The following is a 69,012-nucleotide window of genomic DNA, read 5'->3' as shown; positions in this document are numbered from 1 at the left end:
TCCGCACAGCGCGCATGTATTTTAATTTTATATAACTAAGATTTGATTTATTTGACCAAATTATAAGTTGTATATAGTTTAAAATATAATTTTATATATTATACCTATGTACAATTTATTTTATATATTGTATATTTATATAACACTAATTTTTAGATGAAATAGCTAGTATATTTTTATAACACTAACAGTGAAATAGCTATAACACTAATTTTTAGATGAAATATACAACATATGAGTTCTCCAAATTGTATCATTTTGAAACAGAATGGCATCTCATCTATTTTATTAAAACAGAAGTACTCATAAAAATTAACTCTTAGATTTATAACTTATTTACACTTTTATGCCACTGAAGTAATTAAATTAACTATCTATAAATAATCTTTGTCTTTTCCAAGTATTAAACCATTTCCTAAAATAATTATGATTTCCTTAATAACTGTGTAAGTAATAAAGATTTTTTAAACAATAATGTGCATAGTATAACTTTCCTCATCTATAATTATTATATGTTACTAAACATAATTTAAACTGCAAAGAGAATAATGTTTTAATCTACACTGCAAGAAGTTTTTTTTTGTCATTCACCACAAGAAGTTATATTATATTCATCCTCATCTTTTCAACAAAATAAATCAACTCATAAAGTAATACAGTATAATCTAACAATATTCTTCATAACAGTTTAACTCATTTTAAACACACAAAAAATAAACTTTTATTGACCAACTTAAGATAGTTTTACGACTTTCATATGTACAATTAATTATGAATCTTTATTATAACCACAAAATACAAGATGTTGCACTTCGAAAATCAATTGTAGATATAAGCAAGAACTCCAAAATCAGTTTTTAAAAAAATCTTTCTTTTCCCTTGAATTAGGTAACAAACAACTGTATATATGATATTCAACTCAAACTAAAAAACATTAAATACGGTATTCGAATAAACATCTGAAAAATCTTAACCTTTCCTATTTCACAGGTTTCAACTTTCAACACAAGATACAATAAACAAAATATTCTAAATATTAAAGCAATTGTGATAGGCCTTGAAAAGGTGGTTAACGGATGTGTAAATTTGCAAGTCATAAATGAAAAACGAAAGCCCACAACAAATAATGAGAGATTAGTATTTACATAAATAAAACGTAATGTTTGGTGTTTTTTTAAATACAAATTCATAGTTGTTTGTATGACATTATCTTAAATGAGTTAATTTTGTAGTACAATTGACGGTTAAAAATGAAAATTATATTTAGTCAATATAGAAAATAAAATGGTAATTTTAAAATGAGTTCATAACATAGAACTTTGTGTTCAAATTTATAAATATGTAGTATATCATGTTATAAAAACATAAAATTACGAGGCAAACAGTTAAAACAAAACACGATATCACTGAATTACTTGTAGACTAATATTTAATGTTTATAAATAAATATTCATTTTCTGATGTATCCAAATCTTACAATATACTCATACCTAATCAAAATATATAAAATATTATTACATTTCGTGTTAAAAGAAATATTATTCATACATAACAATGGATCAATATTTATCGAAGAATGGCGTACAGATCAATAATTTTTACATCATGTATACTATTTAATTATTGTGTTTATAAACATTTCAAAATATAATAATATTTAAAATATTAACTAATAAACATTTACATAATACTTCTTCTGTTTCAAAATAGTTGATGTTTTGGATGAAGGCACAAGAATTAAGACATACACATTTTCTTAAAAAGTAACAATAAAAATATATAATAAATCTAATATAACCAATCATCAAAAATACTATAAAACATCATTGGTAATTTCAATTAACTTTAAACTAATTAAAAAATATCAAACATCATGTATTTTGAAACATCAATAACTCTTCAAAACATCATCTATTATGAAACGGAAGGAATATATATTCATGTATATAAAAGTGAAAATAAGTATCCGCACGGACGTGCGGATCAAACTCTAGTATATATTATAACGAGGGAGGTTTGCTCACTCCTAAGCCTGTCACACTGGACTGGACAGATTGTGAGTCCCACTCGAAAAAAATAAAATAATTGAAAAAGTTGTTAATTTTCGATATTAGAGTAATAGGCTTAAAGGACTTTCGATATTAGAGTAATGGGCTAAACTCAGGTTTGTTCTTATGGGCTCTCACAGTTTCAGTCGGCTCATTTATGAAGTGTTGTCGTTTTTTAACATAGGGTTATCTTTCTTGCTTCAGACACATCTCGAAACACAGAGCTTCACCGTTTGTCGTTTCGTAATCTCTCAATCTCCAGCAAACTCTACATCTCCCCATCTTCAATAACTTTTCATTAATGGCCCTGTTTCGTATCATCTCCGTTAACCCTTCTTATATAAACTTCATCATAGATCGAGGAAATATGCATCTCAAAAAACGGCTCGATATGATTCCTCTACCAGGTTTTCTTTACAGCATCTCATCGAAAATCTCTCTCAGCTTCTCCAGTTGCTCAAACCGGAGCAGTGCATCTCATATCAAGTCAAAGCTTTATTGAACCGGCGCAGATTTCAACCCATCATTGACAATGTCCTCCTCCGCTGCTAGCATGATATTGTTGCTCACACAGTCGTCTCCAATCTCTGCCTTGTCTGATTTCTCAGTTCATTGTTTGCTGTATCATCCGCTTTTAGGATTCAAAGACCATCAAGAAGAATGGTGAATTCGTGGGTATCATCACCCTCCTCCTAACCTTTTTTTTTTTTAAATCTGCAAAGTAACATATAATAAAGCTTTAAGGGATCTTTGACGGATATTTGCATTTCGGGGAAACAAACTTCTGCTTCACATAATAAAGCTGATCACTCCGTAAGCTTTTCAACAATCATTATCTATCCATGTTTAATTGCAAGTTTGATATACTTTAAAAAAGATTCATCGAAATTTTGTTATTTTGCTTTGCTATGTATATCATGTTCATTTATAGTTTTGTGTGGTGGTCTGAGAGTGATGTCGTTCTCATTTACATATTGTTTTGGTTTGTGGGTTTTATTTTAGGTGTAAAACCTCGACCGATGGAGGCGAAGATCGAGACGTTGAGTTTCACTCTAGAGAATCAACCTGAGTTTCAGCGAGTTATCACATTTATATTGAATGAACACGTACATCTATGATTCCTTGAGGAGTAATAAGTTATTATTTTGCTAGGTTTTCCGTGGATAGAATAAATATTGAAGTTAGCGTGCTCTTTTGATCTCTGTAGTTTGTCAAGAAAACAAGCCGGGCGGCGACTGAACCAGTGAACCGTTCGATATCACCGGAGAGGCAGATCAAATAATGTAGCTCTACCATCTGCATCACAAGAGACTTGTGGTAGATTAGATGTGGAAGGCATGGACCTTCAAAGAAACTGATTACAGGTTATGTCAATTTTCTCTTTACAAATTATGAAGTAAGTTGATATTTCCGTTGTTTTAAGTATAGTAGAAGGTTCATGGATATATTATATTTTTATATCCATTGTAGGTAGTGGTAAACACAGTCGAAAGACATAAATAAATTTAAAAGGATTAAACTAATGTTTCAGTTGTGGTGGCTAACACTAAACCTCATTTGGGTATCACCGTGTGTCTACGTCGGTGGTCATACGAGTCCTCACTGCGGCAGATCGGCTTCAGAAAGGTCTGGGGCAGATTGTTATTCAAGAGGCAGTGGAGAGTGATTATGGTGTTGACTCGGCTGTAAGAGTGAGGGTCCATATCTGAGTTGTTTCACTCTCTTAGGCCACCAGAGCAACAATTCAAGGAATAGAGGTCAAGCGTGATTAAGGGAATGGAAACTCTCTTTAGTTGTTGGGCTGAGGGGATAGAACTGATACAGTGGAAAGAAACATATTTAGGAAGGAGCAAAGTATCCGCTGTATTGTCACTTATGAACTCATTGCAGGCTCAAACCAAACATGGAGTGTTGAAACCATAATAAGGTTATTTAAGTCTATGATGGATTCTGAAACTTCTCAAGACTACTGCTTTTTGAGAACACGCTCTACACCAAAGCAAGAAAAGAGGAAGCGGATTGCAGAGGTGAAGATGAAATCATAATTACCTTGAGGACAAGGTTTTTCAAGTGGGAAGTAACGATAAGTTTGGTAAATTGGCTGTCACGAACAAAATTTCGAAGCCAAATTAAATTTGAAACTTTTATGCAAGTAACGAGAGTTTTTCTTTTCCGACGGTAACAAGAGTATTTGTATTGAAAACTGTATCAAAAAACAAATTTTCTTAATCTTCTCTCTTCTCTTCTGATAAGCAACTATCGAGTGTTTTTCACTCATTTTATCACATATCAGATAAGCTCAAAAAAATAAAATGTTCTTCGGAATAGATAATTAGCCGCCACTAAATACTCAAATACCACCCGCATCTTAACTTGTTTTCCGACTCCGAGCGTCCTCCACTAATACACCAACTATCCTAAACCTAGCCGATAATCACCCTACCTCCGCCCTTCAAAGTGTCCACAGCTTAGCAATAAAACTGTACAAGTTTAAAAACAACTTTACAAAGGTGGATTACTTCTTCAGAGATTAAGCAACGCTTATGTTACCATCCCCTAGTAACATATAATTCCACCCTACAAAGTAATCTACATTTTCCACTCATCGTTGTTTTTTTGTTTTATATTGTTTAATTATAAATAGGTAATAATTCGCGCCTTGCGCGGAATGTGATTATTTGTTTCGTTATTTTTAATAAAAAGACATTAAATCTGTTTAATCTGGATATTAGTTCGGTTTTAAGTTTTTTTTTGGTGTTTAATCTTCTAAAATATAACTATTATTTTAAATTAATATTCATTTTAGTTTATTCGGTTAAAATGTTTGATTTTTTTGTTTCTTTCAGGTAAAAACCAAAATTAATATTATTTATTTATTTTCATGTTATAAATTTTAGATACTCGTCATGTCGAACCAATAGTTTCATATTATAGTTTCTAAACAAATAATAGTTTAAGAAAAAGAAAAGAAAATTATTAAGACAAATCATTTCACTACGATTTGGTCGGTAGTGAAAGAAGCATTAAGAAAAAATATTTCAACTTTCAAAAAAATTAGATACCTTAGTTGTGATGAATACTTAGTTACAAGGTGCTCACAACAAGGTGCACAAGTATGTGTATGTAAAAAGTATATAAAAATAGTTGACAAATATATAATGATATTGTTAATTAATATTAAATGACATTTTTGTTCAAAATAATACATGAAAGAAAAAATTAAAATTAATTTAAAATAAAAAGGCCTTGACATTAGTCATTTTTTCATATAAAGAAAATAAAATTGTATCCGTAAATAGGGGTGGGCACAGATCGAATATCTGGGTATTTGGAAGCATTTGTGTCGATTCGATCTTTAGACACCTAGATATTCGGTGACTCGGATCTCCGAAATGTTTTAGAATTTTAAAGAATATCCGATTTGATCCGTAAATTAAAGAAAATTTTAAATAATATGTTTTGTAAAATATTTTTTTGCATGATATATAAGATAAAAATTAAAAGAAATAGTGAATCGACATATTTTATAAAAAATTTAAACTTAATTAACAATTATAATAAGACAAAACTTAAGAAAAATATTATAATTGTCATAAATTTATTCATTTCCTTTTATGTAATATTTTTATATAAGTAATAATGTGAATAGAATTTGTCAAATCATATGTTAGAATAACAATTATATAATTTTATATATTTAAAACTTTAAATATAATTAAGATATACATGTATTTATATATTGACGGATCGGATCGGATATTCGCTTCCCAAAATTTTAATATTTGTAATTTGCTTCGATTTTAACGGATATTGATTTTTAGTATTTGCTTTGCTTCGAAGATTTATAGATATCCGGAATTTTTGAATCGAATCGAAACGAATAACGAATCGAATCAAATTTAACGAATAAAATGCCGAGCTCCGGTTAGTGGGATCCAGCGGCTTGGAGTAAATGGTCAAAAGTCAAACATGAAACTGATTGACGTGGCGGTATTCAATTCGATGTAACAAAGAAGAGAAAAAATAAATGTTATGTTAAAAGTCAAGGGCTGACAAAAAGGTTAAAAGTGAAGGAAAATATTAGTTAATGAGGTATAGTGTGCGCTTAACACAGCAGACCATATATCACTGACCAAATCAGGTAATAGAAGTTGGATTAAAAAAAACACAGCGTACCAAGAAGGGCTGGACCTGTAGAGCAAGTGTTGTCGAGGTGATAACAAAAAATAATAATACTAAGAAACTGCGCTTCACAATCAACTTCTATTACCTGATTTGGTCAGTGACTAATATGATTGAGTCCGCTATTACGTTCATCTAAACCGGAGACTACAAACTCTAATCCCCAAGCAGTATATTTATTTTTGAGTTATTAACATTGCAGGTCACTTTTAAGATTTTATTGTCACTCTGGGACACTTATCGTTACTGGGATACTTTTTGAATGGTTAATTACACCAATAATCTCACAACTGTTGCAAATTGAATTGTGGTACTTTTTTTCTGTTTTCCATTTGTTACGTTTTTTTTTTTGTGGGTTCTAAAATATTTTGAATTTTAAATTGATAAAATCACTCTTTCTCTCTCTCTCTTTGTGTTCTCTATTTTCCTCAATTTCTCAGATCTGTGTTAAACTAAATGTCGAACATTTTTTTGGCGAGAAACTTGAAGGTTTAATAAGTTATACAAATGGTTAAGTTTTATGGAATCTTAGGTTTGATGTTGCCCAGATGTGTAAAATACTATGGAACCGATTGACACAAGATAAGAAGAATAAGATGACGTTTTACATTCGTCTCGAATCTTCCAAGGTTCGTCATTTTGGTTATATCTGTATTTTGAGATTGGTTTTGTTTTCTCTTGAATTAGTCATTAGTTAAGATAAATTTTTGGTTTTGTTTGTATTTTGGATCATTTGTTGCAAGAGCCATCTGAGTTTGAATCAGAAACTCTGTTTTTTCCAAGAGAAACAGAGCACCTTCACAATCACACTATATGTTCATAAATATCCCAGAAATTTATCAGTTGGTAACACACAATTATATGTTTCAGTATATGTACGTCGAAAACTTAATCCACGTGCACACATTTTCAAAGTCTACATGTACACCAGATCACAAAGCTTCACTATCGTATCCACATGTTGTTAGAAATTAAATAACATAGTGAAGAACAAGAGAGAGAGAAAGAGAGAGAGAGTAAAGAAGGATAATCTTATTCACTTGATTGATTTGCTTATGAGAACATCTCATATATATAGTGGTTACAAGTATGGTAAATGGTAGATGAGATATGATAAACTAATAATCCATTGTTTTGAGACCTTAACCCATCATGCATGCTTGTCCCTTGTAGTGGCATCTCCATTGTCTTGAGACCTTAACCAACCATGCATGTTTGTCCCTTGTAGTGGTATCTCCATTGTCTTGAGACCTTAACCCACCATCTTGTTTCTTATTGCTTCATTTTTACACTCCCCCTCAAGCTTGACCATAGGAACTGGTCAAGCTTGGAAACCATGAAGCATTCCCTCATTAAAACCTTTAGCTTGGAAAAACCTCATGGGATAAAAACCAAGCCAAGGAAAAAGAGTAGAACACTTCATGACTAAGAGGATCAGTGTGATGAAAAATCTACGAGTCCTAACTTGGAATGTATGAACTCGCAAACCTTGGTGCTTGCAGCCTTGGTGAAGATATCAGCTAGTTGATCCTCACTTCTTGTATAGCAGGGTAAGATGATCCTTTGTTCCACTGCTTGCCTAACTTTATGACAATCCACCTCAATGTGTTTAGTCCTCTCATGGAACACATTGTTGGAGGCTATGTGTATTGCCGCTTGATTATCACAATGCATGGTGATTGGAGTTGATGTCTTTATACCAAAGTCTTGAAGTAGGTTTCTGATCCAAATCAACTCACTAGTGAGCTTCCTCATTGCCCTATATTCAGCTTCAGCACTTGAGCATGACACTATCTTCTGTTTCTTGCTCTTCCAAGTGACAAGATTGCCTCCAATGAATGTACAATAACCGGTAGTGGATCTCCTATCCACTCTGTCTCCTGCCCAATCAGCATCACAATACCCAACTATCTCTGTATTTTTGTTGCATCCCATCCACACTCCTTGCCCTGGCGCCTCTCTTAGGTATCTTAGGATCCTTTCAACCATGTTCCAATGGTGTATCTTGGGAGCTTGCATATTCTGGCTTACTTGGTTAACTGCAAAGCATACATCAGGCCTGGTGATGGTGAGGTATATCAGCTTTCCTACCATTCTTCTATAGTGTTTAACGTCAGCATAAGGCTTATCTTCAATCTCCCCCTCACGCAACACCTTATACCCATCTTCTAGTGGAGTCTTGGCTACTCTCGCTCCAAGCTTTCCTGCCTCATTCAAAAGATCAAGTGTGTACTTCCTTTGAGATAAGAAAAGCCCCTCTTTAGAGCGGCATATTTCTATCCCTAGAAAGTACTTTAGCTCACCCAAATCTTTAATATCAAAAGTAGACTTAAGAAATACTTTGGTTGAGATAATACCTTCCTTGTCACTTCCTGTGATGATAATATCATCTACATAAATAAGAATCACCACAATTCCTTGCTTGCTTGTGAGTGTGAAGAGTGTATGATCAGCTTCTGATTTTACAAACCCTCTTCCATTGAGAGTTGTACTCAGTTTGTGGTACCAAGCCCTTGGTGACTGTTTTAATCCATAGATTGCTTTCTTCAACCTTAGGACATTCCCTGGCTTGACCATGTCTTCCATACCCGGAGGTGGCCTCATGTAAACCTCATCCTCCAGCTCTCCTTGAAGAAAAGCATTCTTGACATCCATCTGCCATAAATCCCATTCCAAGTTCACTGCCAATGAGAGTAGAATCCTTATGGTGTGGAGTTTAGCTACTGGTGCAAATGTATCGAGATAGTCTTCTCCATAGACTTGGGTGTATCCTCTTGCAACTAGCCTTGTTTTCTTTCTTTCTGGTTCCCCATTGGCAAGGTACTTGATGGTGAAGAGTAGACGGCTTGTAACAGCTTTTTTTCCTTTGGGGAGCTCAGTTTCATACCAAGTATCATTCTTGATCATGGCACCAACTTCATCCCCAACTGAATCTCTCCATTCTTCATGCTTCATGGCTTCTTCATAAGTCTTTGGTACATACTCTTGATCCAGGTTGCTGATGAAGACTACATGCTCTTCAGATAGTCTCGCAAAAGAACATGTTGCTTGGATAGGATGAGCTACTGCATTGTTGTTGAAGTATACTTTGGTGTCCATCCACTGAGATGGTTTCTTCACCCTTGTACTCCTCCTTAATGGTTGAACTTCTTGTTGCATTCCATCTTGATCATTAACAACTTCTTCTTGGATAGCTTTCTCGTGGATGGCTTCGTCATGGATAGCTTCTTCATGGATAGCTTCCTGATGGATGATAGCTTCTTCATGGATTTGCAAATTAGGTTGATTTCCCCCCTCATGATCAGGATGGACTGCTTCTTCAACTGATGCAGCTTCATCCACAACTGGAGGTATAGGTGAAGTGCTCGGTATGCCACTTGTTTGAGGCTGGCTGATGCCTAGGTTTTCCAGAATGATTCTCAAGTTGTTTGCCCTATCTGAAGATCCTTGTGGGAGATCCTGAAGACTGTCCCAATTCTTCTCATCATAGTATCCCTTTGATTCCACAAACTTAACATCCCTTGAGACCATAACTCTTCTTGATTCAGGTATGTAGCACTTGTACCCTTTCTGCGCATGAGTATATCCTATGAACATGCCTTTGGCACTCTTGGCTTCAAGCTTGTTTCTCTGTTCCCCTGGTATCAAGACATAGCACACACACCCAAAAACACGCAAGTGATCAATTTGAGGTTTTATTTTGTTTAATACCTGAAAAGGAGAGATATCTTGGAGGACTTTGGTGGGGATCCTGTTGATCAAATAACATGCTGAGACCACAGCATCTCCCCAGAACCTCTTTGGAACATTGGTATGGAACATCATGCTCCTTGCAACCTCCATAAGGTGGCGATTCTTCCTTTCAGCAACTCCATTCTGTTGTGGTGTGTATGGGCAACTTGTTTGATGGATTATGCCATGTTTTGCTAAGTGATGCTTGAAAGCAGTGCTTGTGTATTCCCCGCCATTATCAGACCTAAAAATTTTGATCTTGGAATTGAAATGGTTAGATACATAGTTTTGGAAGTTAATAAAAGCTTCTAAAACTCTATCTTTAGTTTGAATCAAGGTGATCCATGTATATTTTGATTTTTCATCTATGAATGTAACAAATATTTATGGTTCTCCCTAGACACACAAGGTGCTGTCCAAACATCAGAGTGCACAAGATCAAAGCAATTTTCATAAATAGTCTTAGAATTAAGGAAAACAGATATCTGATGTTTACCAAGAATACAAGCCTCACAACTTCCATTCTTTAAAGATAGATTAGGTAACATCAATCCTAATGCACGAGAATGAGGATGACCTAATCTAGCATGCCATAAAACATCACTAGCTAACACAGAAGCAGAATTGAAAGCACAAGATAAATCTGAAAGCTTGGTGTTTTCAAGCAAGTAAAGCTCTCCCTTGCTCACACCCTTTCCCAGCATCTTCCTGGTCTTAATATCCTGAAAGCACACATCATTAGGACTGAAAATAACATTACAATTTAAATCATTGGTTGCTCTCTTGACAGATAATAAGTTGGATGTGAAAGTAGGCATATAAAAAGCTTGAGACTCCTTATCAAACAGTTTCAAGTTTCCTACTCCTTCAATTGGAATTCTATCACCATTAGCAATCACTACACTCCCTAGAGCAGGTTTAACATCACTAATCAGTCTAGCATCCCTAATCATATGATGAGAAGCTCCAGAATCAATGATCAAAGGTCTAGTAGTATGTGAAGCACTGTGAATAGAATTTAAAGCATTGACACTGATGTTACCAGAGTTTGCATTGATAGCCTTGATAAGCGCTTCAATGTCTGACTTGCGGATGAAGGCATCATCAGGGGATGGCTGAGACATGGCATGGGATGTGGATCCACCAGTGTGGGTGGTTGAGATCATAGCTCTTCCATCTTCTCCTATGTGCATGGAGCCTGATATTGTGGTTTCATGAGCTCTTGCTTCATGTGCTTTGGCCTGGTTGTATCTGTTGGTTGAAGCAGGTCTGAGGTGAGGATGGAGGATCCAACAATTGGTTTTGGAGTGGCCTAGATTCTTGCAGTGCTCACAAGTCACAGACTTGTCTCCTCCTCTTCTTGATTTGAAGTGTGCTTTGTTGCCTGAAGCACTCTCCATCTTCTCAGCTTTGTTTGCCATAGACAGCTCCTCTTTTCCACCAAAGAGACCATCTGAGCCTAGCTCCTTCCAAAGTTGAGCACACACATCATCATAGCTTGGAAGCTCTTTAGCTCTCAATATGTGTTTAAGTACATCATTGAAGCTTGGGTTGAGTGTGAGAAGCAATCCAAAGACCTTGTCTTGCTCACGCCTCTCTTCTAGTATACTAGGATCAGTGGTACTTGGTCTCAACATCTCAAGTTCAGACCACAACTGGCTGTACTTTCCAAGGTGTTTGGTGAAGTCCATCTCCTCTTGGTGCAAGTTGTTGATTGCCCTCTTAACCTCAAATATTCTGGTGAGGTTTGAAGTGTTGCCATATACCTTGTATAAGGTATCCCATAGCTTCTTTGCAGTCTCACAGTGTGAGTAAGACTCCATGATAGGAGTATCAAGTGAGCCTTGCAAGATAGACAGCACCATGAGATCCTCCTGACCCCATTTGCCTTCATCTACCAATACAACCTCCTTGCCATCTTCTCCTTGGGTGATTTGTCTTGGGGCCTCACTTGTGGTGATGTGCTCCCATAGACCTCTTCCTCCAAGAGCTGTCCTGGTCAATCTCGACCAAGTAATGTAGTTAGGACCCTTCAGGGTGACTGGAATCCTCACTAGCTGGTGTTGCTCCATCTTTGCTTGCTACTGGGTAAAAGAAAATGAAAGAGATTCTGAAGAAAGTAAACCAAACAAGTGAAAGAGTAAGGTGAATAGAATAGATTTGCGGAAGCAGTTTGGTGTTCAAGAGCTTTGATGCTCTGATACCAAGTTAGAAATTAAAGAACATAGTGAAGAACAAGAGAGAGAGAAAGAGAGAGAGAGTAAAGAAGGATAATCTTATTCACTTAATTGATTTGCTTATGAGAACATCTCATATATATAGTGGTTACAAGTATGGTAAATGGTAGATGAGATATGATAAACTAATAATCCATTGTTTTGAGACCTTAACCCATCATGCATGCTTGTCCCTTGTAGTGGCATCTCCATTGTCTTGAGACCTTAACCAACCATGCATGTTTGTCCCTTGTAGTGGTATCTCCATTGTCTTGAGACCTTAACCCACCATCTTGTTTCTTATTGCTTCACAATCACACTATATGTTCATAAATATCCCAGAAATTTATCAGTTGGTAACACACAATTATATGTTTCAGTATATGTACGTCGAAAACTTAATCCACGTGCACACATTTTCAAAGTCTACATGTACACCAGATCACAAAGCTTCACTATCGTATCCACATGTACACCGGCTGGCAAGATCTATGTGTACACCACAATTATCACTTGCGTTAATTGCTTATTTTTATTGATTCCTGAGTGATTGAGTTTTGTTGAATTTGCATATAATGCCTCGGAAAGCCTTTGTCACCACGAGTGCTTATGTGATTAGCTAAATCCATAGGTAAAGTTTTCGTTTTAGTTTATGTTTATGGTGTGATTGGTTGATTGTGATCTGAAAGCTTTCTTGTGTGGATCCTAGAGCTGCTTTGATGCTGATATTGTGCTCGAAGCTAATTTGTTTCCAGTGATGTAGGGCTATATAGGTTCTGTTCGAAAAAGAAAAAAGAGAATCTATGGACTACAAAAGAGGAGGTTCGATTAAATCTTTTTACTTTCTTCATCTTCTTCTAACCATACGTCATGGCTCCGGCGAATTGATCTCATATGCTTTGTTGTACACATGTACATCAAATGTTTATTGAATTTTTATGTTTACCACTCTGAGATGATGTCCACATGTACACTAAATTGTACTTATCCATGGGTAAATTTTGCAGCAGACAAAATTCTTACATCTACATGTTTTGGATGTCTTTTGATTCTGTTTTATTTGCTTTGCAGGATGTGCCGATGAAGATAATGAGATTCTCTTTATGGTAGCAGTTTCTTCTATGTTTAACTACGAAAGGAGACCAAAGATGCAAAAATGGGTAGACACTTGCATCGCATCTTGGGGTTACTAGAGGAGGCAAAATCAGATTCTTTATATTGTAATCTGCTACTGGAACTATTGAACATTCATGTTCGTTTCCTTTTCTAGTATCGGAGAAAATATGATGCTTTTAGAGGTTTTTTTTGTTCACTAAACAAGTTTTATTAATTCATAAGAAAAAAAATTAAAAACTTCGCAAACAATATCATTGATGAATCATCTGCTCTTACATCTTTGTGGTGTGGATTCTTAAATGCAGTATTAGTCATCGAGGTATATTATAAAGAGTGTACATGTGGATATTGCATATTCATGTACATGTGATACGAGTTTTGCTTTTTTCACGATGATATTTTTTTCCAAGAATGAGAAAAATGGATTGGTTAAAAAACCTAGTTAAAGTGGATACTTTCACAGATGTACATGTGGACAGCAGATATGTACGTGTACATGTGGATACTTGCTGATGTACATAAATTGAAAATCAAAAATGTGAGCAAGCCATGTAATACAGAAATATAAAACTGTTAATACGCAATATTTCTTAAACAAATTTAATCTGAATGATAACCTGGAATTGTCAAAAATTATAATAATACATAATTAACTTGAGAGGAATCCAAAACATTAAGAAAAAGTTTTAGCAGATATTTCAAAAACATGAAAAGAACTTAAGCCTCTCTTCCCCAGTTCCTCGCACTATTATTGCTATATCTACCATAGCTTCTTCTTCTTCATCAAGGTCTCTGAATAGCCAGAGTAAGGAAGATGGAGAAGAGAAGCTGATATTTCTTTTCAAGTATAATAATCGTACAAAGTACTCTTTCACTGATATTAGCTATTGAGGTCTTGACTGGGCCAGGAGCCTAACCCCTTCCGCATAGACCTCTTTCACTTTTTTTCTCTCCTTTGTCATGACTCCAACAACGAGAAGAATGGTGATGGAGACGAGATTCAAAGATAGAAAGAATCTGAGTATATGGTAGGTCAAAATACAGTATAATCTGGGCCATCCATTTAAATATATATATTTAAAGATCTAATGGTTAGAAGATAAGTGGTAGATATGAGTCCAAAGAAAAAGAGAATGGTTTGTAGCCACATGATTTAAGTATAGTATTTTATTTAGTAGTTATGTTTCAATTATAAATAAGAGTAGAAGAAGTATAGAAAGAGTTTTCGTACAATGTGGAAAAGAGAAAATAGCGTTAGAAGAAGAAAAAAAGAGAGAGAAAAGTGTATTGGTAGTAAGAAGTGTCTTAGAGCATGATTATCCATGAAACTCAAGTGGGTTTTCTTAATCATTATTTAATTAATTAAATGTACTTAAGTGGGTTTAAGGATTCTAGTTAAGAAATTGTTCGATTTTGTGCCTCCAATGGTAGTTTCTTAATTAAGGGTTCTTAAATTTTTTTTTTAAGATAAAATTGATTTATTAAATAAAACATATTGAAAGAAAACATTTTTAACATAGATTTTAAAATAAAAACATAAAAACAAATAGTAGATAATAAAATAATTTGAAACGAGCTCAACGAGCTCAGTTGTTGTCTGCATCACGTCCAAATTTACGCCATATATGTTCAACCAAATCCGCTTTTAGTTGTTGATGCATCTGTCTATCGCGAATTCTAGTTCGAGCACCCATCATATTGGCGATATTTGTAGGCATATCTTGAGAAAAATCGAGATCGACATGTGAACTTCTGGTGTCTTCTCTCTGTAGAAACTCTGAAACATTAAATTGAGTGTATCCATCTCGTTCGTCTTCTACTATCATATTATGGACAGGGAGCTGTGATAAACCCTCAGAACGAAATGGGTCTTGTTGACTACTCAAAAGATCAACAAAGCTCGAGTTGTAATGACTATATGGATTTGTAGAATCCATATCCTTAAGAAGAGAGAAATAGAAAGTAGTCTGAAAAAGCGAGAAAGAAGAAGTTATGTGAAGAAGAGATTAAGAAGAACAAGAAATGTGGAGAAGAGAGAAAGAAGAAGATCCGGGTTTAATAGAAGAGAAGAGAAGGAAGCATTCATCACACACAACTCTTGGATTTGAGTTGAGTTAAGATGAGTTGACATGAACCAACCATATTAATTACATTGCACACAATCCTAAAGTTAAACTAAACCAACCATTGATCACACACGTTTTAACTAGTAATCTATCAGCTCTAACAAGCATTTATTAACCCCATCTATCAACTACCATCCACAGTAAAGCAATAAAGGAAGATGCAAGAGTTGAAGAAGATCAAGTTTGACAAATTTACCTCACCGTGAGGCGCCAGTAATGGTTGCTTCTCCAAGACAACTGATGGGAAAAGCCTGTGCCACAGCAAGCGCAACTACCAATAGAGGACTCGCAAAAGAATGAAGAAATTAAAAAGAATTAGTAAACAGAATGAATAATGCTATTGTATTATGAAAAGCTTGAAGATGAATCTATTGTATTAAGGTTAAGTTAAAGGCAGAGATCTGATAAGAGCTTGAAGACACTATCATATTGTATTATGCAAACACACACACGAATACACACACGACTAGCTGGGCAAAACAGAACAACCAGAGATCATTCACTAGATAAAGCTCTTAACTTGATGCTAGCCTCCCACAAGACTAAATGAGTTAATTAGCAGAGATCGTTCACTAGATAAACTCAATTTAAACCTCCCACAACACTAAATAAGTTGATTCATCAACAAAACAATCCGCTCCTAATAACGCCTCCAACAAGACTAAAACATGAATCTTTACCTCGACAAAGGCATCAAGATCCACAAACACGCCATGATCCCCTGAACAAACCCACCTGCAACAAACAAAACAGCACAAGCCCCCTCTCTTCAAAACCCAAAAACTGAATCGTCTCAATAACAACAATTAAAAAAAATCGAATCTACTAAACAGAAGAAAAATCTGACTCTTACGTTGATGATATTGCGGGGTCGATGGGAAGCAAACACAGAAGAAGGAAGATTAGGGATTCTGGTTCTGGTTCTGAAGAAAACTAGAGTTTTGGGAGTGAAGCTGGAGAAGGAGATTAGAGATCGAGTTTGGGCTGACAGAGTAGATAAAGAAAAAGGTGATGAGATTGCATGCGGAGGATGGCATCAGCTTCGCGACGAATCAGACTCGTCGTCTCCTCCGAAGAACAAGAGAGAAGAGAGAAGAGAGAAGCGGAGAAGACGAAGAAAGAAAGAGACAAAGAAAAAAAAACTTTAATTACTCCTCCTCTCCTCTTTAGCCGACACGTGCCCACAGAAACCATTTCATAATCGGTCCCGAAAATCCTCCATTAAGGATAGATTACATCTACTTTAATTTCTTTTTATTTAAATAAATGCATCATTAATGTATAAAACCCCTTATAGAAATTGGAATAAAGGTGCTCTTAGAACATCTTTATCACTCTAAAAAAATAGTTGCTTATAGTTTGGGGCCCACCAAAAACACAAGCATCGTCCCTTCTGCATGCAAAATAAGCATCGAGCTTTTTTTGTTGCTTGTACTGTTCACGGGTCCCACCAACACGTGGCGGTCTGCGATTGGTGTATTTTTTAATTTTTTTTTTATTCAGACCAAAAAAAAAAATTTAAGCAACATTTCATAGTTGCCGTGATAATGATGCTTTTAGACCATAATTAACGGCACCCCTTAGCATGGCTCTTAAGGGGTGGGCCCATATTTTTATTAAAATTCAGCTCTTCCTTCTCTTCCACAAGAGGCGAGTCTGCTTTGGTTCTGGTACTATTTGTGGGCCCCACTGACACGTGGCAGTCCGCGAATGATTCGTTTTTAATTTAAAAAAAAAAATCAGATAAAAAAAATTAAAAAAAAATAAAAAAAGGATCCCCTAAACCCACCCCCCCTCTCCCCCCCCAAAAAATAAAATTGGTACTGTAGACTAATGTAGATGCCCTAATGCATTATTAACTATGTTTAGAAATATTGTAATATTCCACTATTTCAAAGTTATATAATCACTAAACACAATTCTTAGCTTTATCATAAGCACATATACTAGTTATCATCCTATGAACTGGGTAGAAACATAACTCTCACAACACTCTTAGGAGATTCGGCCCTGTTGATCTAGTTGTCACTTGTCAACTAAACCTAGATTCATTATTTGGTTATCGTGAGAGAGTAGTGTGAATGTTATAGTTGCATATGAGTATTCACGCGTATTATTGCATTTCTAAGTGAATCTACTCTTTTGGCACTTGTGGAGTGGACACAAGATCACACACCATATCTTTAGAATATCTCGCTATTATAATTTTTACAGATGTTTAAACTACAAAAAAAAAATGTGAAGTAACATGGGTAAGATGTCGTTACCAAGGACAAGTACAGAATAATTAATAAACGGATTTGATTTGTGTATATGTAAGCAAAGACAGTTTTAAGCTTTTAACTAACAAAATGGAACAAGCTAACCAAAGCGAAAAGGTTAGACTTTTGGATGGTTACGTAACTAACAGAAACGCATCCCAACAACCTTCGGACAGAGCAACTATGGTCGGAAACTCCGGCGATCAATCTGTAGATTCTGGCCAATCCCGTCTCAAGGAGCTCGGCTACAAGCAAGAACTCAAGCGTGACCTCTCGTCTGTCTCCTCTCTTTTGTTTTGTCTCTTTCTGAATTTCAGTTTTATCTCTAAAGCTTAAAACATTTGATTTTCAGGGTCTTCTCCAACTTCGCCATCTCCTTCTCCATCGTCTCTGTGCTCACCGGGATCACCACCATGTACAGCACTGGCTTGAGATTCGGCGGCACAGTCACTCTTGTCTACGGATGGTTCGTGGCTGGAGCTTTTACTATGTGTGTGGGACTGTCAATGGCTGAGATCTGCTCCTCTTACCCAACCTCTGGTGGTCTCTACTACTGGAGTGCTATGCTCGCTGGCCCACGATGGGCTCCTCTTGCCTCTTGGTTGACCGGCTGGTACACACTCTGCATGAATCTTCGCTTCTTCTCTCTCTCTCTCTCTCTGTCTGAATCTATTGGAAGCAAGAGTCTCTCTAATGTCGTGTGTTGTTTTTTTCACAATCTTTCAGGTTCAACATCGTTGGTCAGGTGTTTATAATAGTTCTGACAAGACTTCACTTTATAGATCACTGTTGTGACTGTCTTAAAGTTATAGGTTGTGTTGTGTGTTTGCAGTGGGCAGTGACGGCGAGCGTTGATTTCTCTCTAGCACAGCTGATTCAAGTGATCGTGCTTCTCTCCACCGGCGGCAAAAACGGCGGAGGATATGAAGGATCTGACTATGTTGTGATTGCCATCCATGGGGGAATCTTGTTCATACATGCACTTCTGAACAGCCTCCCTATCTCTGTCTTGTCTTTCGTTGGACAGATTGCTGCTCTCTGGAACCTACTCGGTATGTTTGTGTTTATGTCTCATTGTCTCAACACGAGCAAGTAAGTAAATGATCTGTTTTGTTATTCAGGTGTCTTGGTGCTCATGATTCTGATTCCTTTGGTCTCTACGGAAAGAGCAACAACTAAGTTTGTCTTCACCCATTTCAACACTGACAATGAAGTCGGCATTACCAGTTACGTTTACATATTCGTCTTGGGGCTCCTCATGAGCCAGTACACCATCACAGGATATGATGCATCTGCCCATATGGTGAGTTTTGAAACAAATGGGTTCTGTTTTTTTAATGATTGTGTTAAGCTTTTCTTGATGATTTAATAAGATGCAATTGTTGTAGACCGAGGAGACAATTGATGCAGACAAGAATGGGCCAAGAGGAATAATCAGTGCAATTGGGATATCAATTCTGTTTGGATGGGGTTATATATTGGGCATAAGCTATACGGTCATAGACATACCTTACCTTCTGAGTGAGACTAATAACTCTGGTGGGTACGCCATTGCTGAGATCTTCTACTTAGCTTTCAAGAGCAGGTTTGGAAGTGGTACTGGAGGGATTGTGTGCTTGGGCATTGTTGCGGTTGCTGTGTTTTTCTGTGGCATGAGCTCTGTCACCAGCAACTCTAGGTATGTACTTGTGCTTGGTTTGAGACTTGAAAGCATTGTTTGCATTTTTTTCTTGAATGAATAGGAGGTTCTCCCTCTAGGAGACCCATACCATTTTAAATTCGTTCTAATCGTTTGCATTTTGGATTTTGACCATATGCATGCATGTGTTTGGGCTACATCAGGATGGCTTATGCGTTTTCTAGAGATGGGGCAATGCCATTGTCTCCCTTATGGCACAAAGTGAACAGCAAAGAGGTTCCTATTAACGCGGTCTGGCTCTCCGCTTCCATATCATTCTGTATGGCCCTCACTGTAAGTCCTTATCTCTGTCTCTTTATGAGTTAAGATTTTCTGTCTGATGTGATGAAAAACTGGCAGTCACTGGGGAGCATAGTGGCGTTCCAAGCAATGGTGTCAATAGCAACTATTGGACTGTACATAGCATACGCAATACCGATCCTTCTTAGAGTGACATTGTCACGCCACACCTTTGTTGCTGGACCATTCAGCCTTGGGGGGTACGGAATGGTGGTTGGGTGGGTGGCAGTCATATGGGTTGCAACCATCTCCGTTCTCTTCTCACTTCCCGTGGCGTATCCCATAACGGCCGAGACACTCAACTACACTCCGGTGGCAGTCGCTGGTGTGTTGGCCATAATCCTCTCGTATTGGCTTCTAAGTGCACGCCATTGGTTTACTGGACCGGTCTCCAACATTCTTGGCTGAAACAACTTGATAGTCTTGTGGGTTGTTTCATGTTTTGTTGCTCTTATTCATATATTAAAGGCATTCTAGCTGTAATTTACCTTTTATATGTACAACAAGCAAGAGCATCCCCACATTCCTATACTAGTATAAAGTTTAACTTAAACTAACTAATGGAGTAGTAATCAACTCATAGTCCTTAAATGACATTAAAATGAGACCTTTAGGTATGGTAAACAAATTTAAAATAGATACACCAGAAGGGTAAAAACAAAAACGCTAGAAGGAGGGGTCGAACCTCCGACCTTGTGGTTAACAGCCACACGCTCTAACCAACTGAGCTATTCCAGCTTCACGTTAACTTGAAACAAATAATGTTAATAATCGTTTACTATACTTGCCAAAACTTGATTTGCAAAACGGACGTCAAAACTACAGTAATTTAGTTTTTTTTCTCCCCCGTCAAGAGACATGTTAGATTAATATTAGTCTTAGTATATTTGTAGCCTTTTACTTCTTAATTTGTGATCTTGTAATGTATTTGTTTTTCTAAGGTTTCAGATACCCTGTAACCAGGGGCGGAGCTAGAAAAAAAGTTTGTAGGGGTCATAATTAAAATTATTCATAAAATTAAGGACCGATTTGTTAAAATAGGAGGGGGCATATTTAGAATTAGTCAATACTTCACATGGGATTTTCAAAATGAGTTGGGGGCAGATGCCCCCCTGTTACTCCATGTGCCTCCGCCACTGCCTGTAACATATAAAATTGATCGTGATACAAGTTGAGATAAGGAGTGTTTTGAAGCAACGTTAATTTAACATCCACATTAACATCTGTGGATCTATAAAACGCGAAAAAACATGTAGAAGTCAACAATCAAAAGAGAAAATCTACTTAGCTGTTTGTGGTTTGTTCAAAGTTCCATAGTCCGTACTTTACATACGCATTCAAGAGTACTTTGAGTTGTTTTGGCCTTTGGATATTATTTTTATTTATTTGCTTGTTTTCTCAAAATCACTCTTGACCAATTTATATTTTTTTTTTCGGCAACCACCATGTTTTATTAATTCAAGACAAAAAGGTTAACTTGTGAAGCCAACCATGTCGGAACCAAATCGTTTACATGGGAAAAGATAGAGTTTTGTAGGCAAGCTTTTTTAGCAAGGAGGTCGGCTCTTACATTACGAATACATGCAATAAAGGAAATGAAAAATTCAGTAAACTCAGAAACCAAAAAGGTAAATTCATTCTATTCTGAAGCCAAACTTTGCCAATCTTCTTCATCATTTATCAGCTTCACTAGCTGTAGACAGTCTGATTCAAAGGACATCGAAGTAAAACCCAACTGCAGAGAATGTTTCATTGCACATAGCAAGGAATTAAACTCTGCGTGTAGTGGGGAAGAGACCTGATTAATCCCAATGAAGCCATAGGTATGAGACCCTGGTCCAAACTCAAGAACAAAACCTCCTCCAAAGACGTTTGAATTTGTCACCCAAGATGCATCCACTTGGCATCGAGGTAATGGTGATTCATTCAAAGCATCTCCGTTTGGTGCTGTCGTTGGCACTATCTGAGATACGACTACTTGTGCCACACGCCATTCTTATTCTTCTCGCGTCGCATGGCCTGCTGTATCCGGCGGTAATATATCTTTGCCATTGAAGACTTTCTCGTTCCGTGCTTTCCAGATAAACCACATTATCCATGGAAATCGTGCCATCACTGTATCAGGGGCTCCCATCTTTTTTTGCTCGAAGAAGTAGGTAATCAAAGTTTTCAACTAGGAAACCACTCGGAAAAGAGCCCGGAGATGATGGAATATCCGAAAGGGCCCAGGTCTGAAGGGCGGGTGGGCATAGGAACAAACAATGGTTAGTCGTTTCTTCTTCACATCCGCATCTTGGGCAACTGCGATCTGTCCCACAATGTATATCCACAAGCCGGTTGCAGGTCGCGATACACTCAGAAAGAGCTTGCCATAAGAAATGTTTGATCTTGCGAGATGTCTTTAGCTTCCATATCATTGCTTTTAGGAGATTCGTCGTCGGTTCCGAAGCTTTTTGCACCGCTTTGTCCTCCTTAATTTGTGAGGCCAGTTCATAACCAGACTTGACGGTATATTGGCCTGACTTCGTATGGATCCAACAGTACCCATCTTCTTTAGCAAAATAGCTCGGTCGTATACTCCGTATTAACGGGATGTCTCATGGATCTATCAGCGCCTCAAGGATATCAGTTCTCCACTGTTTCGAGGTCTCGTCAATGAGATGGCTGACCATCAGGTCGTGCTCGCGGTAGACGCCCGCGTCCAGAGCTGGTCTTGCCGGGGATGTCGGGATCCACGAGTCTAACCAGACACATGTGTTACGTCCCGTGCCTATCGTCTTACGCAATCCTTCACGTAGTAGGTCTTGTGCTGCTAGGATGCTTCTCCATCCATATGATGGAGAGTTTGACGATTTAACCTCCATAGGACTAGAATGCCGGTAATATCTTCCTTTCAGTACGCGAGAAAGTAAGGAATTAGGATGGTGCAGGAGCCTCCATAGTTGCTTAGCTAATAAGGCTAGGTTAAAGTCATGGAGATCTCTGAATCCTAAGCCTCCTTTATCAAAGGGCAAGCAAATTTTCTCCCAAGCAATCCAATGAAGTCCTTTATTATTAGCATTTGTACTCCACCAAAATTTTGCTATTGCACCTTAGAGCTTAGCTATGATCTCTTTTGGCAGGGGAAGCATGTCATTACGTACGTAGGCAGGGCTTGGGCTACTAATTTTAGAAGAACTTCTTTACCTCCTTTAGATAGTAGTCTTGCCGACCAGGAGTTAATCCGATCATTCAGACGGTCTCTAATGAAGGCAAAAACTTGACGTATTGATCCACATATTTTCTCAGGCAACCCTAGATACATCCCCATACCACCTTCTCTTTGGATGCCTAGAGTCCGTTTAAGATCTCTTTTGGTAGGAGGAAGCATGTCATTACGTACGTAGGCAGGGCTTGGGCTACTGATTTTAGAAGAACTTCTTTACCTCCTTTAGATAGTAGTCTTGCCGACCAGGAGTTAATCCGATCATTCAGACGGTCTCTAATGAAGGCAAAAACTTGACGTTTTGATCCACATATTTTCTCAGGCAACCCTAGATACATCCCCATACCACCTTCTCATTGGATGCCTAGAGCCCGTTTAAGAGCTCTTTTTGTGTCCTGATCCACTTTACTACCGCAAAAGATTGATGATTTTCCAAGGTTTAATTGCTGCCTAGAAGCTCTCCCATACAAGTGTATGATCCTTATCAACTCAGCACATTGTTGGACATCGGCTTTACAGAAAAAAAGAGATTCGTCTGCAAAAAGAAGATGTGATACCGCCGGACTCGCCCTAGCAATTTTTAAACCTGTTATCCGACCCTCCTCTTCAGCCCCTCGCAGCTGTGATATGAGAGCCTCTGTCAAGAGAATAAAAAGAAAAGGTGAGAGAGGGTCTCCCTGGCGTAGTCCACGCGATGGTTGAACATTGCCCTTTGGTTCTCCATTTAGCAGGATTTGATATGAAACCGAGGAGACACACCATCGAATCCAAGAAACCCATATCTCTGCAAAGCCCATTTTCAATAAAAGTGCTTCGAGGAAATTCCATTCGACACGATCGTAGGCTTTGCTCATATCCGTCTTAATCGCCACAGACTTCACTTTACACATCGGGTTAGTACGCAGGGCATGGAAGGCTTCTTGCGCCAGCAAAATACTGTCTGATATAAGTCGTTTCGCTACAAAGGCGGATTGAGTCTCCGAAATAAGTTTCGGGAGAAGTTTTTTCAGACGGGAACAAAAGATTTTTGAGATAATCTTGTAGCTAACATTGCATAGACTGATTGGTCGGAACTCCGCCATATCACTCGGCCTCTCTGTCTTAGGGATTAAGAAAATGTTTGTCTGATTAAGTCGAGGGTCAAAAGCACTAGCGTCGAAGAAGTTCCTGACCGTACCTATTATTTTTTTTTCCGTGACCTCCCAAAACCGTTGGTAGAACAAGCTAGCCATGCCATCCGGGCCTGGTGCCTTATCGGGATTAATATGATCGATGGCCTTCTTTATTTCTTCATCAGTTGGGGTTCGTGTTAAAGACTCGTTCATAGCTAGTGTTACTTTCACAGTAATATACCGGAGAGCTTCCTCAATGTCTCCCGCCACCGATGAGGTAAAGAGATTTTGGAAATACTCAGTAGCAACCTTCTCAATACTTTCTTCACTTTCTGCCCATCATCCGTCCGGCTTTTTCAGTTTTGTGATGCGATTACGGGCCCGTCTTTGTTTGGTAATAGCATGAAAGAACTTTGTATTCTTGTCGCCATCTTTTAACCATAACGATCGACTCTTCTGTCTCCAATAAAGCTCCTCTTCCCGGAAGGTTGTGCATAAGTTCCATTTTAGATTTAGAAGTTCTTCGCTCGTGGCCGTGTCATCGGTTTGGGCCCTCTCCAATTGTTCCTTTATTATCTCGATCTTCTTTTGCGTGTTGGAGGGGTTGGCTTTTCTCCATCTTGATATTGCACGTCGCACATCACATAACTTGATATGGAGGGTTCGATGTCCTTCAGCCTCTTCTGGTCCCCAGCCTTCTTTGATTGCTTCCTTTAATCCATCCTTATATCAAATTTAAAGCTTCTCTGAAGTCGTACTGTTTGTGATTGGACCCGCGTTAGGATGGGACGATGGTCAGAGCCGCATAGTTTCAGATACTCCACATTGGTGTGGGAAAAAAGATGGTGCCACTCTACATTACCGATAGTGCGGTCTAAACGGCATTGGACTTTACCGCACTAACGGTACCCTAACCATGACATCGGGTTGCCTTTATACGGGAAATCAATCATACCACAGTCAGCAAGCATGGCTTTGAAAGCAATGAAAGAAGTCTCTGGTCGTTTAATTCCCCCCTTTTTCTCATGGTTACCGGTGATCTCATTGAAATCTCCACTCATCAGCCACGCACCGGTCCTGGTGGAACTCATACGGGTCAATCTTTCCCATACATAATCTCGGCACTCAACGACCGGATCGCCATAAACAAAAGTTATGAAAACTTTGTGTTACTCTATGGTAGCTGCAATATCAATCATGCGTTTATCGAAATAGAGAATCGACACACCATAAGAATCGATATAAAAAAGTGCCAGTCCACCGCTTCTACCTTTTGGTTCCATGGTGAACAATTTATTATAACCGAAAGAAACTTGAAATTCTTGCAAAAAATAACGAGTGTTTTTTGTTTCAGAAAGGAAAAGAAAAGAAGGTGCGAAAAAACGATGTAACTCCCGGAGATGTTGCTTGGTCAAATAGGCTCCGGCCCCTTGACAATTCCATGAAATTGTATTCATATCTTCTTACTGGGTGGTTTCTGGGACCCCACCAAACCTGAAACAAAAGACAACATCTTACTTTTAGCAGATGTCAACACCTCACTACGAGGGACAGCAAGAGAGTTAGATTTTTTTGTATTACTCGAGCCTCTCTTTCTCAGGGATGGACGGCCTCTTAAGGCGTACAGCTTCTTGGATGCTTGTGCTCCCTTCAAATCCGAGCTTTGGCTTTTCTTTCTGTCCTCTGCACCACTCGTCATGTCTTGCTTGAAGCCTGCTTTCTTGATTCTAGGTAAGCCAGTCTTCTTTTTCTGCACCTGGTCTGTGATGATAGGTTGCATTGTGGCTTCATCCATTGTTGTTGTTCCATTTGATTTATTCTCAGCATTTTCTGGAGAGAGTTGAGATATAGCCTCTATGATCTCAGCATCGTAGCCCGACTCATCTACCAGAAGGTCATCATTTTGAAGCATAGTTTCGTCCATAACTACGTCTCCAAACTCATCCACGAGCTTATCTACCTCTGCTTCCTCCTCTCTAGTTAAGACTATATCGTCTGTATGGCTAGATTCCATCAGATTAGCTAATTCTAAGCAAGGTTCCATGGGTTCATCCCTAAGTCTAGGCGGAGAAGTTACAGACCTGGGAGCTGGAGGGGGCGACCGAGTCCTTACCTCTCTGATTACAACTGTACCTCTGTCCCTGGTTAAGACCGCATGTGGCGTCCGTTGGAGAGCCGAGCTAGGGGTTTGAGCCGCTGGTTCTTCCTGCATTATTGCTTTTCCTTTGAGGCGTCTCAATTTTTTCTTAGCAGTTTCGTTCCTGTGGATCACAAGAACTTCATTACCTTGTCCAGTCATACCGCTACATTCATGTAGCCCTCTTGATATAGTTTGTTGCGACTCCGATTTTTCAGGGGTGGAGGCTCTCTGAAGCCTCGAGTATGTAACAGTTCTTGAGGGACTATTGCTTTTGCCGTTTATCTGAGCTCTAGGTCTCCAAGCTTGTTAGGAAGCTTGGGACTGGTGAGAGTTGTGACGCTCCCTTGATTGGTGTAAATCACGTCCTCTTTGTCGATCCATCGAGTTTTGCCTCAGACGAGGATTATGCACCGTTGTTTTTCTCTTATCCTGTCCCGTTGGACGATCATCAAGTCGATTCCACACTGTGGTTTTTTCTTGGTGACGAGGGTATCGTATCTCTTTTGTCTCCCTCCATCTCTCCGACGTCTTCAGAGGACCGTCTCGACTCGACGTGGTTTTTGAGTTCCAGTAGTTTTCTGATTCTTTATGTCTCTTTCCATCTCTGGATTGTCCAGGAAATCCCCCCACCCCCGATTTGGTGATCTTTGGTAGCCGTCACCATTGGGGGACCGAGGTCTCTTATTATTCAGCACATTTCCTCTGTTGCTTCCATTGTTTCCCATCGGTCCGGTCAGAGCTAGTTTGGCGTCAGCATGTGGTCCAGTTGTTCCTGATGAATTTAACTCTCGTAGTTCTTTGATCTTTTTCTCACGCTCTTCCGGAGACACTTCCGTGCAGGAGTAGATATCATGAGAAATACGCTTGCACCCGAAGCAGTGGCAGTTGAGACCTTTCCAACATCTCCATTTGGAAAACCTCCTCTTGCCTCCTGCTTAAGAGGTCTATCAGCATCGATAAAAACTTGAATACGAGCATTCTTTGCACCAATGTTCTCCTTCTTCCCCAAAGCTTTAGCAATTTCATTGAAAGTACCATCATTCCAAAAGTGGACAGGAACTCTAGTGATCTTAATCCAGAAGGGGATAATATTGGGGAAATCTTCACTTGTGGATGGTTCCCAATGTTCCAGAGCGAAGATCCAGTGGTTGAAGTGACATGGTCTCTTGTTCAAGACCATGAGGAGATCTTCTTCCTTATCAAAGTCGAACTGAAACCGGTCGTTACCCAGGTTCGTACCACGAGCTCTCCCCTCCACATTCCAGATGCGTGCTCTCGGGAGAAGGGCAATCATTGCTTCGACGCTTCTTCCTCCCCTATGGATGACTCTTCCGATTAGGGTATTTTTGAAACGTTCAGACGCAGCAGTTAGGTCACATGCTGGAATACAGATGATCTCATCCTCCTCTGTCAGATCCAGAGGGCGCCGTGCCGAGGAAGAGTTTCCTCCTTGTCGGATTAGGTTTGACTGTAAGCTCATCGTTCTAACTTTAGGCGATCAAAAAACTCACTTCGTAGCAGAAGCTAGAGAAATCCCAGGGAAGCTTTTAGGGTTACTTGGAAATAACAGATCTGATTTTAGAGTTATAAAGGCGAAGGTCGTAGCAGAATGCTAGAAATCGGTTCGTTTAAAGGCGGCTATAACCTCACAAAGCCCAACAAGAAGTGTAGAGTAGTTTTCCTTGCGTAGGAAGTAAGGTTACGTCGGTATTTGTCCTCAGGCGCCGTCAAACTTTTGGATATGACAAATCACCTATCTAATTCTTGACCAATTTATATATGAAAAAAAAAGAGATAATTCTATGCAATTATATATTTTTTTGGTGTAGGAAAATATTCTGTTGTTTCAACTTGCGCACTACACTACAGGTCTACACCCTTCTCAAGTCCACTGCTCCGAAAAATACAAAACCTCACGTTTCGTAGCTTGAAAACAGTGTTTTTAAAACCGGACCGGAAGCTGAACCGGAAATATTTTGGGTCACGGTTCAATATGGTTCGACCGAGTCAAACCTGGTTCAATAATATGGTTTAATATTTTTTTAGTATGTAAATATAAAAATAATATTAGTAAACATGATGCATAGTTAAAATATACATCAATTTTGAACATAAAATATTATAAATATAAATTAGTTTCTTGTTTATATGGATGGTTTATAGATTTTCGATAGTTTTAGTGGTTTTTATTGATTTAATAATTTTCAAATATAATCCGGCTATGTGGCCGATTCATGGTCGAACCAATTATTAGACAAACCCGGCTATATAACCGGTTCAAGGCAGACATTTCCCATTTTGGGTTTTACAATTGAATGGCTGTGATTTCATTGACTTTTTTAATGCAAAAATAAGATTAATTGCAGTAAGGCATGTGATATGCAAATTGCCATGTTTAGCTGTTTTTTCTCTTATACGTTATTTGATTATTCCTAGTTCTGAGTTGATAACATTTTACAACCACTACATTTTAATGTGATTCATTTAGCTCTTCGATGTTACTTGGGTTTGGGTGGGTATTTACTTGGTTAAGCTTCTGGTTGGGTTAAGCTTAGTTTAAGGTAAAATTTTGGGTTTAGTGGCCCGCTCGGTGGCATTTGTTCTAAAAAATATTTTTTTCTTCAGTTTAGTACAGAGCAATGATTAACAACGATCTTAAGGTACCCAATTACAAAGGATATTAACAACGATCTTAAGATCTCAAGAAATCACCGTAGGCCTTAATAAAGAGCACTACACAGAGGCAATGCTACCAACTAGGGCTACTACCAACATCCAAACCAAAGACTTGACAAAAGATCATAAGAGCGTGATTAACCCGGGGTTCTTATAGTGGAGTTCTTAGCGGAAGTTAAAAAATTGTTTCTTAACTTTTAACTAAAACAGCTAAAAACTGATTCTTAAAGTTTTTATTTAAGAACCGGTTCTTAGTTTTTTTAGTTAAAAGTTAAGAAACAGTTTCTAACTTCTGGTAAGAATTCCATTAAAAAAATCTCGGGTTAATCAATGGTCTCAGCTGCCCCATTGCTCTTTGATTTGAAAACAATATATTTTTCAAAGATAAATGCAAAGGGTGGAAGGAGAAGAAAGAAGTGCAAAACTTAAGACATCGTGGTCCCATCACATGGCAAATGCTGATGACTTGCTGCTGGTGTTTTTACTCGCAGGATTCAAGGTGTCATATCCAAAAAAAAAAAATGAAGAGAGTAAAATGCAAATATTACTAGTTCTTTATCTACGCAGGAACAATTATAAATCCATGCGTATAGCAAGCTTTCGTTTTTGTTAATTCTCTGAACAACACAAACACTTCATACTAAAAAATGTACATGTGCGAAAATTTGAATAACAAAAGAAGAACCTCTCCGATCTGATCTGAGAGACTCCTCAAAAAATATATATATATGAGAAATTCGAAGAATCCCCTTTTGAATAAATAATAATAAGCACCACCCAAATCCCTAAAACAAAGAAAGAGGAGAAAGCCGCGAGATTAAAATAAACGCCCAAACTCTTCTTCTCTCTTTCCCTTTGTTCATCAGACAATGAAGAACTCACTGAGATGCAGTGGCTGCTTCTGAGAGAAGAGAGACCGATTCACATCCTCCTCCACGACCAAGCAACGGAGATCTACAAAGCGGACAATTGAAATTGAGATGTTGGAGCCAACCTTCCAAACACTGTTTGTGAAACACGTGCCTGCATCCCAGCTTCCTCACTTCTTCTCCGGTCTTGAGTGTAGACAAACACACGATGCAATCGGTGGCGTTGGCGGCGGTGTCGGCGTATCGGTATGAGAAGAGACGATTGAGTTTGAGCTGGTCGGCGAGTACGGCGAGGTTCGCGAGTCCTGAGGAAGCGGAGGGAGAAGCTACTTCTTCGACGGCGGAGGAAGAGGAGGAGAAGCGGAGGAAGAAAGAGCGGACGTGTTTGAACAAAGTAGCGAGGAGTGCGACGAGCATGAGAGGGATTGAATCTGATGAAACGTCAGAGAGTTGACCTTGTAACCCCATCTTCTTCTTCTCGAGAGGTGTGTTTGCTGCTGTTGCTGAAGAATTCGATATTGAACGATTTGCTATTTTCTTTTAATCTGCATCTGCTCTCTTCTTTATATGGAGGAGATGAAGAGAGAGAGAGATGAATAATGACACAGGCCACGTGTTGCGGGACCCTTCCCTCTTTGCTTTTTGTTTAGAGTTTAACCCTATCAACATCAGTCCTTCTCTTCTTTTCTGTCTTCATACTATTCACCCCCACATACTTTCATTTTGTTACAAAATATGCCAACATAATTTTGTATTTTCATTTTCTCCCCCATCCCGAATTTTTTTTCGATTTTATGAAATTAGTAGGAAGAAAGTCAAAAGCGGTTCCTGGTTGAACTCAATTTACACGGAAGAGAAGGATGATGATGATGAATGGCTCTCTTGTATCTTATAGTACCTTTGGCTACTCCGTATTCTCAAACACCAAAGAAACTTAAAGGCAATGAATTGAGTTTTGGAACCACAAAAAGAACAAACTGAAAGTATGATGACATCGAATGTGTCACGGTTCTTGTATTACGTGGTATTTCATGGTAACACCCATATGTTTCTTCTTATATAAATTATCAAAAATCTCAACCCTAAAGGATAAACAACGAACACATTACATATAACAAATGTTTATTCACTAACCACAAGACTAAAATTTCAAGATTATCTAATCAGAATTTTAGGTTATATGTTCAAATTCCATATAATAGTTAAATGATATGAGCTCACAAACACACACACACACAGGCTTCACAAACACGGAAGAGGATGATGATGGCTTTCTTGTTTTTTAGCTTAGCTTTAGCTACTCCGTATTCTCAAAGACCAAACAAAATTTAAAAGGCATTCAATGATTGAGTTTCGGAACCAGAGAAAAACTGAAGGTATGATGGCATCTAATGTGTCACGGTTCTTGTGTTACGTGGTGTTTCATGGTATAACACACAAATGGTTATTCCTTCTAAATCACATTTAGCTCTATGTTTATTCCAAATCTACCTATTATTATGGATCAATTTTAAGTATTCTCGAACATGGATAAAGTTGTAACAGCGTCGACCTTCGTTAGATTATACACTTTAATTATCCAAGTACTGTGACATTTAGTATTTTTTAAACGGCTAAATGCATTTAATAATTCATGTATATACGTTTATACATTTATTTACTAAAGTGTATAACAATTACACAAAATAAAAAGAAATTGGACGGCGCTTTGCTGATTATTCTTTGATTAACAACTGACAGGGAACCAACTAATTAATTATGCCTTGTGGGTTATTTCTTATGATTATTATGTAAACTTTGATCTAGCTATTCAAGTATTCATTTGTGGACTCGACGAAGATTTTAGCACGATCCCCGCCTCGTTTGTTGTCTCCCGCGTTACGTATCTATTACTTGTAATGCTCTGATATGAATATCGAATTATTTCATATCAGTTTCTAACTTTCTATTGATTCAAGCAAATTCTATTATTTAATTCGTGCTACCTATGATGAGTTTTTCTTTCTTTTTTTTTCTTTTAAATTACGTAGTAGTACTTTTTATGCTAAAAATGTTTTAGCTAAAAATGCAAAGTCTAAGAAAATATAGTACTCTAAATATATTTTTTTTGTTTTTTTTTTGAAACATTATTCAATATTTGAATACAATTTAGCCAATCATAAAATACTGCAGAATAGAAATAGTTCCAAGAATCAAATAATTTTCTTTTTTCACAAAAAGTAAAGTACCTTTATAAATAAAATACATAAATATTTTATATCGTGAGACAGGAGTAATATTACATTAATGATCATAAGTAATAAGTTTTGGAGAAAAAAAACATAATTAAATGGAATATAAAATGGATGGAGATGCCTAATTAGGTGTCCCGCCGTCCAAAAAGATATGGAGATCCAAGGGACTCTTAAAAATAGACACAAATTGGGATTAAGATATCTGGTTTAGTCATGGCATTAGCCAAGCATTGACAACCACATCGACTCTCTTTGAGAACATCATAATTTACATCACAATTAGTAAGTAAATCATAATTTAAACCACTCACCACCTCCTCCACATCTCGTCATCTTCATTCCTTGGTTGTGATTCCATTGGAATCTTTCTTGGGTAGTATAACGTGTGCGTTTCTTTATCTATCCTCACTTTTTATACAATCAAACCATCTTATGTATATATATGTTGCATGAAACATTATTTGTTTTTGAAAATACACAATTTAGTATGTAACTTATTGATTCTTTATTTCAAGATTTGTTTTGTTGTGTGTTGCCGTTTTAAAATATTAGTACTTTTCTCAAAATTAAGCTAAAATTACACTGTTTCAAAAAGTAGAAAAACCAATACTAAGTTTTATCTCAAAAAGCAATACTAAGATCCATTCATATTTTAAATATGATAAAGAAAAGGTCAATCAGATATGCTAATTAAACTGATCATGAGAAAGACATAAGAAGTATTTATCCTAGTCCTTGAAATGTATATATTATTTGGTTTCTAAATCACAAAAATAATTATACATATTATTTAGCTTTCAAACTATCGTTGTTTCTGACCTTATGAAATTTAAGCCGACTTTACTACTAACTCATTCTATGACGGTTGAAGATCTAGGTAAATTCACAAAGATTTCATGTTAGATTCCATTGTAAACAAAGTCGTTGAGTATGTGATCACTTGATTTTTAGAAATAACCCGAATGCAATTCGAGGTGGGTTTAACAAAATATTTTGTGTTTAGATAAAGCAGGATTTTATCCAGACATCGGTGCCAATAAAATAACTGTTAAGATTTGCACGTTAGTGTGTTCTTACATAAAAAATGTGTTTCACGTAACTCTAGAAACCAAAATCCAGCTCCATCATTGGTAGTCGATGATCAGTGCTCTAATTGTGACCAATCTATAGGTCCACGTTCTTGTGTTTAATCAAACAATAAACATCAATTTAAGTTGGGGAAGTAAAGAATGAAAAGGACAAACGAAGAAGGGATGAAGAAAGGACAAAGGTTTGTAGAAGAATTGCCAAACAAGCAACAACGTGGTCCTCTATGCCTCTCCCCACGCACCAACCAGTCAATACTCGACTGGTGTAACTTCTACGTTAACAATTAACTATTTTTCCTGGACTGGAAAATCATCAGCAAATTGATTTTTAAAAATCGTATTAGAAAATAATAGAGCGTGGTGAAGTGTGAACACAAGCACCTAGAAAGATCTGAGAGTCAATTCTTCTGGGTGACATGTGCAATGTGAACTGAACTGCATCAAGACGCGTTTAGGTTTATCGTTTAATTAAAATGCTTAGCTATCATCAATATCATGACCAAAATGTTTAATCAAAGATCTTCGAAAACACCACATTTTATTTATTCCAAGACTTGTCGGCAGTGTAGAAGAAGACTCTAGAAGATTTAGGTTGATTATTATGAATGACTATAAATAAGTATGAGGCTTATGCCATTCATTTAAAAGCAGATAAAGGAGCTTAAAGCATGTTTTTAAAAATCAAAATTGTTTGTATTATATGGAGGTTTGTAAAGCATGTTTTGAAGAAAACAAACCTGATTAAGATTGGCATTATGTTCATGTTCTTTTCCACTAGACCCTTTAGCGAAAGAAAGAAATTACGTTAAGAGTTCGCAATCTATTACTATAAAGAAGATTATTCCTTCTTTCTCATGCTGGTATGTCAGTAAATAGGACAAGGATGAATCGCCACGTGTCCTCTTCCCATAACTAATACTCTATTTTCGTTTAGGTTTCAGATGGGCTTTACATGAGTGGAGATTTTCTTGGTTTTAAATATAGTTATTTGGGCTTAGAACTAAGATAATCTTGGCCCGTTAAGAGCTTTCGCGCTTTGAAGACATGAAGTTGCTACTAATCATTTGTGATTCTTCTTCGCGGAGGTTTTACTGTCCCAATCACTCATTCAATTCTTATCACGCTTCCAAGACGGTGTATCTCTATCTATAAAAGGCGAAGGATTCATCCCTTGAGAATCATCCTTTTGAACGCCTCTCGGTTTCCGCCATTGTAGTAGGTGGATTCTCAGCCATTCTCTTTAATTTGATCTGTACGATCGAGCCTAGCATCAACAATCGGAGCCATAACAACCCTCGATTGGATCACCGGAACCCTGAACTCATCCCCTCCTTGGATCCACAAGTGGTTTCCGTCTTCTGTCGGGGCTGGCGATTGCTCCGGGAATAAAGTGAACGAATGAGACGGCAGAGAGAATAAGCTGAGGAAAAACTCAAGCTTTTGGAAAAGGATAGAAAACGGCGCAGACGGTGGGGATGTGAAAGCCGTAGGGATTTGTTGAAGACATATAGTGTGTGAGGCCTGATGTAATATTAGCTGAGGGAGAAGAAGACTGTGATGATCAGGATGATGATGTGTTATTGCAATGAGATAAGAACGAGGAAGTTTGATATCTGATGAAGTTATCAGCCTTTTTGTATATCAAGTATGGAAATAATTTTTTTTGATTATGTGATCACATGAATTCCCAACTAAAATAATTTTCACTAATAAAACGTAACTCTGTTCTTCTTAAAAATCTAGCGATTTTTCTGTTCCGAGATTTTGCTCACAAGACGTCGTTTCTGATGTACAAAGGGGAGGGTTGTGGTGGAGGAAGAGCTTCAGCTATTGAACAAGCCTAATCATGTATCGACACCAAGGAGGATGAGAATCAGTGTGAAAAAGCAGGCTATGGCCAGGTCCTGCATGAGCCCTTTCTGAAATTATTAAAGCATGAAGAAGGAGATGAATTGGAGGTTTCCCAGGGGACGGAGAGACTCGTCGTGGAGTATATATTATGATCCCAAACCAGGTGAATTTGTGGTTGGTGTTGTGGATCTGTGGTTTCTGGTAACGAGAACAAACTCGATGTGAGTATAGTTGCGGACATGTTGGGGACCATGTTGACGAAGGATAAAGTTCCATTGTACGACAAATAATTTGATTACTTTTTCTGTTATTTAAAGTGCGGTGCTGAAGAATTCTTGGTTCATGGTAAAATGGAGATTGTTAAGGATGATGGTGTTTAAGTTGTGTAGTTTCCAAGGCAAGGCATGCCTGTGGTGGAGATAGGTCTAATGATCTTTGCAGATGTTTTAGGGAGGACGTTGAGTGGAAGGTCTTTGCTTTCTTCTATACGCTACTTTAGGAGAATAGCTTGACACCAAGTGAGGTAGGACTCTTTCGGTTCCTTGATTTCAAGAACTGTTCTTGGTTGATGTATCAAGAAGATTCTAATGAAAAGTAGGTTGTTATGTGGCAGATCAAGCAGCTTAATGAGCCCACTGACGATAACTGAGTGGAATAATATATCTCATCAGAATTGAGGTAGACTTCACATGTTGCTTAGAGTTCATGCCATTTAAGTGGATTTAATAGTTAGTTTTTTGTTTAATCTCAGGGCTTGAGAGGTTCTATATAGTTGAAGGAAAAAGTAAGACAAGAGTTTCTTTTTCTGCTGACCCGCAGTAAGCTTTTTGGTTTCACTGTTTCTAGGATGGAAGCATGATAAAGGAAAACGTCCCTCAATTGAAGAGTTTCAGAGATAAAATGGAGTTGTCTTCAAAGTTGACGAACTCGAGATACAAGCCGGACAAAGCGAGAAGTTGCAAGGATGTGTTAAAAACTGGGTAGTAGTAAACTATGACAAGACAAATCATAAAAAAATTGGATGCTAAATGATGACGGAAAGACATATGGAATGAGGGAAGTCCATGATTGTGTGTGATAACAATAAAAAGTACAAAAGAATAAAGTTTGAGGTCATAAGGGATTTCACTAGGACCCCTTTTCATGATTTTCACTCTTAATACTATAGATTTTTATCTTTCAACATGAGGCATTAGATGTGTCAAGATGAGGGAAATGCAGCATTATGCGTAGAATAACCTTTCAAAGCATACATGAATGATGCTTTGACTTTCGGGAAGAATCATAATTTTTTTTCTTACGTCTAAACTGGCAGATATGAGTGTCAAAAGAATAGAAGATAATGCAGAAATAGTTAACCAACTACTTTTTAATGATCGTGATTGAAATTGAACTAAACAATATAACACGGTTTCTTATTTTCCGTCCACTGATATAAGGAAGAAGTAAACTTTTTGAATATCTACAAGGTGAGAGGCCAGTGGGGGCGTAAGTAGCATCGAGTAATCTTCTTATACAGAGGAAAAGCTTCGCTTATTATGAATAAGAAAGAAGAAAAAAAAACCCGAAGAGTCAGGTCTTTCAATTGAGATACGGTTTCCCGGTTTAAAAGATTTAAAGCAAACTTTGGGTGGTGTTTTTCTTTAAAAAAGAAAATTTGTTCTTTGGTTTTATTTGGTTTGCGTCTGATTCTATCTGTAATGTGGTGTTTTTTTTTTAAGATTTAAAGCAAACTTTGGGTGTTTTTTTCTAAAAAAAAAATTTGTTCTTTGGTTTTATTTGGTTTGCGTCTTATGAACTGGTGTGGAAACCAGCAATACATTTGTCGTTCAGGCATTTTTTTTACTCGATTTATTCTTTATTATAAAATAGTTTGATTATTCTTTATTATAAAATAGTTTGGTTTACTTATTAAAAATAAGCCGTTTAAACAATCAGTTTCAATCAAAAGCCATGTTTAGCAATTTCATTTCTCTTAATTATGTTGTAATTTTTTGTTAAACAATTATGTTGCAATTTGATCAATAATTTTTTTTAAAACCGTTTTCTACGCAACAATCTAGCTAAGAAAATTTTGGTTTCTTTGGTTAGTCTAATAAAAGAACTTTGGTACTCTATCAAACCAAATTATATAGCCGTAAATTTAGTTAGCCAAAATAATCTATTGTCGTTTGACATAGAAAATGTAAACAGACGATTTCTACAAAAATAAATAAATACTGTCTTTGAAAACAGATGCAAGAGAAATATGAACTCAATGACTCTAAATACATAACCAAGTTTTAAATAAGTTCCCGGAGCACTCTTGCTTCCATACATAACCCATAGATAAAGTTTACTAAACTGTCCACATAACCAATTAAAATTAACTTTTATCTTTAAAAGTTATTATAAATAAGATAAAAGTATTCAATGCATACAAAAAGTTTAATTAATTTTAATTTCACATTTCTCATCCTTCTTTAGTTTCCAAAATTGAAAATACAGCAAATACTGAGTTTTAATTATTTCAAAAGTTGGACTACACAATAAATAAATATAAAACAATACTAAATTAGCAATAATACTAAAAATTTATCATTTTTAATTATATAATTAAAATTTAGTGTTGACAACAGAATCATAATCACACTTAATTTAACATAAAAAAAATTTACGTACAATTATATTTTTTTATAAAATCAATCCATCAAATCATGTGCGCAGGACGAGTCTTCCCTGGTTAATATAATAAGAAAGAAAGAGAGAGAGTCGTATACACAATAATTAATTATGTACTAGTATTTTTAAGGATGGTTGAATATTGAATGTTGTGTGTGAACACGATAAATAACACAACAAAGACTATGACCTAGTATAAAGTAGGATAATATAAAGAGAGAGTGACATAACATTAAGTACATTTGGAGTAACTTCTGTGAATAACAAAATGATAAATTTTTATAGTATAAAATTCCTTTTTCACATTGAATATAATTTTGAATATAAAAGTTTGCATACCAGTGTACTTAATGGTTTTCAAAATATGAGAAAATATGTAAACAGAGAGAATACCTTATTATAAAAAACACATTAGTGTTAGAATATGCGTTGCCACTTTCTCATTTTTGCTAATGTTTCTGGGAACTTGCATTTTATTAGCTACATCTCTTCTATTTGATAACATTTCTGGGAACTTGCAGTTTCTACGCTACATCTCTTCTTTACATCTTCCTTGCTTGTTACGACGATAAACACCAATGTTTGGACATATGTCCGTCAAGCTGTACAGTTGGAGCAAAGCAATTCACAGGCAATGACAGCGTAAGCAGTCGTAGACTCATCTTTGTTAATCTTTAGCTGCAACTGAGCCCATTATTACCTGGCCCAACAACTTATTACCCGAGAAGGTATCCCATCTACCTATTTGTTTTGTACTTTGTGCACTTACTCGTAGCCCAACTTATAAGAAATTGGGTATCCAGCCCTTCTTTCTCGCACACTCGTTAGAGTTATAAATTAGGTCTTAAGATTAATTAAATGATTAAGAAAAACTATAGAAATGGCATTCCATTGGCAGTCTTTTTATTGGCTTTAAAGAAGAGTCAAGGGGTAGAAGAAGGGTAGTTTGGGTAGAAGAAACAACAATAATTGGGGTTTAGCAGATTCAAACCGGATTCCACACAAGTGTTATGAAATAATTTATTAAATATCGGTTAATCAACAACATGAAGGAGTGTTTTTTGTTTATAAATCTCAAGTAGTTTAATTGTCTGGTAAAAAGGTTTTCACTTGGTGAAACAAAAACATATGAGCGTAGTTGTTGGTGTCTAATGACCATTATATCCCTCATTTACGAAAGGGTAACTATGGTAAATAAAAAAAAGGAGGCGCCTTGGTGGGAGTTGGTGGTGATGCCAAATAAATAAGATACGCATCAAAGCATTTGCCTATTCTCACTCGCTCGAATCTCAGATCTCTCTCTCTCTCTCGTCTAGCGGAGTCTTCGAGATCATCATCACTTCTCTACCATGGCGTCCGCAAGCTTCGTCAAGCTAAACGCTCTCTCTTCTCCTCGGATCAGCCACCGCTCCTTCGCTCACCCCTCCGCCTCTCCTCCTCCTCCTCGTGTCTCCTTCGCGATCCGCGCCGGTGCTTACTCCGACGAACTCGTCAAAACCGCCGTGAGTATCCCTTCCCTCTCATGCGTACCGCCTTACTATTAGCTTTGTTTATCGCTCTCAATTGTTAGTTTTAGCTTTACACTGGATTCGAACTCTCTCTGATGATTCTTGATTATGATTATGATTATGATTCTTCCTCTGATTCGTGTATATATAGAAAACCATCGCATCCCCTGGGAGAGGTATACTAGCGATCGACGAGTCTAACGCGACTTGCGGGAAGAGGCTCGCTTCGATTGGGTTGGACAACACCGAGGAGAACCGTCAAGCCTACAGGCAGCTTCTGCTAACCACGCCCGGCCTCGGAGACTACATCTCCGGTGCCATTCTCTTCGAAGAGACTCTTTACCAGTCCACCAAAGACGGCAAGAAGTTTGTCGATTGCTTGAACGATGCCAAGATCGTCCCCGGGATCAAAGTGGACAAGGTTTCTTACACACTCTTTTCACTACAACAATTAACAAATGTAATCATTTGAGGTGTTGTTTCCTCACTGTCGTATGTTTTTTTTTGTACAGGGCTTGGTTCCCCTTCCTGGCTCCAACGAAGAGTCTTGGTGCCAAGGCTTGGATGGATTGGCTTCACGTTCCGCTGAGTACTACAAGCAAGGCGCTCGTTTCGCCAAGTGGTATGTCATTTCCCTCGGATTTTAGAGGCTATTAGACAATTTATTTGGAATTTTAATTGAATTTTTGTTTTTGTTTTTTTTTTTTTTGACAATTTTTGCAGCTATCTGATATGTATATTATAGATAATTTAGTAAGAATTTTAATAGCATTTGTTTTTAACATTTGTGACAATCTGATATGTATACTGACTCTTAAAATTTTGGGCTTTAGTCTCTAGATGTTTCATCTGGCTATGCCCTGGCCCTGCATATTCGTTGTGATGATTCTTTTTTTTTTTTGTTGATGGGTTTGGTTATTTGAGCATGTATATGTGTTTGTTGCAGGAGGACAGTTGTGAGTATTCCTTGCGGTCCTTCAGCACTAGCTGTCAAGGAAGCTGCGTGGGGGTTAGCTCGCTATGCAGCCATCTCTCAGGACAACGGGCTTGTGCCAATAGTGGAGCCAGAGATTCTTCTGGATGGTGACCACCCGATTGAGAGGACGCTTGAGGTTGCTGAGAAAGTGTGGTCTGAGGTGTTCTTCTACTTGGCGCAGAACAATGTTATGTTTGAGGGGATATTGTTGAAGCCCAGCATGGTTACACCAGGTGCTGAGCACAAGAACAAGGCCTCTCCCGAGACCGTCGCTGAGTACACGCTCACCATGCTCAAGAGGAGAGTTCCACCGGCTGTTCCAGGGATCATGTTTCTGTCTGGAGGACAGTCTGAGGCGGAGGCTACGTTGAACCTGAACGCCATGAACCAGAGCCCGAACCCGTGGCATGTGTCCTTCTCCTACGCGCGTGCCCTGCAGAACTCTGTGCTCAGGACGTGGCAAGGGAAACCCGAGAAGATCGAGGACTCGCAGAAGGCTCTATTGGTTAGGGCAAAGGCCAACTCACTGGCACAGCTCGGGAAATACTCAGCGGAGGGAGAGAATGAAGATGCCAAGAAAGGAATGTTCGTCAAGGGTTACACCTACTGATTTGTTTTAAATTTGGTCCCAACTTGAAGAGATCTTAATAAGGACCTTTGTTGTCTCTTTCTGAAGTTTTCTCCTTTTTTTGTTTTTGTTTTGGTTTTGTCTTTGTTCAAATCCATGAGAAAGAAACTCACAAAATGACGATGATATGTATGTGAGAAACTCTAAATCTATATTTCCTCAAGATTTCAAACTACTTACTGGTTAGTTAACACAGCAAGTACAGTCTGTAAGATGTGTGGTTAACCCCTTTGACAGGAGATCTCGCAGGCATAAGGAGAAGATTACGTTCTGTTTCTCGGACAACCTTTGTGTATAATAGATAAAGTTGACCACTTTGAGTTTTATGTTGACAACAAGCTCTCTCTCTCTCTCTCTCTCTCTCTCTCTCTGTCTCCCTCTAATATGTGTAAATATGTGGCAAGGCAGCATAGGCAAAGCTGAAAAGATAGGTTCTTAACAATGCAGCTTCACTATGAAATAACACACATTTCACAGGGGTCATTAGAGACTTGTTTTACATACCAACGGAACAAACTAAAACAACGAGATTAATGGTCCAATAACTTGAGAAGAATGGCCTGTTTCAGCAAAAAAAAAAAGAAGATATAATCAAGTTTGAAATCAGTTTACAAAAATAACAGCAAGCATAGATGCAAAAATGGAGACTTACGGGGCAACACGCATGAGATCTCATTCCCTGATGAAGCTCAGAGGCTAATATTAAAAGCTTCATGGGACGGTATTCACCTGTCTGAGACTGTCCTCTATTCTCTGCGTAGCATATAACTTCTCGCTCTCTCAGGTGCTCAAATGCCTGTTATGCCAACAATTTTAGATCACCATATTCAAACCATTACATCTCATCTGAGCTATACACTTACCCGCAGGCTGACATTTTGCGCGTAGTAATCCGAGGTTTGAAAAGAATCATGTATCGTCTTATACTCTGGAAACACACATGGAATCCCAAGTCATTTTCATAGTGGTGCAATCTGCAATTTTTCCCCAAGCTAAAGTAATAGATTACCTTTCATCACACTAATGAAGTTGTATAAGCTCTGCTCTTTCACTTCTAACCTCCTCATGCATACCAAAAGATATAGCTCCAGTATGGAACAATCTGCTCAACAGAGTTATTGCCAATCGATTTAATTATCTTCCCGAGGAAAATGTATAGGCAAAACCACAGCTTAGCAGAACATATTCTGTCAGTAAGTCGAGTGTCTAAATTCTTCTCTAGTTGGCTTATCGTACCTCTAACGGCTTCCAACTTTGGTTGCCTTTGCATACTTGAAAGTGCTGCTTTGCAGGTCTCAAGAGAGAGGATGCCAGATTCCAAATTCATTGAAGAAACAGCACGGAATCTAACATCAAAGAGATCGCCTCAACACAAAGAAAATCATATAATTTTAACAAGAAGAAGCTCATACTGTTAAATGAACGAAGTTACATAAACTTCAGCAAACTGTTGACAGTAGAATTTGCATTTAAAAATGTCCTCAGCATGTCTTTAAATCTCGTGTCTGATGTTATATTCTGCACATTAACTGGAAAGTATCAGCTCTTCAGAACAAGAACGACATCATTTAAAAGCTAAGAACGGTACAGTACTGATTGGACGTGGATATTAGAACCTTAATCTTTTCATTGAACTGAGAAACATATCCACTGGGGAAACTTGAGTCTGCTGGTAGAGATGGCAGGTGTTCCAATAAACTGGAAACATAATCCGATTAACAAAACAAGTTCATTGGAAGATAGTGTTTTGCTCATGACAGAAAAGAAGCTGCTCATTACCTGTCAACTTCTTCTCTAGATGGAGGAAGAAACAATATTTTTCTGTGTGAAAAGCGAGATCTCACCCTTTTCTCCAGAAGTTGGTCAGCGTCCTGTGGTGAGAGATTGTATATTATAAGATTTTGAACCACAGTAGGGTCAACAACTACCAAAGTCTGATACAGTTATAGAATGATAAATTTACAAGAAACAGCGAAGCCAGGCTCATACCAGTCGAGAACTAATACCGATGACAACAGCTTGTGATGTTACAGACTGCATAGCATCCAGCAAACTGTACAGCAACCGTTGCTTTCCCTATATATATATATATAACCAAATGAAAGGATGAGTGGAGAGAAAGTAACAACTTACAAGTCCTTATCTCACTAAAGGTTCTGCGCTACCACATAATCTTAGGGTGACCTCTATGTTACTAGGCGAAAAGTATAATTATCATAGGGGAAACAAGTTACAATACAAATAGCAAGCTAAAAGGATTCAGAATCCTTGCCTGTGCAAACATGTCAAAATTCATCAAGCACAAAGATGATTGTGTTATGTGCTAGTCCACATTCCATGAAAAATCTCTATCAGTTTGTCTGAGTTGAATATCAATATCAAGACAGCCAAAAGGCTCTTTGATGCCAACGGTAAATATTCTCACCGCAGCATGGCTATAATGAACTGCGAATTTTCATCAAAAGATGCCTGAAAATGCAAGAAAAGAAAAGAATGAAGCCAAATGTGACATTGGTTATTGGTTAAACAACTAAGAGCATACTGAACAGTTGGAGAGAACAACGCCATACCATTTTGGAGACGAGCAGGTGGTGTTCCATGCACAAGTGTCTAGCAATTTCGTAAAAAATCAACATAAGCCAGTGAATATCATCACCATTTAAATCTAACATGAAGTAAGACTATAAGTAAAACCCTTGTATGTGGTGATGCACAGAGCGAGAATAAACATCATTTCATTTCCCAACCCCAGAGTGAATACTTAAAGGAACCCATAGATAAAGTTTACTAAACTACCAGACCTTAGACGCACAATTATCATCACTATGCAAGAGTCCATTCAGTCTGATCTGCATCAACAAAAGCTGATCTAGTTAAAACAAGATGGAGATAAGATTATTCCCAAAGTAGATAAACCATATACTAAATCACACATACTACTGTGATTGAATCAGAAGAGAGAGAGTTTTTAATTTAGGGTTAAGCGAAATGAATCCAATTTGCGGAATTTTCAGACAGAAGTGAAAGCAATTGAAACCTGTAGTTGCTGTCTGAGGAAGCGGAAAGTGGTCTGAAGATGAAAGTATGATCGCAGAGCTTCCCGCGAATCAGATTTAGGGATTCCTCCGCCGGAGACTCTTTGCTCATCAGAAACTGGCGGGAAACTGACTCACCAGAGATGAAGTTTGTGGGCCGGTGATGGGCTGACCGTTCTCAAAACGAAGTCGTTTCAAATAAGTATTGACAGAAAAAGAGGAAGTGGATTGGGTTTATGATCCGTGATGGGGCTTAGTTCTAAGTACGACGTCGTTTTGAGACTGTGTGAAGTTTGCGACGGAAGTGTGTGTTAATAAAAAAAAAGGATTGGGTATTGTAAATATCTCGAGGCGAAGGAAACTCGAGCTGGAACTAGAACCAATCGTTTTCTGACGCTCTTGCAAGCAAACGAGAGGTCTGATTCTGGAGTTGAAGACAGAGAGAAGAGATGGGCAGCACAAGCACGAGCTCTGCTGCTCTAATCCACCATTTCCGCCTCACTAGTCCCGACATGTGTTCCCCTAGAAAGCGTCCCTACACTATGAGTTTCTGCAACTCTCGGACAGAAGCTGGACTCCGACACGGTTTGACGCAACGGGGTAGCAAAGGCTTAGGCCCGCTGGTTCGCGTGTCAGCTCTCGATGAAAATTCGAGCGATTCACCAACGGAAACTACTCCTAGCCTTGGCTCTGCTGTACAAGACCGACCAGGTATGTTAAAACTCACGTTTCTCGTTTTTCTATTGTCGGATGAATCAAGCCTTGTCATTTTGATATACTCTTCTTGAAATTGTTTTACACAGCTGTGGAAGAAGATGCATCCTTTGAGCAAGAAGAGAAAGCAAGTTCCATCTACGAGTTTCTGTATCCAGATAAAGAGGAGCTCCCTGATGACAAAGAGATGACTATATTCGATCACCTGGAGGAGCTCCGGGAGAGAATCTTCGTCTCTGTTTTGGCTGTGGGAGCTGCAATCATCGGATGCTTCGCCTTCTCCAAAGATCTAATCGTGTTTCTTGAAGCCCCTGTCAAAAATCAGGGTGTACGGTTTCTTCAGCTAGCTCCCGGCGAGTTTTTCTTCACAACTTTAAAGGTCAGAGACACTTGGACTCTATAGCTTGGCTTGCTAAAATGAACAAGAAAGATGATTTCTTTCTTTTTGTTTTGTTGCGGTGCAGGTCTCTGGTTATTGCGGGCTTCTACTAGGGAGTCCAGTGATTTTGTATGAGATCATAGCTTTTGTACTTCCTGGTCTGACACGAGCTGAGAGACGGTTTCTGGGGCCGATTGTGTTTGGTTCCTCCTTGCTGTTCTATGCTGGACTTGCTTTCTCCTACTGGGTGTTAACCCCTGCAGCCTTGAATTTCTTTGTGAATTACGCTGAAGGGGTGGTTGAATCTCTGTGGTCTATCGACCAGTATTTTGAGTTTGTGCTAGTTCTTATGTTCAGCACCGGCCTGTCTTTCCAGGTATGTGGCAGTGAGAATATATCAATATACATGTTCTTAAATATACATCTCTTCACCTGGAGGTTTGCTCGTTGTTGGTTTACAGGTTCCAGTAATTCAGTTACTCCTGGGGCAAGTAGGGGTGGTGTCGGGAGATCAAATGCTTTCAATATGGAGATATGTAGTGGTGGGTGCGGTGGTTGTTGCAGCTGTGGTCACGCCTTCGACAGACCCAGTCACTCAAATGCTCCTAGCAACGCCGCTTCTCGGGCTATACTTGGGTGGTGCGTGGATGGTCAAGCTCACAGGTCGGTGAGGAACTTGGCTGTTCAAAGACAAAATAAAATAATCATGTATCTTGTAGTGTATACCACTTTCCGTGCCAGAGACCACAGTTTGGTGCCTAAAGTGTTCATTTGAATCTTCACTTTCTTTGAATGTACATATTTAGCAACCAGAAATGGACAAAGAGGTTGAGGGGAGGGGTATTTTTAGGTGTGGTATATCAAATCAAAAACCAGAATTAGATGTTATTTTAGACTGAAACTTAACTAAACATGTCTAATTTCAGACTTTTTCAGATCATCGTACAAAAAAATTTACTTATTTGTGTAGATATATTCACATAGTTTTCTATTATAAAACAACAAAAACACTTCTTTGAAAAGAAGAATTACAATGTCATCGTCCAAATTTGCTATATTTTGTGTTGTTCCTGTTTCTTTTGTTAGTCTTCATGAAGGTATATCATTTAAGTTTAGGTTTTGTTCAATCATTTATCATTATAAACACTAGTGGTCGTTGCCCCCTAGTTATTTGTTTATTTTATTGTTGTGTTTTTATGTTATACTGATTGTGATATAAGTTATGGGTGGGCATATCGGTTTAGTTTCGGGTTCGGTTTGGTTTGGTTAATTTGGATTTTATAAAACTCAACCCAATTAAAACCAAAGTAGCTTTGGTTTGGGTTCGGTTTGGATTTAATTTGGTTCGGTTTAGTTCGGTTTGGTTTATATTTAGTTTGGTTTTCTTTAAAAATCTATGAAACAAAAAATAATTTAAAGCTCGATGACAAAACTCTTAACCACGTCAAAGGAAGAAATATATAATAAGCAAAGAGCAGACTATTTGTAATCTAATTAGCGTAACAAAGACTTGTAAGCAATCCAAAACCTATTAACTAAAAAACTATTTGCATCTACCTTTTTGTTTTTATTGATCCTATAATAACTTTGTTACATAATTTAGAGAATGAAAATTGGAGAAGATGAACGAAACGACATGGCTACGATTTAGATGCTTATAGGTTTTAGGTTTTGTTTTCAGTACAATCTTTAGGTATTAGGATTATTTGAATCATGTTTGGATTTATTTAAAAATATATGGAAGTTAAGAAAAAATGAAAAACAAAACTTTAACTTAAATTTACAATATCTTAACATATATATATAGATAGAGATAAAAATATATTAGATTATTGGTTTGGTTCGGTTTGGTTCGGTTTGAACCCAAACCAAACCAAACCATTCGGGTTGAGTAAAACATGAACCAATTGGGTTATATAAAGAGCACGGCTTGGTTTGGATCGGTTTAACTTCGGTTGGTTTGGTTTGGATCGGTTCGGTTCGGTTTGGGTTTTTTGCCCACCCCTAATATAAGTTAATCGATTTGGTTTTAGCTGTCTTGTTTTGGTTAGGCCTAGTTTTGGTTAGGGTGTATTGAAGCTTGGGCTACAGCTGTTTTCCTTGAATATTTTGTTTTGTCACAGCTAGAAGTGTATTTTGCTGCTCTCTTTGTTAGCTTTTCGAATGAAAGTTCGATCGTTGTTATTTCTGACCTGTTGACAAAGTATTAGATTTTTTAAGTAAGAGTGGAGGTAATCTAAATCGTAAGTGGTTAGGTGAATGTGGATAAACCTATTATTATTGGAAAGATGAATCCACAAAAAATAGAGGCTGGTGAACATTTTCTCGTAGTTGCAATCATAGTTTGTTCTTCTTAGATAATGCAAGTCCAGGTTGTCTTTTTTTTTGTTCAAAGGAGGCTGCAAAAGTTTCAAAGTTTTGTTTTCACGATTCTTTTAGTATATAATACATGTTTTAAAAATTTCGACATACATAGAAATGTATAAGTAACCATTTGTAAGTGGCATTTTTTTCATTTCCTATTTCAATATGAGAGAAAATTTGTAATCAACAAAACGTCAAATATGCAGATAATCTTGAAAAAACCCAAAAAACCTACCGTAGGTTCAGAATATGTTGGAAATGTAGTTACTGCAGAAAACATAAAAACAAAGTCTGAAATGCAAAATAGCTATGACACTAAAGCAGCTCACACTCACTCCCGATGTAGATCCCTTAGTCTTTGCGGGTCTTCTTAGCGCTGCAGCCTTCCTCTTCAACTAACTCCTCTCCAATGTCACTGTTCTAAGCAGGGTCCTAAATTGGGACGTACACGGGGAGTGCTTGGCCTGTAACATTCACATCAGCTGTGCAGCCTCCATTGTTCAGGCGAAAAGTGTTCAAAGCAGGTGGCCTTTTCTTGATTGCTCTAGCACCAGACATATCATCGCCAGGATGGTCATTAAGCATCCACAACAATCAACAACTTTAAAGTCTTGCTAACACTATACATTAGTATTGTTACTTTTGTTCAACTCAAATTAGGTAGAGGAGGGTGCTGGTTGTGATCCAATTTACGGGAGACTGTTAAGCTTTGATGCTTTGATGAGTAGTTGAACTGGGATAGATTCAAATGGAAGGTTAGGGTGCTGCCAACAATGTCTTGGAGTCATTGGAGAAGTGCTAATCCTTGGGTTTCTTGGTTGCCACCATTCTGCTGAAAGGGCAAAAAAAGTTACTTTAATTTATTCTTGCTTCAAAATAGCCATGGATTGTGTTGATTACCATTTGTTGCGATGCTTCTATTGCCCTGACTTTGGTAAGCTTTGTGATTTCAGTGTCAAAAGAACTCAGCAGTGTCATATGCATCAAAAACACTCATTTGCACATGGTACCTAGCACAGAGAGCGGAAAATATTGTGTTATATATACTGTGATTGTTGCCTACATAGTAAATACTGTATTTCTTTAATGACATTGTGTTGCTACAGAATTACCTAACAACACCAATTGCATTGTCGTTTTGATATGCATAGCATTAAAAAGCTGAGAATACACGTTACAGTTTGCGTTAGCACTTGAAACATGAGATTTAGCACCGTCCGTCTGCAGTGTCAATGCTTTCGACGACCGCAGTGCAAAGGAACTCTGCTTCCTTCTTGTGTTTCAAGATATGGTCAACAACAGGTTCGACGCAGCTTGAAAATGATTTTGGGTTTACCTCTGGTGATGCAGTGAGGCCGTGAGTACTGAGTTCAGACAGTGTAAATGATTCAAAATGATTCAATCTTTTTAAACCAACCGTACAAAGTTGGATCTGAGGATGATCCCTCATCAGTGCCACTACTCTAGCACACCAACAATTTACAGTTACGTTATCAGTTTCCGTTAAAGATGAGCATGTTAATCAACAAAATAAAAGGATTCGAGCTTACTTTTTAAAATAAAAAGTATTGAGGAACGAACCAGGGTATATAATTTACCGTAGTATTATGATGCACTAAGATAATTTATAAGAGGTCCTCTGCATATGAAAATTTAATCGTTGGTGGGATTAAACTTGAACGCACCATACACACAGTCAATGATAAGGTTCATTAAAAGGGGAAAAATATAAATTGCTTACTATTTAAGCTGCAGATGAACGGAGATTCGCCCTTTCATTGTTCCCTCAAATATAGGGCGTTAGTTGTTGGCCATCAAATAGCCTGCGATGGCCGGCTACATCTGCAGAACCAATAACTAACATTTCAGAGACTATCTTGGAAATGTGATACTAATGTCCTGATTCTATAGTTCTAATCATTGAAGATACAACTTACCGGTACAGATCGCCTTCTCGGTCACAGTTGCCTTGGAAACACTCTAAGGGCTGAAACCTGAATCTCTTCGAATCAATGGAAAAGCAGTTCCATTTAATCTTGAGTAACACGGTAAATCCTTATTCATCAATAATGAAACTTTGTACGACAGTACCCTGTCCATATGTTATTTCAGTTAGAGGATGTCGACAAAACGAAAGGGGAAAAGCCATATTAGAAAGAAGGGGCATACCTGTTCATGGCCATAGCTTTAGGCTCTTCAAAGTAGGCTTTCGAGTTTGCTTAGAAGTAAGTTTAGAGGAAACTGTTAAGCAATTTATACGTGAGAAGAAAGAGAGGGAGGTGAAACGAATCCGTAAAGAGAGCAATGAAGAACATAATTGATTGATATGATGGATTGCTGTAGAGGAGAAGACGAAGTGGATGAGGCAGTGACTATCGAAGTTCCAGAAGTGGGCTCAATTTGGGCTGTAAGGAAATAGAATGAAGCAAATTCGTAAGAAGCCCGTCATTTTCATTATCGGTGTAAGAAGAAATGACGTGTCAAAAAAGATAATTTTGATTGGCTGATTTTCCATCTGATGTGCATGCCTCTCCTTTTAATATTGTAAGATAATCATATCCTTCGTAATGTTTTTAATTTGTTTTTCTTTATTTTCTTTTCAGAAAAAATGATTGCTAGCTATATGAAGTATTGATCATCACATGACTAGCCATGCAAACTAAACTAATGTATATCTAGCCACACAAACTATATGTTATGCATGACAACATCCCTCAACTTTATGATGTTATGTAGTTAACATCACAAGTTTAATTTCATTTATCCAAAAACTGATGTGGATGTTAGAGATCGTTTAAATATATTGTTTCAACAATTAAAATATGATCGATCCGACTGTAATTTAACTAAAATTAGATTTTGACACATTTTAAAAGCGTAAGAATATTTTTAACAAAATCTAATTTACAAAATCAATATGTTTAACATTTTTTTATAAGTAGTGTTTTAACATTTTTATTTTAGTGTACTTTAAAACTATATAATTGTATTATTTTTATTTATATAATCTGTTTTGTTATGAACTTTTAATAAGTAATGTTTTAAAAAAATTTATTTTAGTGTTTTGAAATTTTTGTTTTAGTGTCTTTTAAAAATATATAATTCTATTATTTTTATTTAATCTGTTTTGTTTTTTTTTTAATTATTTTAATCTGTTTTGTTATGAACTTTTACTAAAAAATTGTAATTCGTTTGATTAATTATGTTATATATAATTGTTTGTTAATTTTTTAATTATAAAATTTATTTTCTGTCAATTTACTAACTCTAACATTTTATTGTTTAAAACTTATTTGATGTCAACTTAAACCAAACATAATCGTGCATATATAATTATAAATTATATACTTTTAAGAATAAAAATAATCAAAGAATAAGAATCTAATATGAAAGGTTTGCTAAATTTAAATGAATAAAATTTTTGTTTATGAAAAAATATATAAAATAATTCATTAACTTAATAATTTCATATTAAAGAAATAAAATGTTAGAGTCAATAAATTGACATCAAAGAAGTTTTATAGTAAATATTTTTTATCAAATAATTATATATCACAAAATTAGTCAAATGAATTACAGAAATTTTATTAAAAATTCATACCAAAACAGATTAAAAGAATTTAAAAAATATCTTATATAACTTTTATATTTAATATAATCATTGTTTTCAAATACACTAAAATAAAAATGTTAAAACACTACTTATCAAAATTTATAAAACATATTGATTTTGTAAATTAGATTTTGTTAAAAATATTTTTACGCTTTTAAAATACGGATCAAAATTTAATTTAGGTAAATTACCGTCAGGTACACCACATTTTAATTGATGTAACGAGAGATGTAAACGGTCTCTGATATACACATCATTTTTTGATATGAAATTAAACTCGTGATGTTACCTACATAACATCATAAAGTTGAGGGATGTTGTCATGCATAATATATACTCCGTGTAGTTAAGTATACATTTGTTTAGTTTGTATAGTTAGCCATGATCAATACTTCATGTAGTCAGTAATTATTTTTCCTTTCTTTTATATAGGTTTAACCTCAAGAAATCTTTTAGCAGAATCACTATGCACGCCAACACCATTTGGTGGTTGGTGATGCAAAGAATTTGGACTTGGACATATAATTCGTGCCTTGAGAACGAAAAGGAATGTGAAGAATTTTGTGCTGGGAACGGAAAACCCTAAGTGCCATATTATTGCACGGAAACTCTTTCAGTTTCTAAAAGAAAACAAATATTATTATAATTATGTAAATATGTTTTCAAATAATAAAACCAATTAATAATGCAAGTATGAATTGGAAATTTTACATGTATCTCAAAATCTATACTATATTAAAAAGGATATATGAGCTCCATTGAGCCTGTCCACGTCAGACAATAAAATCAGCCAATAGAAAAACAGTTCTCCGCCACGTCAGTTGCTCACTTCTGTCATTTGGGCTTCGCGTTTCACCGGCCCGTTAATGTTCGACGAAGACAGGTCCGAAGGACTCAACAGCTTCCGAGAAATCAACCGGTACTACTACAAACCAGACTCCAGCCGATGTAGACGCGATACTGATCTAGTGCGGAAGACTAAGCCAGAGCAACTCCGCCGCGGCGGCGAAAACCAAGAGTTATTCTGTATCCAAGAGGAGCTTCGACTTCGACAAGAACGGCGACACAGACAAAGCCGATGCGGAAGACGGAGGAGAGGAAGAAGAAGCCGAGCGGCGGATTCATCAGCAGCAGCGCGGCGGCGGAGAGTCCCGTCGGACTCTGAGCAGTGTCGGGAGCAGAAGAGACGGACTCCTAGCAGGGAGAGGGAGGACTCGAAGAGCTACCGATCGGGGAGTAGGGAGAGAGGAAGCGGTAGCAGACGAGGAAGCAGATCTCCGGAGAGAAGATCGGAGACGACGAACCCTAATAACGGCATTGGCAGTTCTGTAAATTCGAGTAACAACAACAATATACCTGCCAAGTTCGTTTCGGTTCCTGCAACGGATAAAGAGAAGAGAAGCAGCAACAGCAACGCAGATGCGTCTATTAAAAGGGTTGTTGTCAAGAGAAACGTGGCGTCTCCAAGGTCTCAGTCGCCTGCAAGAGCGGCGTCTCCTAGAGCTCAGTCTCCGGCCAGAGTTATCAACCACTCCTAAAGGTTAAAGCTTTAATTCTTTTCCAGAATTTTCGATCCTGATGGTAAATTGATTTCTCTTATATCAACCGTCTTAACTGATTCGAGATTCCATTTTTACAGAAATCTGCAAAAGTGTCGCCTACACTTGTTCGAACCTGAAGGTGTGGTCCATAAAAGAGATTTAGATAAGTTTTGCAAAGCTCTCATCTTTTTTAATTGAGCAGTGAATCTGGCATTGTTGTAATCTTCTTACTCTGATTCTATTGAAAACCATTTCTTATACAGATGTTCTTCGCACCAACACGAGAGAATTGGTATGACAGCTACACGAGTTTATGTATTCTTATCTCTTGAAAGTTTACTTCAACAAGCATATTTGATCTTAATGATACAATAGATAAATGGTGTAGCAAATAAAAGTCTTATAGCAGTTGGCGAGACAAATCTTATCTTGAAAAAGACTATTCACCATGTTTCTATAATGCTGAAGAGGGTACCCCTTAAGCCGAGAAAAAAACTATAATCTCTTGATTCCCACGTTAATGTATGTTTAATAATCTCCAGATCTCTGTCAAGCATATATTTGTGCTCAATATCTTGAATGTGTTTTAACTTACTAACAAAATATGTAAACTGGCTTACTTTGTGATAATTAATTTTTTAGGGACAGATGAACTGGTCAATGGAACATAGCCAGCTTGAGCCTAAGACTGAGCTTTGATAGAGGAACGAAAGGTACTGATACACAATTCTTCTCATTTTGACGCAATTGTTTGATTTGTCAAGGGTGTTTGAGCATTTGAGATCTTGAACATAGATTTATCCTTCATGAATAACTTTTACCTCCCACTTATTTATTTGCTTGCCACCGACTGATTCTATTGTTATGTGAACGTGTAGTTTCCTACACTTCTGCAACATTTGGAGATTATATTGCTTCTCCACTACTACTAAATATACATGGTTACAAAAAGCTTTTCCTGCAAACTAGAGTAATGTACTCAATTTTGATTCATCTCAATGGTCAATGTATCTCTGAAGGTGGTTCAAAGAAGTCTGCTGAAAATGGGTTTATGACAGGAGGTGGCTGTAATAGCTCGAGCAGCAGAGTAGGAAGACAAACCTGGTAATTTATTTTTCTTTGAAATCGCATGTGTATGCACATTAATCTTTTCTTAATGTACACATTATTGAGTATTGAATAAATTTGGAGGGGATAATGTCACCAGAACTTGATGTCAAATTTGATTATCATTATTTGCCTGATTCAAGGTCCAAGCTGTGGAGTAGAAGTTGTAATGCGGCTCTGGAGAAAAATCAGTGTTGGGTAGATAAGGTATTGAATTAGTTTTGGGTAAGCGGAAATGGTTGTTCAACTGTATACTAATATTTGTATGTTTGACTGTTGAACATGAAAGGAATGTCTTAAACACCTGAAAAGAAGTAAGTCACAAGATTCATACACCACAGAAGAAGTAAGACACAAGAGTTGGAAGTGGTGACGACAATGTAAGAATGAAACTAAAAGAATATTTGTAATGGGAAGAATTAAAAAGTTTCTACGGTTTGTGTGTTCCTGAGGATTCGGTTTGGTGTGTTTTGTTTTCATTGCCAAAATGGTGCGCTTAGTAAAATAAAAATATAGAAATGGAACGTTAATTTCAAATTAAAATTAGTTATTCAAAGCTTAGCTGAAGTAGCAGTACGTTATGTATATAAAAAATAAATTTCTAATGGGTTCTTAAAAGATAGTTGTATACAATACGATTTACATTACATATACGACTGAATATAATTCCAAGTGCTGATTATATTCACTAAGTTCAATGTTAAAAAACTTCATAAAGCCACTTAGAAATATACATATTCAAAACCAATTTTTAAGGATTAAGTGTATGTATTTTCGTGAGCCCTCATATAATATTTAAACTGAAATTATTCATATATACAATAAAAATTACTTTCTCCACTTTCTAATTATATTTTTCTGAATCTCAAGTTATGTAATGGCTTCTACTACAAGAAGTTTTGCTCCCTTTTTGTTTGTTTTATTGTACCCTATTTTTTTATAATACAAGAGTGAGAAGAACTTTATTTTTTTTTGAGGTCCTGATGAATCAAAGATGTGAAGAACTACATATAATTTATATAAAGGATAACTATTAGTAACTACTATCACATTTACTTAAGATGTTTGCTCGTCTGAACTTTAACTGTTCTTGATTTAAAGCTAAGAGACTCCTGAAACAACTGTTGCCATGACTAAGAAATGTACTCACCTATAAAATGAAGCCATTAACTTCAGTGGATAAGTTTTGGTATAATGAACACACCAAAAAAGAATGTGATTTCACAAAGAAGTCGTCACCACACTTTGAATAAATTGAAACCGTAAAGTTGCCGACCTCACGTTAACAACATATACATACTTTTAAATTTTAATATTGAATCAGTAGCGTAACAAACAATAGCAAAGACTTTAAGTTTTCAGGAATTACGTAACGGTTGCTACCTAATGTCTTCGCCTCTTAACTTTTCTCTTGACTCTTAAGGAACTCTCAGCCACACTTGAGAACATACTCATCTGCGCACACCCTAACAAGGTGAAGCAGAGCTTGCTATTAGACGTACCTACACCCAAATGCCACGGTGAAGAAGGCTCCTCGGGCCAACACGCTTGAAAGCATCAAACTCAAGTAAAAAAAATCACTATATAAAACTAAAATAGATCATCAACAATCACCAGAAAAAAAATGTAACACACATAACAATAAAACAGACATGGCAGTACTATAGAATAAAATACACTAAGTCATTGTACCAACTTTGCATAAAGAAAAACACATGAAGGCCAAATCAATAAGAAAAATAATTAACAACAGTATAAAAATATTAGTAATTCTTACTTTAGATGATGTCAAAAAAAAAATTTCTTACTTTAGATTTTCTTCAATGTCAAATTGAAATACAAATCAAATACAAAAAAATAGAAATCACTACATTTTACATATTTTTTAAATTTTGTGTTCTTCTAACAAAAAAAAACAATGTTAGTGGTCTTTTTTTTTTGTTACTTATGTTAATGATCTTTTCAACTTAAAAAAAAATTTAATAAAATATACAATTTGATCTTAGAATAAAAACCTATTATTATTATTTTTCAATATAAATTAAATTTCCAAATGTTTTATAAAATTATATTATATTTTAATATAATAAGTTTCAGTGTAAATCCACCTACCCGTAGCGTTTTTGATCATAAGATAGTGAATATTTTCTACCAAAATTTTGCAGATAGAAATTATAAAACTACAGATTAAAATATTACAGTAATTATTATGTAAGTTATTTATACCAAAAATAAAATGAGGGTTCTGTTAAAAAAACTAGAAATTTATATTTTTTAATTTTCTTTTGTTAATTATTAGTATTACTTATGAAACTCTTACTTGCATTAACTACAATGATTTTTCAATCGTTATTTTTTTCTATTTAATTTAGAATTCTATTTCTTCTGTTTTTAATTATAAGTTTAACAATTCAATATATTATATATAAAAACAATATGATTGGAAATTTTGTTTAAAAGACTAGCCGCGCGTAACGCGGCCAAAAAATCTAGTATATGTAAATATGTTTGAGAACCTCTAATCAAATTGTAATTTTTATTGAAATTCAGTCTTAATATGATTTTTTTCATATATATTTTCCTTACTTTAAAATTCATATACTGAACTATTAAATAAATAAATATTTGATTTAAAAAAAAAAAAAGACTGTAACTTTATTTGATTATTGTATATTGTTATACGATATAGTTTTATTTTATATACATATCTTTTCTATTTAATTATACCAAAATATATAATATTTCCCTACTTTTTTGTAACTTGTAAACATATGAATTTAATTTGACAAATAATTTATGTAAACAAAATCAAATAAATTTATATATATACGTTATCAAAACACTAACCCTAATTTCCAATTGGATTTTGACATTCATCAATGGTTATTTATAAAACCTCAAACCATTTTATTGGTATTAATTTTAGTACTTAGGATTTATATTTGAATTCTTTTGTTGTATATGTGCCAATGGTGGACGTAGTGATAGTTTTAGTTTATGTGATCAGATGCCAAAGTTTGTCTTGGTTGAGCTGCTGCGTTCCAGACTGTTCGACGACCAGATTTCCGTCTGAGTGGTGTGCTATGTAGGTTAAACTTAGTCATTGTGATATGTGTTTTACGTCGGATTATTCAAAGGTTCTTGTGTTGAATCGCCTCTCCTTCTAGCGCCAAATAATGGGTTAGGATTTTGATAACATACTTCAGAAGAAATCTAAGAAAAGTATATAAATTGATGATTTCGTGTGAAAAGTGCATGATTTATTGGTAATACGAGTAGAATACAACTATGAATACAGAGGATATCTAAGAACAAGAGAGTATGATTGTATTGAGAGTTTATGTTTGCATTTTGAAGAATGAATTTCGGTCTATTACTTCTTGTCTTTGGTATTTCTTTTATAAGTGTGCCTCAGGTAGATCGTAGCGACCATATAATTTCCACTGAATATTATATGTTTTCACGAGTGTCTTTAATGCTTTGATCCTCCAACAATAGCTCCTCGGAGTTTGGCGTGTACCAAGTCGGATATTGTCGAACTAGAATCACCACATAATTCAATTCACGCGAAAATGTCTATCCCCAATTCTTCATGATTATTAATTTAACAAAATACTTAATCGATCCTCAACTGAAACCTAGAAAAAAAGAAAGAAAAAAGAATCATTTTTGAATGTCTTTGTTTTTTAGACTACGTTTTGGGTGAGAAAAGATTATAGGGATATCACAAAAACCAAAACACATCTGATAAAATTAATATTATTAATAATTTTTCTAAAGAATGGTTCAAATAAAAGAAGAGAATCATATCACACGGATCTCACAATAACGAAAACATTTATATGTTAAAATTGATTTTGTTTGAAAAGATAAGATATAAGCACTGCATTGATTTAAATAAAAGGAATATACCACATAGGTTAAGACCATTTATCTCGAACAATTTGGGTTGCTCTCCGGGATCATGGCTTTTAGTTTTGAGTTTTTAAAATGCAAAATAATCAATGAAGAGAAATGCCACACGAGTAATTCAACACAATGTTTAAGAGTCTTTGTGCTAATGGTTGCACAACATTCAGTCATGTTTATGATGCCTTCTCCTTCGCATTGCTCCATCATCATCCTCACTTGAAGACTCTACCCAACGATACCTTTGATGCTCCCTTCTCTTTCTATTCTTCCGTCTAACCTCCGAGTCTGAGTCGCTGGAGGCAGCTGAACCTCTGTTGTGCCTATGTTTTCTTCTTTCCCCCCTCTCTTCCTCGCTATCACTTGAAGGAACCACCTCGACATGCCTGTGATGCTTAGCGTGCCTTCCTCTGGCATCTTCGGCATTGTCATCATCATAAGTCTGTCTTGAGCTATGCGACTTGTGCCTACGGTGGTGCCTTATCTTCATCCTCTGCTCGTCCTCTGATCCGCTCTCATAGTCATCACTGCTATCATCGCTTGAACTTGAGGACCTTCTCTTATGCCTTCTGGATCTCTTATCTTTCCTTCTATCACTGTCATCTGAATCAGAGTGTGCATGCCTTCGGTGCTTACTGTGAGTTCTCCTCGACTTTCTGCTCAAATCAGAGCTAGTATCACTTTCAGAGCTAGATTCAGATGCAGCCCTTTGTCTTCTTCGCTTTTTTGACCTCTTGTCTTTGGTTTCAGCAGCCTTGGCAGCCGCCTCAAGCTTCTGCTCCCATTTCAAAGGAGCTTCCTTCTTCTCGAGAATTTGCCTTTTCTTCTCCTCCACCATCTGCATGAACTTCTTGCAGTCCATTTCGAACGAAAAACCAGCTGAAAATCTGCATTTTGGTATGAATAGAACCAAAGGTGCATCTCACAAAAGAGAAGGAAAAGGAAAAAACAATGTTAGCTCTTCCATCAACAGTGTCAATTACGCTAAACAAAAACAATCGGGTAACCTAACTTACAATAAAGAGTTCATACAATCAAGCCAAAGAACAGAGATTGACCAGGATGATGTTGATAAAAATAACTCATACAGAAATATCAAACAGTAGCATTCCAATTTAATCTTATGCAAAGTTTAAAAAGCTTTGAAACTAGTGCGTTGACTAAATATGAACAAAACTTCTTACCTGACGCGAGTAAAAGGTATTATTAGATTGGCCTAAGAGGAGAGGAGAGGAGAGGGCCAAGACCGACACACTCGATAACGGATCTGCAAAAGAGGGGTGACGTCATATTTACTACTAAATCATCCCAAGAATCAAAGATACTAAACATATACAAAATCTACCGGAACAAGAGGCGACCTATGGAAGAGATGAATAAACAACAAAGTCGAGTGGATCGGAGAATCCATGACAACTCAAAACAAAAAAGGTATTAGGGCGAAATTGAAACACAGATTTAAAAGATCGGTGAACTGTGAACGTGATTTAAACTAAGAGATCTGAAATCTGAGAGATCTTACCGTAAAGGAAAGGAACAGAGAGGAGAAGGCAAACACGCTAGGGCTTCGTCTCTCTCTTTACTCTTTTTCGGGAATGTTCTTCGACAGGTTTTGTCTGGAATTTATTATCCCCTGTTCCGTATATATATATATATATACCCGAGTTGTGTTACGTGCCGTTTGTGTATAATTCAGAAACACATCGTGTCGTTTATAAATAAAAATCTCTGCTCACTTCCGATGGGCTCCGGTGAGTACTACACTATAACATCTACAAATTAATACTTTATAAATTAATAATTTTTATAAATTAATAAATTTCACCGGTCTTAAATTAGACCGGTTCAAAATTTGACACAAATCGATAAAATAATAAGATAATAATTTTTTTGAAAATTCAATATAAATATATGGTCCCATTAAAATCATAAATTAATAATTTATAAATATACATATTTTATATAAATAAGAACATATTATTATATTGTTTATTTTATATTCACAACAGAATTATCTTTATATTTTCTTAACACTTAATATATTTTTGATTAGATTTAATAATATTATATCTAAAACCACATTTAAGTTATATACAATATATATTATATACACCAAATAATATAATAAAATTAATATAGATATCAAATTTTAAAAAAATAACAATTAATGTCTATACACTAAAATCAATTTTTTTTTTTTTGAATAAATATATCTTAAAATAAGAAATCTAAATAAAGAAACTTTTGTAAATTAATATCTCTATAAATTAATAAAATTTCAAAGTCCCAACATTATTAATTTATAGAGGTTTTATTGTACATCGCTTTCACCTTTAATCAACTTATGGTACACTGACCCGTGCAACCGCGCAAATATTTATTTTCAATTTTAAGTTTTAGTTATACTAATTTATTTTCAATTTTCAATAAAAATATGAAGAAAATAGATAACTTGTATCATGGATTAACGATTTTTTGAGTAAAATTTAATCATAATACTTAACGATTTTTTACAAATTTTATCGAAGGATTAAGATTTCTAAAAATGAATATATAAATTAAATTTAAAATAATTACAAATTAATTATGGGCTTAAGTTTGTATAAAGATACATAATAATTTGAGTCATTTTAAATTAGTTGAGGCCTAGAATTTTAGCTAATTATTTAATTATTCTATGAGAAAGTTAACCGTAGAAAAAAAATTTTGAGATGGAAAATCTCTACAAACAAATATTTACACATGCTAATTATTTAATTAATTGTTTAGAATTGATTATTAATAGATATGGAAACCGATTGTATTGTTACCAAATCTGGTTGAAAGAATAACTCTAAATAAAAAATCCCTATAAATATGCATTTACACTTGCATTTACATGATTCAAAATAGAAATTCCTATAAATATGCATTTATACTCGTTTTTTAAATTAAAGTTAGATTTAGGATACTCATTAATTAAACTGTAAAAGACAAGAATTTTAAAAGGTAAATAAATTTATTACTTCAGTGGCATATGATTGTAAATAAATTAAAAAATTGAGGGGTAATTTATATGAGTACTTCTATTTTAATAATATAGATTTTCAATAAAAATATGAAGAAAATAGAGAACTTGTATCATGGATTAACAATTTTTTTGAATAAAATTTAATTGTAATACTTAACGATTTTTTACAAATTTTATCGGAGGATTAAGATTTCTAAAAAAGAATGTATAAATTAAATTTAAAATAATTACAAATTAATTATGAGCTTAAGTTTGTATAAAGATACATAATAATTTGGGTCATCTTAAATTAGCTGAGGCCCATAATAATTTGTAGAAATACTTTAAGCTTTTGTTTGACAACATAAATAGCAATTAAAAGAAATAGTGTTGTTTGGAAACATGGACAGCAGTAAGTTAGAAAAAAAAAGTAATGGACTTATGCTATTAAAAAAATTGGAAGTCCATTACATTATATTAAAAAATAATGAGCTTATGTTACTTGATATACATATTCAAATGAAAATAATAATTTAAAATTTATTTATATCAAAAATTCATTCAAAAATATACATATATTCAAATTTTGATTTTTGCTAACATATTTTCCAATAACCATTATAAAATGTTTTCAATATATATAAGAAAAATACAATACAAAGCTCAGTTTTAAATACCAACTTAAATTATGGTTTTTATATTTCACATTAAAATTTCAAAATATAATATATGTGATTATTTATAAGATTGTATGTATAAAATATTATTAATTATAAGAAAACTTATTTAATGGTACGTATAAAATATGATTAATTGTATGATAACACATATTTTTGTAACCTATGATGACACATATATGATATATAATAGTGATTAGGGATGAGCGTTCGGGTTTGTTTTCGGGTCTGTTTGGGATTTCGTATTCGGTTCAGATCTTTGATGATTCTGTTCGGATTTAGATAACCAATTTAAATTATTTTAAAAAATTTAAAATTTATTATATGCTTAAATTTTTTTAAAAATCTATAACAATAGAATATATTACATATAAATTTGAATAACATATGTAAGAGTAACTAACTTAACATATAAATTGATTTGGTTTAAATATTTGGATACAAAATTAATAATTATTTAAGTATTTTTGGAGTTTTAAGTATATTTTAACTATTTTAGATATTTACGTTTGATTATTTGTATATATTTTTAATTATTTAAACGAACTTAAAAGTATCATATATATTCTGGATGTTTTTATATATATATTAAATCTAAAAATAATTAATATATATAAGTATCTAAATCTATATTGGATATCCAAAATACTTCGGTTCGGATTGATTAGGTTTCAGTTCTTCAAATACCAAAATTTTGAATAATTTGGATATTTAATCAATTTCTGTTCGGATTTGGTACTACTTATTTGGATTGGGTTCGGATTGAGATCGGTTCGGTTCTTCGAATTCGAGTTTTTTTTGCCTAACCCTAAATGGTGACATAAAAACCAAATAGTATCATATTTTCTTAAAAATACACTCGCGCGGGCGCGCGGATCAAAATCTAGTTATTTAATTATTCTATGAGAAAGTTAACAGTAAAAAAAATAATTTGAGATGAAAAGTCTCCACAAACATATATTTACACATGCTAATTATATAATTAATTGTTTTGAATTGAATTGATTATTATTAGATTTGTAAACTGATTGTTTTGTTACCAAAGCTGGTTGAAAGAATAACTCTAAATAGAAAATCCCTATAAATATGCATTTACACTTGCATTTACATGATTCAAAATAGAAATTCCTATAAATATGCATTTATACTCGTTTTTAAATTAAAGTTAGATTTATGATATGCATTAATTAAACTTTAAAAGACAAAAATTTTAAAATGTAGGTAAATTTATTATTTCAGTGGCATATGATTGTAAATAAATTGAAAAATTAAAGAGTAATTTATATGGGTACTTCTCTTTTAATAATATAGATGGTACAATAGAGGTGATTGGTTAGACTGTAGCAAATGACTTTAGCTTTAATTTTTATCTACAGTCTTAAAAACCACCAATCATAATTTATATTAGTTTTTAAAGCTACAATCAAAAAATTAAAAATACAGCCAGAAAAACAAAAAAAAATAGCTGTAAAAGTCTTATTTTCTAAATTTTTTGGTTAAAGGAAAATTTAAAGTTACATTTCTTAAAGCTAAATCAAAAAATCATACAGACTAAATTCTAAAATAAAATTTCTACAGTTACCGCCCAACCAATCAGCCCCGATAACATTCGATCTTTATTTAACTACTGATCCTGTTCAAACTTTCATTCCAACAACTGTTGAAGACAAACAAAACCGTACAGAAATATATAATCGCATTCTTGTTTTCATTTATTAGGCGTTAATCAAGTGTCCCAAACTCAATAAAGGTTTCCTCCCACCAGACAACAACAAAGGACTTGCAGCTCTGATATAGAAACAAAACCAAGAAGGAACCAGTTGCAATCTGGTTTGCAGTAATGTTCAGTATCCAGTGCATTTTATATAAACCCTTGAGAAAGAAAAAAAAAAAATACAAAACACATACTCAATACTCCAACTTCTCTTCATCATTTTAGTTCCGCAAACAGCTTAGGTCCGACCTGCATGTCAACAAGATGATATTTTTAGAATGAAACTTTAGGTGGAAAGATAATCACTCCATTCAGAACACTTGCACATTTGTCAACACATTGCCAGTAGTCAAAATACTGCCCAGTGCAATGTTTGTGTCCAGACTCATCACCTTGGACCCTCTTAACACACGCCTGAACCCACAACCGAAAACAAGGTGTCGTCAACCCACAACTTTTATGTCGAAGAATTACACACTAGTGTCTGGCAAAACAAGGTTATGACAAATGACAGCTAAGTTGTATACGTATATTCACCTGATATTCAAGTAGTGGCTTCAGACATTTTGGTTTACAAGATTCCTCGAGACACTTTTTAGGATCAACAACTTCTACATCCGCCCTGTAGTCATCAGAATCACACCATATAGTAGGATGGAACATCAAATATTAGATAAGCAAACTAAAATTCAAAAAAAAAAAAAATTAGATAAGCAAACTAGACCAACTAGCTATATAATACGTTCGAAACTATAACAGAGCGTCCTTGAGTAGAGGTGTTAAAGGATGAAGCTAAAGTTCCCCCATTTTTACTAAGCAACTCTCATAAACATACACAGAATTTAGAACCCTTCCAAATATATGCAAATAAAGAGAGCTATTGGCTACTAGTCAACAATAGAGAATGTGTTACAGAGACATGTATAACTTCCAATTGCAGATGACGATCTGGACCCATCAATATGAGCTACAATCTTAAGGGATAATAAAAGGAGATTACTCAATTCTAACATATAAGAGAGCAAGAGATGCAGTCAATGGAGAAATAAAAAACACACAAATGTCAACAATGGGCATTTCTGAGATCAATATAATATGTAAATTGATAGTATGATTATAACCCAGATGATTCCTTGCAGAAGAAGGAACTTACATGGTGAAATTAGAAAGAAAGGATCGCAACCTTCGCCGAGAGAAGAAGCATGATAATTATTCCCATCAGAGAAGAGCAACGTAGGATTATATCGTTAAAAGCATATGCTTGTAGAGGATGGATTTGACCATCCCACAAGGCCCGAGGAATAGGAAGGCCTGGCCCGAATTAGGAGGAGCGACGACTCGATCGGTCGGCTCGAAAGTCAGGTCTCTCGGCTTGACTCTTGAGTACTTTTAGTTGATCATCATCGACTGAAGTACGTTTGGCTCAGCGGCTGCTCGGATGCCTACGGGCTTCTCGGCCCAGCAGAGGAGGCCCACCAAGACGGCGTAAATTAGGTCAAGGGCGAGGCACCAGGACGCCTATATAAGGAAAATGAGAGACGACGAGAAGAGGATCCGAAATCATTGACTAACACTTGGCGGCTAGATTAGGGTTTTCACCTTTGCTTCATCTCGCCGTTAGTTGTACTTTTCCGGTAGTTTATCGAGCCACCGACTTTCTTTCTGTCGCGTTCTCTTCTTTTCCCTTGTAACCGATTGAACGTTCTTTCTCCGACCATTAATAAGACGTCTTTGTTTAAACCCACATCTTATTTATTACCGTTTCTCGATCAAACAGTTGGCGCCCACCGTGGGGCCACTAGCAAAGTAACGTCGGAACTATGGTCGTTAGCAATGACAGTTCTTCGTCAGGCGAGGAGCGCGAAGCTCTCGAGGTGACACCGGCTCCAGAGGTGACACCTACGCCTACACCAGTAACTCCACTTCCCCATCCTGCATCTATGGAAACTATCCTGGCACGCCTCGCCCTACAAGAAGCGGCGCAGAAGGCGGCAGTTAACCAAATCACGGCGATAGCAAAGATTCTTGCTCCTCTCGCTGCAAACGCCGAAGCTTCAACGGCGCAGTATCGTCGACACCTGTTCGCCACAGAACGAACCACCGACTTGGTACCTACGCGGGATAACGATAACCAAAGCGCCGGTAACAACACCAATGCGCACACCGCAAGCAAACTAGCCGCGTTAAAACAGTCGGTCCTCGATATCAATTCCAAGATCCACCAGGTGACGACGTCCGCGCCCCAAATCGAGCATGTACTCGCTAAATCTCTTCGTACACCCTTCACGCAAAAGGTTACCGGCGTGCGGCTACAGAAGATGAAGAAACTCCGTCTTCCAACCTTCAAAGGTCTCTCCGACCCTTCTACTCACGTCACGTCTTTCAACATAGCGATGCGACGCGCAAACCTGAACGACGAAGACAAAGACGCCGGCTTTTGCCAACTCTTCGTCGAAACCCTAGAAGGCCCGGCCCTTACTTGGTTCACCGGCCTCAGAGAGAACTCCGTCGACTGTTTCCACGACCTCTCGACGGCTTTCCTTAAGAACTATATCATGTTCACCAACCAGGAAGCGACCGTGTCAGATTTGTGGAACCTCACTCACGCCAGCGACCAAAGTCTCTGTGACTTCATGGAGAAATTCAAAGCTATTGTCTCGAAGATCGATATTCCCGACCATATCGCCGTCGAATCTTTGATGAACACCTTGCACGTCGACTCCACATTCCGCCAGGATCTTTACCGATACCCGACCAAATCTGTCTCCGACGCCATCGCTCGCTCGCACAACTTTATCCGCATGGAAGAAGACACCATAGCAAAGTTCGCAAAAGAAGCGGCGGCGAGACAGCGATCCTCCCGAACAAACGACCCCCGCCCCGAGCCTCGCCAGCACTCCTCCGGTGGAAATACAACTCAGAAGCGAGGCTACGTTAGCTCGGTCGATGATGAGGAATCTCCAAAATCAGCGGCTATCACGCGAGAGAAAGGCTGGAACCACTGGGATCGAGACTCTGCTCCGAAGCAATCAACCCCAACCGAACCAGCGAGTTCAAATTCCGAGGAGCCAAAAAAATGGTGCCTCTACCACAAAAGGGATTCCCATGACACGAAGGAATGCAAGGTCCTCATCGGGCAGTTTTTCGACGGGATCACTAATGGGACAATCCAAATGCCCACTTCTCCTACGACGCCGAAAAACACTAAAAGCTGGAGTAAGAACAAGGAGAAGAAGGCACAAAAGTCCCAAAAGAACACGGCCCCGAGTGAGGAAAGAGCAAGCCCTGAGCGCACTCCCATCAACAACGTCGGCCCCGCCAACGATTCATCAGAAGACGAACACCCGCGTCGCCGGCGACGAGTGGAAGTCATACTCTCTCGCCCTTGCAACTCCTCTGATGACGACGTCCCGACAGTGCAACCAGATCTGCACGATAAATTGAACAGCAAGGCTAAGCAGTCTCTCGCTCCCTCGAAAGCAGATAAAGACCTACGCGTTCTATTGAAGCGAAAAAACGCCGCGAACGTAAACACAGGAACAACCGACCTCCGTACGACCATCTCAAAATGCAGCGCTCCGAGAGTCGGTCAAACTGGTGACCTTCGTGACCAGCTCAATTCGAAGGCCGACGACCTGCGAATCCAACTCAGTCGTTCGAAAGGATCCGATCTGCGACGACGCCTTGAGTCAAAAAAGAAATAGCCCGCATAAATTCCTACATTTGAGAACACAACCGACGATTTGAGGAAGCAACTCGAATCAATGCGAGCTACCCGAGCCCCGCACATTAGTGTCATAATGGGCGGATCACCACCTTGCGGTGACTCGGTTCGAGCCGTCAAAGATTACAAACGTCAAGCAACCACCTCTCAGAAGTGGCCTTCTCCAGTCGAAAATGATCACCAGATCACTTTTTCGGCACTAGACACCAAGGGTGTCCACATGCCGCATAACGATCCCCTCCTCGTCGACCTTGACATCGGCGAATGTCTGGTCGCAAAAGTCCTTATTGATACCGGCAGCTCAGTCGATCTCATCTTTCGCGACACACTCGACAAAATGGGAGTTGATTTAAAGGATATGAAGCCTTCCTCTCGCACGCTCACCGGCTTCAACGGAGCCTCGGAGCATATGATAGGGACAATTCGCCTTCCAGTTTACGCAGGCGGTATAACCCACACCGTCAAGTTCTCCGTCATCCACGCCAAAGCACCCTATAATGCCATACTCGGAACACCATGGCTGCATTCCATGAAAGCCGTCCCTTCGACTTATCATCAGTGCATCAAGTTTCCGGGAAAAGATGGTAAAACTCAGACGATTCGGGGCGATCAACAAGCCGCAAGAGAACTAATGATCGCAACTGTAAAGATGCAGCAGCAAGCTTCCCTTGTCAACTCCGTCAGTAAACCACTCAACAAGATATACCACCAGAAGGAGGAAGTTCGCGAAGTCGCAATTGATGAATCCGACCCGACGAAAATCATCCGAGTTGGCGTCTACCTGTCCGACGACGTATGTTCACAGATCATCTCTTTCATCAAAGACAACGCCTCGACGTTCGCCTGGAAGACTTCCGACATGAAGGGGATCGACCCCGCAGTTACCTCTCATGAACTGCACGTCGATCCGACGTTCAAACCCATCCGACAGAAGCGACGAAAACTCGGTCCAGAACGATCTAAAGCCGTAAACGAAGAAGTCGACAGGCTCCTCGACGCGGGTTTCATAACCGAAGTCCGATACCCCGAATGGTTGGCTAACCCGGTTGTCGTCAAAAAGAAAAACGGCAAATGGCGCATATGCGTCGACTTCACGGACCTCAACAAGGCGTGCCCAAAGGACAGTTACCCACTCCCTCATATCGATCGTCTCGTCGAATCAACTGCTGGTAACGAACTCCTAACCTTCATGGACGCTTTCTCGGGATACAACCAGATCTTGATGCATCCCGACGATCGCGAGAAGACGGCATTCATCACCGACAGAGGGACCTACTGCTACAAGGTGATGCCCTTCGGGCTAAAGAATGCCGGCGCGACTTATCAGCGACTCGTCAACCGAATGTTCGCCGATCAGCTAGGCAACACCATGGAAGTGTACATCGACGACATGTTAGTCAAATCGCTCAAGGCCGACGATCACCTAAACAACTTACGCGACTGCTTCAAGATCTTGAATGACTACGGGATGAAGCTCAACCCGGCCAAGTGTACCTTCGGTGTCACTTCGGGAGAATTCCTCGGCTACATCGTCACTCAACGAGGAATCGAGGCTAACCCCAAGCAGATCTCGGCGATCCTCGATCTTCCAAGCCCAAAGAACAGCCGCGAAGTACAGCGACTAACCGGACGGATAGCAGCTCTCAACAGGTTCATCTCGCGATCAACCGATAAGTGTCTTCCCTTCTACGAGCTACTAAGGGGCAACAAGAGGTTCGTCTGGGACGAGAAATGCGAAGAGGCGTTCAATCAACTAAAGCATTACCTCACAACCCCCCCAGTACTATCAAAGCCAGAAGCCGGCGACACATTGTCTCTCTACATAGCCGTCACATCCTCCGCTGTCAGCAGCGTGCTCATTCGAGAAGATCGGGGAGAACAGAAACCAATCTTTTACACAAGTAAAAGAATGACAGAGCCGGAGACGAGATACCCAACACTCGAAAAAATGGCCTTAGCTGTCGTTACCTCGGCCAGGAAATTGCGACCCTACTTTCAGTCGCACACGATTGAAGTGCTCTCCAACCAACCACTCCGAACGGTTATGCAGAATACCAACCAGTCAGGACGATTGACTAAATGGGCGATGGAGCTGAGCGAACACGACATCGTGTACAAGAATCGCACAGCAGCAAAGTCACAGGTTCTTGCAGACTTCTTGATCGAGTTAACACCAGAGTTGGAGCAAGACCTCATCCTACCAAGTTTGAACTGGATCCTCCACGTTGACGGTTCATCCACGAGTAAAGGGTCGGGGGCAGGAGTGCAACTGCAATCACCAACAGGAGAACTCATCCGGCAGTCATTCGGTTTTGGTTTTGCGGCGTCAAACAACGAAGCTGAGTACGAGTCCCTCATCGCAGGGCTCCGTCTCGCCAAGGCAGTAAAGGCCAAAAGGATCAGCGCTTACTGCGACTCTCAACTTGTTGTAAGCCAGTACCTCGGCGATTACGACGTCCGCAACGAAAGGATGGACGCCTACCTCAAACTCGTCCAAGACCTCACGCGAGACTTCGAGTTCTTCGAACTCACGAAGGTTCCTCGCGGAGAAAATGTCTGTGCCGACGCCCTCGCTGCTCTAGGAAGCAAGCTACACGATCAAGTCAAGAGGACAATCCCAATCCATAAAATCGAGAAAC

The 69,012-nt window shown here is 37.1% G+C and overlaps 9 protein-coding genes, 4 long non-coding RNA genes and 1 other non-coding gene across 18 annotated transcripts; 6 read left to right on the top strand and 8 right to left on the bottom strand.

Moving 5' to 3' along the window:
• The first annotated feature begins 2,236 nt into the window (after positions 1-2,236).
• On the top strand, positions 2,237-4,279 carry LOC106381927. The gene is made up of 4 exons (XR_001276766.3): positions 2,237-2,861; positions 3,051-3,154; positions 3,256-3,412; positions 3,580-4,279. It is a non-coding gene; the product is annotated as an uncharacterized LOC106381927 (long non-coding RNA).
• An 8,211-nt stretch (positions 4,280-12,490) lies between these two features.
• On the top strand, positions 12,491-13,495 carry LOC106379727. The gene is made up of 3 exons (XR_002655579.2): positions 12,491-12,809; positions 12,942-13,000; positions 13,250-13,495. It is a non-coding gene; the product is annotated as an uncharacterized LOC106379727 (long non-coding RNA).
• A 398-nt stretch (positions 13,496-13,893) lies between these two features.
• LOC111202682 lies at positions 13,894-16,525 on the bottom strand. The gene is made up of 3 exons (XR_007319781.1): positions 16,274-16,525; positions 15,617-16,155; positions 13,894-15,060 (listed from the first exon to the last, which is right to left on the bottom strand). It is a non-coding gene; the product is annotated as an uncharacterized LOC111202682 (long non-coding RNA).
• A 1,204-nt stretch (positions 16,526-17,729) lies between these two features.
• On the top strand, positions 17,730-20,203 carry LOC106381929 (amino-acid permease BAT1). Its single transcript, XM_013821865.3, has 8 exons — positions 17,730-17,956; positions 18,034-18,294; positions 18,408-18,426; positions 18,514-18,733; positions 18,803-18,984; positions 19,070-19,359; positions 19,524-19,653; positions 19,720-20,203. Exons 1-8 carry the CDS (start codon positions 17,772-17,774, stop codon positions 20,065-20,067), a joined length of 1,635 nt encoding a protein of 544 aa, XP_013677319.1. The 5' UTR covers positions 17,730-17,771; the 3' UTR covers positions 20,068-20,203.
• A 120-nt stretch (positions 20,204-20,323) lies between these two features.
• Positions 20,324-20,397, bottom strand: TRNAN-GUU. The gene has a single exon. It is a non-coding gene; the product is annotated as a tRNA-Asn (tRNA).
• Positions 20,398-26,897: 6,500 nt separating this feature from the next.
• LOC125582446 lies at positions 26,898-27,596 on the bottom strand. The gene has a single exon (XM_048749159.1). It carries the CDS (start codon positions 27,594-27,596, stop codon positions 26,898-26,900), a length of 699 nt encoding a protein of 232 aa, XP_048605116.1.
• A 1,722-nt stretch (positions 27,597-29,318) lies between these two features.
• On the bottom strand, positions 29,319-30,283 carry LOC106381930 (E3 ubiquitin-protein ligase RHA2B-like). The gene has a single exon (XM_022696978.2). It carries the CDS (start codon positions 30,127-30,129, stop codon positions 29,671-29,673), a length of 459 nt encoding a protein of 152 aa, XP_022552699.2. The 5' UTR covers positions 30,130-30,283; the 3' UTR covers positions 29,319-29,670.
• An 8,447-nt stretch (positions 30,284-38,730) lies between these two features.
• Positions 38,731-40,782, top strand: LOC106381931 (fructose-bisphosphate aldolase 3, chloroplastic). The gene is made up of 4 exons (XM_013821868.3): positions 38,731-38,997; positions 39,155-39,424; positions 39,516-39,625; positions 39,950-40,782. Exons 1-4 carry the CDS (start codon positions 38,845-38,847, stop codon positions 40,587-40,589), a joined length of 1,173 nt encoding a protein of 390 aa, XP_013677322.2. The 5' UTR covers positions 38,731-38,844; the 3' UTR covers positions 40,590-40,782.
• On the bottom strand, positions 40,647-43,962 carry LOC106378536 (origin of replication complex subunit 4-like). Its single transcript, XM_048748273.1, has 11 exons — positions 43,645-43,962; positions 43,178-43,456; positions 42,597-43,076; positions 42,387-42,478; positions 42,224-42,305; positions 42,040-42,125; positions 41,844-41,953; positions 41,617-41,709; positions 41,471-41,535; positions 41,260-41,403; positions 40,647-41,167 (listed from the first exon to the last, which is right to left on the bottom strand). The coding sequence occupies exons 3-11, from the start codon at positions 42,645-42,647 to the stop codon at positions 41,138-41,140; spliced, it is 753 nt and encodes a 250-aa protein (XP_048604230.1). The 5' UTR covers positions 42,648-43,076; positions 43,178-43,456; positions 43,645-43,962; the 3' UTR covers positions 40,647-41,137.
• Positions 43,878-45,670, top strand: LOC106381932 (sec-independent protein translocase protein TATC, chloroplastic). The gene is made up of 4 exons (XM_013821869.3): positions 43,878-44,353; positions 44,446-44,735; positions 44,821-45,111; positions 45,197-45,670. The coding sequence occupies exons 1-4, from the start codon at positions 44,092-44,094 to the stop codon at positions 45,404-45,406; spliced, it is 1,053 nt and encodes a 350-aa protein (XP_013677323.2). The 5' UTR covers positions 43,878-44,091; the 3' UTR covers positions 45,407-45,670.
• Positions 45,671-47,255: 1,585 nt separating this feature from the next.
• Positions 47,256-50,026, bottom strand: LOC106379729. The gene is made up of 6 exons (XR_002655577.2): positions 49,269-50,026; positions 49,037-49,191; positions 48,841-48,941; positions 48,212-48,738; positions 48,000-48,109; positions 47,256-47,931 (listed from the first exon to the last, which is right to left on the bottom strand). It is a non-coding gene; the product is annotated as an uncharacterized LOC106379729 (long non-coding RNA).
• An 858-nt stretch (positions 50,027-50,884) lies between these two features.
• On the top strand, positions 50,885-54,403 carry LOC106443064 (uncharacterized protein At1g65710-like). Of its 2 annotated transcripts, XR_001287935.3 has the most exons (3): positions 50,885-53,357; positions 53,504-53,567; positions 53,650-54,403. XR_001287935.3 is itself a non-coding variant. In XM_048748272.1 (2 exons), exon 1 carries the CDS (start codon positions 51,579-51,581, stop codon positions 52,248-52,250), a length of 672 nt encoding a protein of 223 aa, XP_048604229.1. In that variant the 5' UTR covers positions 50,885-51,578; the 3' UTR covers positions 52,251-53,567; positions 53,650-54,403. The 2 variants fall into 2 exon arrangements, 1 of the variants encoding a protein (XP_048604229.1); XM_048748272.1 differs by having other exon boundaries at positions 50,885-53,567.
• Positions 54,404-57,230: 2,827 nt separating this feature from the next.
• Positions 57,231-58,944, bottom strand: BNAC02G33580D (sarcoplasmic reticulum histidine-rich calcium-binding protein). Of its 4 annotated transcripts, none has more exons than XM_013821872.3 (3): positions 58,792-58,944; positions 58,454-58,536; positions 57,231-58,190 (listed from the first exon to the last, which is right to left on the bottom strand). In XM_013821872.3, exon 3 carries the CDS (start codon positions 58,129-58,131, stop codon positions 57,436-57,438), a length of 696 nt encoding a protein of 231 aa, XP_013677326.2. In that variant the 5' UTR covers positions 58,132-58,190; positions 58,454-58,536; positions 58,792-58,944; the 3' UTR covers positions 57,231-57,435. The 4 variants fall into 4 exon arrangements, with proteins under 4 accessions (XP_013677326.2, XP_013677327.2, XP_048604228.1 ...); XM_013821873.3 differs by having other exon boundaries at positions 57,231-58,156; XM_048748271.1 differs by lacking the exon at positions 58,792-58,944 and adding an exon at positions 58,615-58,783 and having other exon boundaries at positions 57,231-58,156.
• A 3,678-nt stretch (positions 58,945-62,622) lies between these two features.
• On the bottom strand, positions 62,623-63,907 carry LOC106381937 (cytochrome b-c1 complex subunit 6-1, mitochondrial-like). The gene is made up of 4 exons (XM_013821875.3): positions 63,803-63,907; positions 63,187-63,271; positions 62,974-63,063; positions 62,623-62,898 (listed from the first exon to the last, which is right to left on the bottom strand). Coding segments are annotated over exons 1-4 (210 nt in total). The 5' UTR covers positions 63,805-63,907; the 3' UTR covers positions 62,623-62,865.
• Between the last annotated feature and the right edge of the window lie 5,105 nt (positions 63,908-69,012).

Source organism: Brassica napus, chromosome C2, assembly GCF_020379485.1.
Source record: "Brassica napus cultivar Da-Ae chromosome C2, Da-Ae, whole genome shotgun sequence".
NCBI classification, from domain to species: Eukaryota; Viridiplantae; Streptophyta; class Magnoliopsida; order Brassicales; family Brassicaceae; genus Brassica; species Brassica napus.
This window is presented reverse-complemented; position numbering and strand designations above follow the sequence as displayed.

Excerpts from the sequence above, each read along its gene's own strand:
- LOC106381929 (XM_013821865.3), top strand. The coding sequence starts at position 17,772 with ATGGAACAAGCTAACCAAAGCGAAAAGGTTAGACTTTTGGATGGTTAC. Across the intron at positions 19,360-19,523 it reads TCTGTCACCAGCAACTCTAG|GATGGCTTATGCGTTTTCTA; the intron begins GTATGTACTTGT and ends GGGCTACATCAG. Across the intron at positions 19,654-19,719 it reads CATTCTGTATGGCCCTCACT|TCACTGGGGAGCATAGTGGC; the intron begins GTAAGTCCTTAT and ends AAAAACTGGCAG.
- LOC125582446 (XM_048749159.1), bottom strand. The coding sequence starts at position 27,596 with ATGAGCTTACAGTCAAACCTAATCCGACAAGGAGGAAACTCTTCCTCG.
- LOC106381930 (XM_022696978.2), bottom strand. The coding sequence starts at position 30,129 with ATGGGGTTACAAGGTCAACTCTCTGACGTTTCATCAGATTCAATCCCT.
- LOC106381931 (XM_013821868.3), top strand. The coding sequence starts at position 38,845 with ATGGCGTCCGCAAGCTTCGTCAAGCTAAACGCTCTCTCTTCTCCTCGG. Across the intron at positions 38,998-39,154 it reads ACGAACTCGTCAAAACCGCC|AAAACCATCGCATCCCCTGG; the intron begins GTGAGTATCCCT and ends GTGTATATATAG. Across the intron at positions 39,425-39,515 it reads CCGGGATCAAAGTGGACAAG|GGCTTGGTTCCCCTTCCTGG; the intron begins GTTTCTTACACA and ends TTTTTTGTACAG.
- LOC106378536 (XM_048748273.1), bottom strand. The coding sequence starts at position 42,647 with ATGCAGTCTGTAACATCACAAGCTGTTGTCATCGGTATTAGTTCTCGA. Across the intron at positions 42,306-42,386 it reads TCTAGAGAAGAAGTTGACAG|TTTATTGGAACACCTGCCAT; the intron begins GTAATGAGCAGC and ends TTATGTTTCCAG. Across the intron at positions 41,954-42,039 it reads AACAGTTTGCTGAAGTTTAT|ATTCCGTGCTGTTTCTTCAA; the intron begins GTAACTTCGTTC and ends CTTTGATGTTAG.
- LOC106381932 (XM_013821869.3), top strand. The coding sequence starts at position 44,092 with ATGGGCAGCACAAGCACGAGCTCTGCTGCTCTAATCCACCATTTCCGC. Across the intron at positions 44,354-44,445 it reads TGCTGTACAAGACCGACCAG|CTGTGGAAGAAGATGCATCC; the intron begins GTATGTTAAAAC and ends TGTTTTACACAG. Across the intron at positions 45,112-45,196 it reads GCACCGGCCTGTCTTTCCAG|GTTCCAGTAATTCAGTTACT; the intron begins GTATGTGGCAGT and ends GTTGGTTTACAG.
- LOC106443064 (XM_048748272.1), top strand. The coding sequence starts at position 51,579 with ATGTTCGACGAAGACAGGTCCGAAGGACTCAACAGCTTCCGAGAAATC.
- BNAC02G33580D (XM_013821872.3), bottom strand. The coding sequence starts at position 58,131 with ATGGACTGCAAGAAGTTCATGCAGATGGTGGAGGAGAAGAAAAGGCAA.
- LOC106381937 (XM_013821875.3), bottom strand. Across the intron at positions 63,064-63,186 it reads AGCCACTACTTGAATATCAG|GCGTGTGTTAAGAGGGTCCA; the intron begins GTGAATATACGT and ends TTGTGGGTTCAG. Across the intron at positions 62,899-62,973 it reads GGCAATGTGTTGACAAATGT|GTCGGACCTAAGCTGTTTGC; the intron begins GCAAGTGTTCTG and ends GTTGACATGCAG.